The sequence below is a fragment of the Triturus cristatus genome, chromosome 4_1, assembly GCF_964204655.1.
Source record: "Triturus cristatus chromosome 4_1, aTriCri1.1, whole genome shotgun sequence".
Classification (NCBI taxonomy): domain Eukaryota; kingdom Metazoa; phylum Chordata; class Amphibia; order Caudata; family Salamandridae; genus Triturus; species Triturus cristatus.
The window spans coordinates 668141183-668213271 of record NC_140585.1 but is presented as its reverse complement, the minus strand read 5'-3'; positions in this window follow the sequence as shown (position 1 = coordinate 668213271).

Here is a 72089-nt window from a genome sequence, read left to right as displayed (position 1 = left end):
TTCCCCTAACCCCAAACTCTGACCTAATGCGCTGCTCAGTCTTTATTGTGCTTCCAACAATGTTTAACAAATGAAGCATTCTTTTACTTGTGAATGCATGTGTACTTGTGGTAAAAGTAATGTTATTGGAGTGTGTGCATTTATCATTCTGCACCTAAGACCTCTGTGTGTTTTAAGCTAATTTAATTTCCTGCACCCTTTGTCTAATCAGGTTGCAATCTATTTGAAAGCATGATGTACGTGTCGGTGATCCTGTGTGCTAAAACTATAAATATTTTCATGCTTGCTAAACACTAGTTGGCGAGTGTGGCCATCCCGAGTTTTTCTCTACTCCATCTACTATGGAATTGATTTCTAGAAAATCATTGAAACAATTGGCCATGAAACATCTAGCTAACAAAAGATGGTCTATAGAAAAGCTAAAAAACACTGTGTTGACATACCAGGAAATTACCATCAAACCTGGGCCGCAAATGTACCTCGTCGGTGACCTAACCTGTTTCTCAAGAATATTGCTAACACGCTTTAGATTTGGCACCTTCTTCCGTATTGTTACTTTTCCATCTTGCAATAATTGGTCGAGGGACTTGCCCACCTGCCCCTGTGATGATTCATCGCCCCAATCTAATCTGCATTGTCTCTTATTTTGTAAATTTTATTCTGTTCCACGAAGGATTATTATGAGACCAATCCTTAAAGAGTGGGGCCTCCGCTCTTGTAGAGCTGCTTATGTGAGATTGCAACAGCTAGAGAACCACTCAGTGGCTCACGCTACATCCAGCTTTTTAAAACTCCTGATAAAATTCAGAAAGTCTATGTAATGTACTTTATTTATGTACACATCAGTTTTTATATGGTTTTTATTATATCTGTTTTTTACCAAATATGATATGCCCGATCTCTATTAACACTGTTTTTTAATCCTGTTTTTCACCTTGGTGATTTATTGGTCTCTGTCTGTTTTTTAATTTGTATGCTTTTATGAATTCAATACAGAATATCGAATAAAGCTTTGAAATTTGAAATTCACTAGTTGGCCTTTAACTGAAACCTTTTCAAGTTACCTATTCCATTGTGTCCACTAGTGAACTTTTCACCTTTCTCCAAATTGGTTTTTCACCACATAAAGCTGTGTGCTTTCTGCTGGTGTCTGTTGTGCTATGTATATCCACCACTCAAAATACTTTCATATTTCACTATACTAATTCACCACTAATCATATATGGGTTTCAGAGTAGCATACTATTCAACAAAAAAGCACTTCAACACCCCATCAGGGGTAGCAAGCGCAATGTAAATGCAAACCTTTTTTCCCTCTTCCACCGCTCCACTATCGTTCTCAATCCAAATAACTCACTAACATATCCACCACTCAAATGACTTTCATATTTCACTATACTAATTCACCACTAATCCTTTACGGGTTCCGAAGTAGCGTGCTACTCGCCAAAAAAGCACTTCAGCACCCCATCAGGGGTAGCAAGCGCTATATAAATACAAACATTTTTCCCTCTTCTATCCCTCCACTATCCTTCTCAATCCAAATAACTGACTAACATATCCACCGCTCAAATCACTTTCATATTTCACTATACTAATTCACCACTAATCCTTTATGGGTTTCACAGTACTCGCTACTCGCCAAAAAAGTGCTTAGTAAGCGCTATATAAATGCAATTACAATACAACACAATGTTTTCGCTTTTCACATTTTCTACTGTGTGTTAAAATTTTACATTTCCTATCAACATTCCCCCCTTTAGTTGATATTTCAACTACCTGATCTAGACCTAGGTCTACACTTGGCACTAGGTGATACAAGTTGCCCTGGGATCTACTACTTGTGTTAGTGTCAGGGTTGGTTATCCTCGGAATCGGATTCATGCTATAATTGGTCCACCTTACGACAACTTCAAAGTCTGATAGCTTTGATAGCACAGATTGATGAAGGGATCAGGTGAGGGAAGGAAAGGATGGGTACAGCAGGGAGGGAGATATGTAGATATAAAGAACAGCAATTACCTTCTTGTCTAGAGGGAACACCCCAACATGGTACTACTACTGTTTCCCCAATGTAATTCCTGTAAAAAAAATAACAGCTAGGGATAACCTAATTTTGGCTCCTGGACTACATTTACTCTGTTTGACCTGGGTGGTTGCGGCTGGAAGAAAAAAAAGAAACAGCAGAACAGACTAAGGGCTAAATGTAGGAAGCTAATTTGCACCCGCAAACGCTGAAATTCGCAGAATTTCAGCGTTTGCGATCACAAATTAGCAGTGTGCAATGTAGCACACAATGAGCCCCTTGCAAAATAAGGAACCACATAATTTGCGATTCCCTATTTTGCGATTGCATTTAAGGAATCGCAAATTGTGATTCCTTAAATGCAATGTAAGTAGCACAAATGAAAGTGCAATTTAGCCTTAAGGAATCACTAATTACCATCATCTTCAAATTGGTGGTAATTAGCGATTTTCTTTAAAAAAAACACTTTTGTGCTTTTTTAAAAGTGCCTTGTGGCACACATTCATGCCCTTAGGGCATGTATGTGCGCCACATGTGCACAAATGCACATTTCAGGGGTGCAACAGGGTGTCCCTCTGGAACCCTTGCACCCTTGAAATTGCGCACGCAATTTGCGAGTACCTATTGGGTACTCGCAAATTGCGTGCGCAATTCCAATTCATTCCTATGGGCCTCTAGGCCCATAGGAATGAATGGGAAGGTATTTCTTGATTGCGAATCGCAATTTGCGATTCACAATTAAGGAATATTAAGGAATCACAAAAAATATTGCGATTCCTACCTACATGGCATTTTGCGAGTCCTTAATAGCGATTCCCTAAAAATCGCTATTAAGGAATCGCAAAAATGCATTTACCTACATCTGGCCCAAAGTAAAGTACATGTACTAACCGAAGTACTTCCTATTCTTGAATGAGATACTACATGTATTCCTCACCTACCCTTTTAAAATGGGCAAGAGACTTTCACAGGGGGGAACCGACCATAAACAGCAAGAAGCTGATACCCCCCTATAATGGATAAAACACAAATAAGGTGGGAGTTAGATTCTGCACAATGCTTATTTCTGAACACAAAGGTAATATTTCAGCATAGAACCCCCTGTCTTCTTGTTCATACCAGAATCCAAATATTTTCTTGGCCTAACCGGCATATGTATCCCCGAGTGTAGTCCTGACTCCGAGATTAAATGTTCCTTTCCCGCATGAGAACCCAACCGGTCTAGCCAACGGGATGGAATTCGGCAAGGGCAGCACGCTTGAGGTCCAGAATAACGGCCTGAATTAAGATGAAAGTCTCGTAAGTACTTTGAGCCCCAAGCTCATTCCTTCACCTCCCCCAATAGCAGGACATCCCAGCAAAGAAAACACTGCTGACACAGCAAACAAATGAGACTCCCTGCAAGAGGCGCGCCCTTCTCAAACCTCACCAACGGGAGTCTCTTTGAGTATGTTGCGAAGTACACGCAACCTTCGAAGATAGCCAGAACACACGGCTCCTTTGTTCGCCGTATCGCTAGGCCAGCATACCACAACGTAAAAAACAACAAATGGTGGTCCGAAAGCCCCCTTACCCTACAGGCAACAGGTATCAAAGGACAAAGCAATAATTAGTGGCCGTGTTCTCCGCAGTCGCCGTCTTTACATAGAGACGGAAACCGATTACACGCAATCCTGCGAGCGTCAGCTCCGCAACGGAAGTGATTGTCTGGGAGTTGTAGTTTTAAGACACTCACTCCAATTTTCGTGCTTTTCATCCTGTCAGTGTTCAAAAACTGGGAGGAGGGGCTACTGGGATCTGATAGTACATCCCTTACCCAGAGAACACTGACAGGTGCGTGGCTTAGCAGGAAAATGTTTATGAAAAGAGGCTACAAGCCTAGGAGCACGCACAGCCAAGGATGGCTCCCAGGAGTTTCCCGGGTCTATATCCTTTCCAATAAAATAGATACCACAGTTTTTACCCCTGCATTTGGAATCAAGTATATTTTCAACCTCATATTCTATGTCATTATTCACCCACACAGGAACTGGGTTTCTTTTTGATAAGAGAAACTGCTGGTTTAAGTAGTGAGACATGAAACACAGGGTGAATGCGCAACAAGGATCGTAACAGGAGCTTCACTGTTACAGGGGTGACCCATTTCTGAATCCTGTAGGGACTGATGTATTTCAGATTAAAAATACTATACTTCTTAAACTGAATATTTCTGGTTGACAACCACACTCTGTCTCCCTTTTTGTACTGTGGGCTAGGCCTACGATGTTTATCCGCATATGCTTCAAACGCGTTCTTTGCCTGTTTTAGGCATTCTTTTGTGGCCCTCAAGGTTTCTTCGATATGTGTTACTCTGTCTAATACTGCTGGAATGTTTTGTGTTTCATGAGAGTTCAAAAGTGGTATGAATCTTGGATGGAAACCATAGGTACTGTAATAGGGAGAAAACTGTGTGGAGCTATGTGAAGCGGTATTGTACGCTATCTCAGCCAACCACAAACTCTCTTCCCAGGCTTCAGTGCCGTGGTCTACATAACATCATAAATACTGTTTAAGCGTTTGATTTAAGCGTTCTGTCTGCCCATAAGTTTGGGGATGGAAGCTGGTGGAAAGGGCTGTAGTGATTTGCAAAGCAGAGCACCATACCTTCCAAAATCGTGATGTAAACTGCGAGTTGCGGTCTGACACTATGGTGTGAGGCAAACCATGCAACCGCACTATGTGAGTTAACAGGAGCTGTGCTAATTTCCCTGTTGTAGGTATTCCTTTGCATACGATGAAATGTCCCATCTTGGTTAGGTAGTCTACGACCACCAGGATTACTGCGTAACCATGATCATTGGATAATCCTACCACAGAGTCTAGAGATATCTTTTCCCAAGGTGTTTCGGGTATGGGAAGCGGTTGTAACAACCCTTGTTGTTTAGTCTTGTCGGTTTTCATTTGGCTGCATATCTCACACTCTTTCACCCATGCGAGAATGTCTGAATGTACCGAGGGCCACCAAAACTAGTGTAGAACTCTTTCCATTGTTTTCTTTCCTCTGTTATGCCCAGCACTCGGGATTTCGTGACACCAAAGAAACACCTTAATTCTGAGAATCCGGGTTGGAACTAGTATTTGATTTCCTTTTATAGGCATTCCTTTTTTCAATGACCATTCTTGATGTCTCTTCAGCCAGTCTTTCCACTCAAAGGACTGTAACCCTCGGGCGACTCCTTTTAGAAACAAGTCTGTATGCACCACACAAACCATCTTGGTCAGATCGAGGATGGATCTTTCTTCCAGGATTTCATTCTCTTGCTGGGATTCCTGATGTGTGAGTGCATCCACTTTCCTGTCCTCACTCCCTGGTCTGTAAGTAACTACAAAATTATACTCTTCGAAAAACAACATCCATCTTTGTTGTCTTGGTTTTAAATGTCTCACAGCCTTCATGAATTGTAGGTTTCCATGGTCCATATAGACTGTGATCACTTGAATAGCTGCCATAAATCAATGTCGGCATTCTTTGAAGGCATCTCTTATAGCCAGCAACTCTTTCTCCGCAATGGTGTAATTAATTTCCGCTTTGTTCAATTTCCGAGACATGTAAGCGATGGTATGTAGCTGTCCGGTGTTATCATGTCTTTGGGATAGTACCGCTCCTACAGCTACCTCAGAGGCGTCTGTTTCCTATACATATGGTTTCTCTGGTTTCAGATGTGTGAGCACGGGTTCAGACATAAATGCCTGTTTCAATGAGTCAATTGCTTTTGACCTTCTTCAGTCCATTGAAAGGGCGTATTCTTTCGAAGTAACCTGGTGATAGGAGTAACCGTTTTCGAGAAATGATGGCTAAACCTCCTGTGAAAGTTGGCAAATCCCAGGAAGCATTGCACCTCTCTGACATTTTGAGAGCTCGGCCATTCTTTGACAACAAGGACCTTCCTTTCCGCCATTACTTGTCCCACTGGGGTTACCATAACCCCTAGGAATTCCACAGTATACACATGAAACTCGCATTTGCTGAGTTTGCTAAATAATGAATTCTCTTGTAAGGTCTCTAATACATGTTTAACATGTTCTACTTGAATCTGTTCATTGATGGAATATATGAGAATCTCGTCAATTTTGACCACAACATAATGATCTAGATATTCTCTCAAATCATCGTTGAGGAAGAACTGAAAGGCGGGGAGATGTTACAGAGTCCAGATGGCAGGACCCCTTATTCATAAAGGCCAAATCAAATCTTAAAAGCCATCTTCTACTCGTCTCCTTCTCTCATTTGGAACAGGTGATAAGCCCCTTTAAGATCCAACCTGGTGTAGAAGGTCTCCTTCTTTACTTGCTCCAGTAGCACCTGTTCTTTACTGTGATCGCATTTAATGCTCTGAAATCGATGCATGCGCAGAGATCCCCATTTGCTTTGGGATAAAAAAAAAGTGGTGAGGTCGCAGGGGATTTAGAATGCCTAATGAACCCTAAGGCCAAATATTTATCAATGTAGAGACGAAGGCGTTGGGTTTCTACTTCTGTCAATGCATACACTCTCCCACATGGGAGGATGGCTCCAGGGATCAGATCAATTTGGCAATCGTATTGCCGATGAGGGGGTAGGACTTCAGCGCTTTTATCGCTGAAAACATCAGTATATTGAAGATATTGATTAGGGAGGTCAACATCTTTTTCTACAGTCGTAGCAATACATTGCTTCAGCGCTAGGTTTTTGGATGGGGTATCTTCGCAATAATTGGGATTCAAAAGAATAGTCTGTTCCCTCCATTTAATCTGAGGATTGTGTTGTTGCAACCAGGGTAAACTCAATATGATCTCGTAGTGAGGTGCCCTGATGACGTTAAAGGACAATGTTTCATTATGCTGAAGATTGGATCTGACTTCTATGTCCTCGGTGGCAAATCGTATAGGACCAGAAACAAGGGTTTTCCCATCTACCGCCACAACGTCTTCTGGAATGGTTTTGACTTTCAATAATAAACCCTACTCGGAGGCCTTGCACTGGTCAATAAAACACCGCATCGCTCCTGAATCCACCATAGCCTTTACCTCTCACCACTCTCCCTGGGTCAGCAACTGGACTTTGATAATTGTTCTCTATGAGGTGTTTCTTTTTGTTGTATAGAAGGGATTAATATAGTACTCGGAGGATCCCCTTCCAACATCCCGAGCACTTTAGTTTCACGACGCTCTGTTGTTGGGGGCGTTTATTGCCCCTCGTCCTACTCCTCCCCTGTTCCATTTGGGTTTTACCTGACAATCCCTAACAAACTGACCCTTCTTTCCGCAATACAGACAAAGACCCTGGTTACGTCTTGTCTTCCGTTTCTCTGTACGGTCTAGTCAGAGAAGCCCGGACTGTGCCTATTTCCATTGGTTCATGTTGCAACCCGACACTACTGTCCGTGGGTTTGAGGCGTTCATAACGCAGAGGGGGCCTTTCTTTATGCTTGCAGTCTCCTTTGCGTTCACTAAGTCTATGATCCAGACGTAAGGCTAGATCCATCCGTTCCCCACATGTTCTAGGCTGAGGGTCTATTTGGGTGATAACATAACATCCTTGAGGTCATCCTTCAAACCCTGATGAAACAGCACCGCCTGCTTAGATTCGGGCCAATCCGATTTGGCTACTAACCTCCTGAAGGTGTTTAGGTTTACTTCAAGTTCCTTGTTCCCTTGCTTCAGCTCTAGCAATTCCCTTTCAGCAGTGAACAAAGCGGCTCCTCTATTAATTACTTTCTTGAACTCTTCTCTAAACCCGTTCCAATCATATAGCAGTGGATCATCTTGTCTCACCAAGGGCACCGCCAACTGAGCTGCATTGCCTACTAAATATGAAACCAAAAAGGCCACTTTGGCCTGGTTAGTACCAAAGGCCTTGGGCTTACATGTGAAATGTAGTAGTATTTGTGTTAGAAAGTACTGGTCTTTGTGTGGGTCCCCATGGAATCTTTCTGGTACTGCTAATGGGACAGGAGCCGGGAACTCAACCTGGATGGGATTAGCTGAGGCTTGTTTGTGAGCTCCTACGTCAAAGGGGTTTCTTTGTATTCTCTCCATTCCACTCTGTAGTGAAGTATTCACAGCTCGTGTCGCCGCCACCTCATGCTGCAAAGCAGCTTGAGTAGCTAGAGCATCATCGAAGGTAGCCATACTACTAAATCCAATCAGGAGGATCAGTATTCGTCGACCGCTAATTATGTCAGGCTTGGTTATCCTCGGAATCGGATTGATGCTATAGTTGGTCCACCTCCCAACAACTTCAAACTTCAAAGTCTGATAGCTATGATAGCACAGACTGATGAAGGGATCAGGTGAGGGAAGGAAAGGATGGTACAGCAGGAAGGGAGATCTGTACATATAAAGAACAACAATTACCTTCTTGTCTAGAGGGAACACCCACAACATGGTACTACTACTGTTTCCCCAATCTAATACCTGTAAATAAATATAACAGCTAGGGATAACCTAGTTTTGGCTCCTGAACAACATTTACTCTGTTTGAGCTGGGCGTTTTGCGGCTGGAAAGAAAAGAAACAACAGAACAGATTAAGTAAACTACATGTACTAACCAAAGTACTTCCTATTCTTGAATGAGATACTACATGTATTTCTCACCTACCCTTTCATAATGGGCCAGAGACTTAACCGACCATAAACAGCAAGAAGCTGATATCCCCTGTTTAATGGCTAAAACACAAATAAGGTGGGAGTTAGATTCTGCACAATGCTTATATCTGAGCACAAAGATAATATTTCAGCATAGAACCTCTTGTCTTCTTGTTCATACCAGAATCAAAAACCAGGCATATAACAGATATTTTCTTGGCCTAACGGGCATATGTATACCCAAGTGTAGTCCTGACTCAGAGATTAAATGTTCCTTTCCTGCATGAGAACCCAACCGGTCTCGCCAACGGGAAGGAATTTGGCAAGGGCAGCACCCTTGAGGTCCAGAATAAGGGCCTGAATTAAGATGAAAGTCACATAAGGACTTTGAGCCCCAAGCTCATCACTTCACCTCCCCCAATAGCAGGGCGTCCCAGCAAAGAAAACGCTGCCGATGCAGCAAACAAACGAGACTCCCCGCAAGAGGCGCTCCCTTCACAAACCTCACCAAGGGGAGTCTCTTCGGGTATGTTGCGAAATATACGCAACCTTTGAAGATAGCCAGAACACACGGCTCCTTTGTTCGCCGTATCGCTAGCCCAGCATACCACAATATAAAAAACAACAAATGAGGGTGTGAGAGCACCCGTACCCTACAGGCAACAGGAATCAAAGGACGAAGCAATAATTAGCAGCAGTGTTCTCCGCAGTTGATGTCTTTACATAGAGACGGAAACCGATTACACGCAATCCTCCGGGCGTCAGCTCCCCGACGGAAGTAAGTGTCTGGGAGGTGTAGTTTTGAGACGCTCACCCCGATTTTCATGCTGTTGTTCCTGTCAGTGTTCTAAAACTGGAAAGAAGGACTAGTGGATCCTGACAGTTAGTGCCCTAACTGGAAACATCCCTCCCGCCTTTGCCACTATTCCCCTAAAACTTGCTAAGATTAACCGTACAAGACAATATATTAGTAATAATAACACAATAGTTGGCAACAAGACTTTCAACAGTCCTGACATCCAAGATGGCAGTAATGAAAACCACCCACTTAACCAATTATCTTGGGCACCTCCTTCATCTACCATTTTCTTTTGCAGATAATGCAGTGTCTGTATGGCCTCTGAAAAAGTTCCATTATCCACCTCATTCCCAGGGATAAAATACAGCATGCAGTTCCAATTTTCTCACATACGCCTCCTTGCATGGCTGTCATACGGTCAAGTACATAACGGTGCTGCGTTACCATCATTCTTATGGCACGTAGCTCTTCCTTTATGGCATTGAATCGGTCGTTTGTGGTGTTTATAACCTTAGGAAGTTCCCACTGAGTAATCTGAAGCCAGCGAGAAGTTACTTTAGCCTGAACAAAGGGCAGGATGCTCCAAAAGAATAGTTGTGCATCACTGAACAGGCGGTATTCTTGGGGAACCTAACTCCAAGTGCTTGTCCATAGTAATCCGCAGTTGTCTTCCTTCGACTATGGTGTAGCAAGGTCATTAAATGGCTCATGAGGTTTTCATGCAAGGCTGACAAGTTTATTCCAGGAAGTACCAAAACTGGAGCATGCAAGGTCACAATGGCACAGATTCCACCCCAGTTTGGTGGTAACTGGGCATAAGCAGTTCTCTGCACTGCCAATAATAATCCATGAGGCTGGAGGGGCCCCCCTGCATGTCGGCATTGTGAATTTTGGTCTTCAAACTAATATTTTGGCATACATTAACGGTACCATTTCTTCTGAAACATAAAGAAACAGAAGTTAGTCTCATGACCGTCTGAGGACTTATTGCTCTATCTATCCAAGTGTAATGTGCAATGTTTTCATTCCAGATATGTACACATTTCCATGTTGCATCCTGACTAACATCAGTGCCATTCCATAAAGATATAGCCCTGCAGGAAATTCCAATACTAAGATGCTATTGATCATGGCCAAAGACTCTAAATCCTGACCTACAATCACAATCTGGGGGTAAAGGGTTAACTAAACAGCTGTGACACTCAGTGGGCAGGCCTGTTACTCCAAGAAATCATAACTCTAGGGCCATCTGGATCCAATCCACAGTGATAGGATGACCTGTCTTCTTCATCTGTGATATTTCATCCCTTAAGTCCTGTCCATCTATGAGAATGTATTATACTTCTGCTAATGAGTCATACTTTGTGGTGTTAACTAAGAAACATACTACTTTAACATGGGTCAGCTGCATTCTGGCCTCAATCCTACACAAGTAGAGATGTAATAAACATTGAGTTGTACTTGGGGGTACTTCTTTTGTTGAGTGCAGCCTATCTGATCCAGTAGTATGAGGAAATAGGGAACACAAAAAACAGGATTCTTTGGTGTTTTCCGAACTTATGTCTGACATATGCTGATACCAAATATTATCAGACAGCTGAGTATGGGTGTTATGGGTCAATCGTTATTAGAGAACTCTCTTTGAACATGAAAAACATTAGAATCAAAGGGCATGTTGCTATAAAAGAGCAAAAAAATATAGAATCACTATAAAAAAGCATGAAAACACAAATACATACCTTTTGTGTTGTTTTTTCAAAAACAAATCCAAAAGTAGAGGTGGAGGGGGTGCTTTTGCGATGACCATCTTCATCCCCCCTCTTGTTCTATAATCTACATTGTTCATGATTTTTGGTGAGATGTTGAGTTTAGTCAAACATGGGTGCATTGAAAGTAGGATTTCCTGCTATCTACCCTGAGGGTGGTGGATGCCACCATGGTCACCGTATATGGGCTGTCACATTGTTCTTTTCCTCCATTTTCGGACAAAATTTTTCACAAAAATTGTATCTCCTACCTGCACAACTGGGAGGTCGACCTTGGTAGTGACACGCTTCTCCCTCTCCTTAGTGACCTGAAGAGATGAATCTTACACATTTCATTAGTTCACAGAAATACATATGCTTCTCATCATTTAAGATCCCTGCAGAGCTCTCCCCCTGCACTTTACTTCTAGTGGCAGGGACTCCAGTATTCTTGGATCTCCCTGTCACTATTTGATGGGGCGTCAAGTGATGGTCTGAACTAGGTGTATTCCTAAGGGAAAAGAGTGCTATTGTTAGGCAGTACAACAATTTCTTGTGCAATGTAGCAACATAACTTATTGATTTTACTCTTCAAGAGGCCGTTTAGGCGCTCGAAAATGCTATTAATTTGAGGATGGTGTACAGAGGATGATTTATGTTTTCTCCCTAATTTTGTTGTGATATGCATAAATATTGTCTTGATGACTTGGGACAGATCTGTTGCCCTAACAGAATCAAAGGTTGGGGTGGGCGTCCTTACTTCTAACACTGTTCTCAATGGTATGTCATCTTGGAATATTACCGTTTTCTTGGGATCAACATCAAACAATTGCTCATCCAATATCTCACTTGACATTTTGCTTGGCTCAATGAAGATAACACATGCCCAGAAAACAAGATTATGGTCTCTGGCTAGCAGAGTGCCATAGCTTGGTGTTACTTCTAAAGCCCTTTATATGCAATAATAATTCAGCATCAGACATCCAAGAGTCCTGCCCTTGTCGCCAAAAGAGAAATGATATGGGTAACTGAACCTCCCTTCCCAGTAACTCTGGTGCCTTTGCTATAATGCTATACACCACTATAGTGAATGCTTCCATATCAGCAGGTCGTGCTCTGATCCAATCTCCAGCAGAGGAATCTACTGTTACTGCCATGATCCTGGAAGGTGAAACTCCAGGGGTAGAGCAAATCATGGTGCCATCTGATTCAAAATGAATAGTCATATTTAATTTGGCCATCAGATCTCTTCCTAATAGATTAGCTGGGACAGCTGGAGAAAAGAGTAAACAGGCATCAACATGCCTCCCTCCTATTTCCATCTCCACTGGTTGGTAAAAGGAACCTTTATCACTTCGCCAAAGAATCCTTGTTTGTCCACTGATCTGATGGAAATCGGAAGGCTCCCCTCTCTAATACAGGACCAATTTTCTTCTGTATCTATGAGGAATACATACCTTTTGTCATTGATAGCTACTGTGACAGTGGGCTCCTCATCTGGCCTGAGAGTAACTGACAAGACTGAACACAGAAATACTCTGCGGGCACCTTCATTGCATATATCCTACCACAGAATTAATCTGGAAAGGATTTTTTCCCCTCATAACTCCACCTCCTCGTCCACTTTGAAGTAGAGTCCCCATTGGGGTGATTGGTAGCCTTGCATTGGTGGCGCCTGCTGCGCCTGAAGCAGTACTGATGGCTCTGAATTTTGGGATGGTGTCTGCTGCATATATATTATTTATGGATTTGGTGGTGGCTGTACTGTTGTGCTCCCTGGCTGATTATAAATCCCTGCTCTTCCAGTTTGCTCATCCCATCTTTTAGTTTTGCAGTCTCTAATAAAATAGCCAAACCTCTGACAATAATGACATACCTGATCCCTCTTTAGAGGACCCATCCTATCTCTTCCTATTCCCCTTGTCCTCCTCCACTACTTCTCTGCATCCTTACATTATCTTGCTGCTGTAGGTACTGTGGTTGAGTGGTCCCTGGGCCAATCCTACAGAAATTGCAGTCATCTGCGTGGTAGCTACGACAGCTCCTCTTACTGCTCCTTTCTTCGCCAACTTCTGCTGCACTAACTTGGTTGCTGCTTTCTCTGTCACCTCCTGTTTGTTCCTTTCTTTCTCCTGCTTCTTCTTGCAAAAAGTATTTCTGTACAGAGCTTGACTTCTAGTGCCACTATGTTATCTAGGCTGTCCTGCACTAGTAATTCTTTTTTAACTTCATTATAAAATAATATGGCATTGCCTCCTGTAACTTTCCAACCCTGACCTTCTTCCTGGGTCCATTTTTCTTTCATCCTATTAAGGAACTGGGCAGGATCCACACTTGGCTGCATTGACCAGTGCTTAATTTGAACCAGTGGTTTCCAGTACTTGGCACCAGCACTTAATCGTCAACAACGGCGCTTAAAGTGCAAACTTGGCACAAAGGTATTGGAGCGCCGACACTCATTTTTTGTAAGCACAAGGAGATTAAGTGATTTGCCCAGAATCACAGGATGTTGAGCCTGCACAGAGACTCGAAGCTGATTTCCCAGCTCCAAGGTCAGCAGCTCTGGCTGTTATGCTACGTCCTCTCCCCAGGCTGGGCTGGTGCAAGCGGCCGCCTGACGAGAGCCCCAGCACTTATTTTTTCACAAATTAACCACTGGCATTGAATGAGCCATGAGAGATCCAATGTCTTGCCTATCAGGATACATGTTCCTCAGCTGACCCCAAACTACTCTTCTAAGCATATTAAATGGAAACCCATCACATCTAGTCTCAGTGGGGGTAACTTTTCCTACTCCATCTTTTTGAAACAGAGTGTGTGTTTCATCTCCTATAAGGGAACTGTAAGCAGCGGCAACAGTTTTCTGAGATTTTCCTTGTCCATCTGTGGTCAAGCAACATAATGTGATGCCCCAGGTCCCTTAGCCAAGCAACATAATGTGATGCCCCAGGTCCCTTGCGTATCAGTGGCATTTGGTTTGAGGAAGGGAGTGATTGAATGCTGGTAATTGTACTGTCTGGCATATTTCTGCCATACAAACAAACGTTTAGGCTTGTAGGCGTAATCCCAGTCTGGATCTCCTGCTCTACACAGGATGCAATCCTCAGCACTTGCCTAATCGGTGGATCAAAGGATCCTTCATGTGGCCATGGACTCATTTGTGAAGCTAACGGCTCAATCCAATCGATCAAATTATCTACATATTGCAAAACATTGTACTAGCTATTATCTCCTTCAGCGACTATCTTGTGAGATCTGCGCTGGGCAAAATTGATCGAACACTCAGTTGCTGCACTGGTCTATTGTGTAGAGTCAATCTTTCCATAGCCTCACAGGATCCCATCCTGGTGTCTGGCTGGCCATGTGTTTCCTGAAACCGCAATTGTTTAGGCTATGTTGCTCAAGTTTTTCTACCTCTAGAAAGCACATCCTGTTCTCTTTCTCTAGTATCAATGTGTTTAGACAATCTCCTTTCTCTCCTAGTACGGTCCAAATAAATAAGGGGTCTTTCTTAAATATCAATGGCATAGGTAAGGTGCCTAGCTTTTGGGGTTTGAAGCATTTCACCCATACTATCCACCCACTTATAACCCACCTTACAAATGTTGTGATTGATTGACTTGTAAATAGACTCGTGATATCCCTCTCCCCTTAGTTCACTGGCCTCTCTCCTACTCTCAACAGTGTTAATTATTCTTGAACACTTTTTGGTATGACTATTACGCCACCTTCTCCTTCTGCCAAGGTGGTAAACTGTCTTCAGTCCTTCTACGCTCCTCTTCTTTTCCTTGAGATACTGACCCTCGTGCCATACTTACCACCCCATCTTGAATCATCTAGATCTCTTTGCTCTGGGGTAGACACCCGCTCTCTAACTACCCTTCCTGTGGTGTTCCTTCTTCACAGCATGCGTGATGGTGCTAATGATGTATGTGATTGGTCATCACTATCTCCTATACTTTGCTCTTTGCTTTTATCCTTCTGGGGGAGGCTGAATCGAGATGCAGTACAAACTGCACTTCTAGTTGTCCTGAGAACTGGGAGTCACCTTCCCATGTTTGCTGCCTAGGTGTACTCATATGTTTTGGCTTTGTCATTTGTGGGGCACATTAATTGTGGCTTTTGGAGATTGTGGAGGGGTCTCATTTTCAGGGTTCTCAAATCCAACTGCGGCTTCTTGTAGAAGCACCTGTGGGTAGATATGAGATAATTTGGGAGAAGTGCTCATGATATCGTATGGGGGTGGGGGAACAGGCAGAGGCACCATCATTTGAGGAGTCTTTAGAGTTATTGCAAAAAACTTGCCATAAAGCTAAAATACATTTTCTCTTCTGTACTTTGGCCCCTGCATATTTCCTTCTATGATATGTTGTAATATGCTCAATTATTTTATCATAGAATGTTCTCTCTTTTGGCCAGGGATACGTATGCTTTTGGGTGGCTTTAAAGCATTCTAAGTTATATCGTTGTAATTTTCTCTGATCATGTGAAAAAGTCTTTTGTATATGCACTAAGGGAGTCTCCTTGAACATTTGTATTTCTAATGCTGTCTACAATTTAACACTTTATCTATCTGGACAAATGTTATTGCTTTTAACTTACACAAAATATTTAGAGAACATTAAAATGAATCAATTCTTTTCTGTCTTCCCACCTATGCAATGCACATTAAAACATCAAATTTTGTCTTACCAATTTATGCGATGCACATTAAAATATCTCGTTTTTCTTACCAATTTATGCTATGCACATTGAAATACCACCTTTTCATCTTACCATTTTTATGCGAGGCACATTAAAATATCAACTTTTCGTCTTACCAAAAATCCGAGACACATTAAAATATCATCTTGTATGCACATTATGCGACATTACACAACAACATCATACTGTGTCCTTGTTACATTCATACACACACGTGCTTATGATAGGCATAAAAATATGAACACTTCTACTTCTAAACGAAAATCAATATCTCCTATTCTACTCAGTAATTACAATTGGTAACCTCTGCTCACTTCCCTCTGTGCTGAGAGAGGATTACTTTCAAACAATGCGTCTTTGAGACCATGGAATGACTTCTGGACATTATGTCCGGAGCAGTAATTTAAGTGTTCAGATAGTATCTGAAGGTAAAGTTTAGTGACACCAGATTTTCAGCTGTCCCTCTGTGTCAAGCATTGGAACACATATTGGTGCCTTTCAACATCAAATTACCCAAATTCAGCACTTTCAGCGTTATTTTGGGAATATCAAGATAACTGATTATAGCCCCTTAATCATAATTTTCTATTATATCAGTAAATACAACTGGCAACACCTGGCCACGCTTGAGAGAGGATTTTTTTCAACCCATGCATCTTTGATACCATGGAATGACTTCTGGACATTAGGTCCAGGACAGTAATTTGTACCTATTGGCACCTTTTAATTTCAAATTACCCAAACTGACCACTTCCAACATTATATTGGGAATATCAGGTTAACCAGATATGTAGGTGCCTTAACTATTGTACGACACATGTACGCAATACACAATCTCGCATGCGTTACCCTTATGTCTCTTGCAACCTTATATTTACATCTGCATTTAGCATTGCCAAGAAAAACACGTCAATACACAAATAAGGATCGTACCGCTCTGTCTTCACCTTTGAAAGACGGCAGTCCCTGGATCCTTCTCAAACCCTGTGCACAGGCAGAACTTTAGCAAACACGGTGCGTGCTATCCTCCTCACAAGGTGTGCAATGATCTGTGCAGCGGGGGTAGGCGGTCTTCTTGTGTCAGCAGTCAGTTGTGGGCAAAAGGGATCTCTTAGGCTGGCTCGCCAACTGTTGCGGGGGTAACCAAAACCTTCAAAATAAAGAATGACACTGACTCCTCTTGGCAATGCAAAGACAATTATTTACTGTTGTGACAGGAAGACAGACCTTCCTCACACACAGGCCATCTGCCCGTCTCTCTCAAATTTCTGCTTCACCGGCAGCTCTTTTTATACACAATTGACACAATGTATTTTTACAAAACAGCAAATAATGATTGACTTGCAGGTTACAGATTAAAGACAGAAAAACACTCACCAAACTGTGACCCCATAGCCCCAAACTCCGACCTAATCCTCTACAGTCTTTATTGCGCTTCCAACAATGCTTAACATATGAAGCATTTCTTTACTCGTGAATGTGAATGCATGTGTATTCGTGTTAAATATAATTTTAGTGGAGTGTGTGCATTTACCATTGTGCACCTAAGACCTCAGTGTGTTGTAAGCTAATTTAATTTCCTACTTCCATTGTATAATCAGGTAGCCAACTATTTGAAAGCATGACGTTCGTGCGGTGCGATCCTGTGTGCTAAAACCATAAATATGTTCATGCTTGCTTAACATAAGTTGGCCTTTAACTGAAACCCTTTCAGGTTCCCTTTTCCATCGTGTCCACAAGTGAACTTTTTAGCTTTCTCTTTTCAGCACAAGATTTGGGCCTAAACTGTTCTTTCACCTCGTACAGCTGTGTGCTTTCTGCTAGTGTCTGTCATTGCGCTATGTTTGCCCTTTTCAAATTTTCTAATGTGTGTTTGGATTTTACATCTCCTACAACACCTCCCTCCGTCCATGGCCTCTTCTTTTAGAAATCTTGGAATCAGTGTAGACACTTACCTTGGCTTCAGTAACCATGCTGCAAAGACCACAAAATCTTGTTATTACCAGCTGAAACCGTTTCTTAGAATATTATTTTTAGAAACCAGAGCTATAAAATCAGTTCCACATTTTGATCTAGTTTGTACTATGGATATTACATCTTTCGGTCAGAGCCTAAGAAACATCTGGCCAGACTTCAAGTAGTACACCTGATTATGATAAGTAATTCTAACTGCAGATTCCTCACCTTCAGAATATCCCCAGGTGCCAGACTGGATTTGGAAGATTTAAAGTGTTGCTCCCAAGTGCCGATAGATGGCGCAGTGCAGCTCCATGTTGACTTTATTCCTCCCAGGCAGTGATGGTAAAGCCACATAAAAGCATCACCTCTGCGCATTAGTATCATGTTCTGCGCCTTTGTATGTGGATTCAGAGCTCGCTAGCAACTTTTTCCTTGCCAGTTGACAAGTTTTTTCCTTAAAATTCTGATATTTTTTCAGTCTGCAAGGGAACTATGTTCCATCCTTGAACTACATGGTTTAAGCCTTGTTAGGAATGTCGCAAATATATGTTTGTAATAGACCTCATGAGCTGTGCCTCTAATGTTTTGGTTCAGGGCATGACTCCAAGTCCTGTGAGGAGTATGCCCCTATGAATCTAAACAACAAAACAACAATGTCTCAACTGGTTAATCAAATCAAATCAAATCAAATAAGCTTTATTCGGAAAGTTAATTTCAGACCATAAAAGCTTAGTGGCTTAGTGCAAACATGGTGCAGGCGTAAACTTCCGAGCTCCGGTGGCCGCCCTACAAATCCTACATTATCCTTCGCTGAATGGGCAATTAATAATAACACGACTGGTGGCAGTGGCATCGGAAACATAGCGGCATATTCTGGCCAAGTTTGAAACGGGCAGCGGCTCATAACAGAAAGTTACGGCGGAGGGAGCGGCGGAGGCCCGATAGACGCGCATAGCCGCCATGTTGGCCGGACTGAGGCTCGATCGGCACATCGTGCAGTGAGCGCAGTTGCACCCGCGGGACTGCTGGCTCGGACTTGGCTGCGGACCGCGGTGCTCTCCAGTCCGGACCCATTGTGAAGGCGACACGGCGACGTGGAGCGGGAAAGCTCTACAGGAGAGCAGCGCGCAGTACCCATGCCCTGCCCACGTATAGAGACTATCGGCGTCAGCCTGGCGCAAGTGCCGCGGCTCCGCGAGGCCTAGACCATGATCGGCAACTGGGCTCGGAAGACGCTGAATGCCGGGACGAATATCCGGGCATATACTGTGACAGCGACCCCAGGATATATACTTTCCCCTCATAGAAGTGCTGTTCATTTAAGCGATTATCGGCTCTCAAAGGTGGTGTTCACCCCCCTTGATTCACCCAGGCTTGCAGGCAGAAAGTACGCCACGACTTCGCGCCGGCAGTGGGTGCCCCTAGAAGGCGGATAATGATCAGACCGAGTGACCACGCCAGATATTTGCATATAGTGGAATATTCCTCTCCAAAACTCTCAGAATAACAAGGATTGTATCTGCAGAGTGTAAGGGAGTTTGTAATACGGTCCAAGAGAGACATAAGAACTGATACCTTCACCTCAGAGGATTACAATAGCGACACCGTGAGTGCTTTTGGACTGCACATCCCAATATCACTACCCCACACTTAAATACTTAACTTTTGGTGGTTCAGAGACAGTGGCAGAATCGACTGTACAGCTGACGATTGGAACTGCGTCATACGACCTCTGCTGACCGTCCGTGCTCGGATTTGGTTACCTGTGGTGGGGCTGTGTTTGCAGCGTCGCTGGTGTGCGGTGTGGCCATTGGCGGCTTGCTTTCTTTCACCACTGCGGTCCCGGACTACAACTCCCTACTGCCCTAGCGGCGGACCCGGAACCCGCCGGACTTCGTTTCGCGCCTGGAGGCGCATAAATTACAACTGTGCCCCCGCATCGCGGGTCCGCGCGCGGGTCGGCGTCGGGAGAAGCCCGGGACAAGGGCGGGACCGTCTGTGGCCGTCCGGGGCAGGGCTATCCTCTTTACATTCGGTAAGAGTGATTTGTTGGTTGGAGCTCTGCCTGTGATTATTTGAACTTGGAGGTATTGACATTTGTGGACTATTGCTGATTTGTATCGTTGCTGGAAGTGTACTTGGGACATTTAATTTGAGTAGGTCATGGCTAAAAATATTAGCAAGGGTTCTGTTATAGGGGGCTCTGGGACATTAGACGCCTACCTAAAAAAAGTTGAATATGCTGTCTCTAGGGAAATTGAAATGGTGGAAAGGAGGCTATCTTTAGAGCCTGTTAACCAACCTAACCCGGAGTTACAATCTGGCGATTCTACTGTAGGTTTAGGCGGGGACCCAGTTATATATCCGCTCCCGCAGGGCTCTGCACCAGAACCCACCCCTGTTATCATGTCCCCTCTCACCAATGTACCGACCCCCCTTTTTTCCCCTCCGGTGACACGCACTAGGCAGTTAAAGCTTCCTCCGGTTGCACCGGTTAAAACTTCTAAAGGAAAGAGAAAAGCAAATAATGTCCCTAAAGGTTGCCGTCAACAGGCTAAGTTACCCAGGCTTAAAGATTCCGCCCTGGGGACGGATTGCCAGGAAAACGGGCCTGTGGATCAGCAAATGGGAAATAAGGGAAATGGTTGTCATGTGCATTCTGCCCAAGGGGAAGTTGCTATAACGGGGGATAAATTAGATGATTTGATTAAGCTAATGGACGAGCGTCTGAGAGCGATTATTACGCCAGTTATGGACAGTCTCAGCAAGATTAATGATAGATTGGTTATGATAGAACGCCACATAGCGGGGCAAAACGTTTCGTCATCAAGGCAAAACGCACCTGAACTCCACTCTCTTAACATAGCTACCTCAAGAGTCTCGGAGTTGGTTGAATCCATGACGGCCCCTATTGTAGGTAACATAAATCCACCCCCAGTGGTTTTGGGATCAAATAAGGGTATTATTGTGGGGACGAGTGGGCTGATTGAAAAACCATGTCCTCCGGTAGAGGGCATACGTAAGGAATTTTCTTTGCACTTACCGCCAGAGGCTTGCCCTTATACTGTCATTTTAGCCAATGTTCCAAAAATTTCTGATGGGAGGGATGAGCACTGGTCTTCTTTAAAAAATAAAGCCCTTCATTATTTGGCTGGCAAGACTGTCTTGGGGAGCCGTCTTTATGAATGCTTTAAAATGGTTAGAAGGGTTCCATGGGTGGGGAAATCTAATAAGTCACTCAACGGTGACTGTGTCGTAGTGAACTTTAACTCTCCCGACATAGTAGACCTTATTTTGAGACAGGCAGGGTCAAGTAGATTGCATCAGGATTATGTTAATGTACTCCCGTTGGGTTTCTTTTACCCACCTCACATTCAAGGGCTGGTAAGACCTGGAGAGCATATTTCTGATCTAATTCCTGTAAGTAAACCATTGGCCTTAAGCAATAGATAAAGGGGTACTTAGTTCTTTGGACACCAATGACTGACTTAGACTGGTTGGTTCTAATACACTTAATGATCCAGCCAGCGTAGTTCCATCTATACACCCCGGATCTTTATCACCAAGGTCTATTATGGTACATGGGGAGGACGGTGGTGATTTGTTGGACACCTTTTTACCCGATCAGGTTGTAAAACAGTTAGGAAATGTGCAGGGGGAATCTCATACTGTTCTGCTGACAAGGAGTAGTATAGTTCCTGCTGATGTTATTGGGAACCTGAATGTTGCAGTGCCTGATCAGAATGGGGAAGTTGATTCTCATTTTTTATTACCTCATACAGATAATTTCCCAACTCAAGAGTTAGATAGCGGGGGAGGTATTCCAGTAACGGAGAAAATCACCATACTCTCATGGAACATAGCTGGTTTGCGTTCGAAAAGAGAGGACAAAAATTGGAGGGACTTTCTTTCGTCGTATCATATTATTGCCCTTCAAGAAACCTGGGAGGCGTATGACCCATATTATTTGGATGGGTTCCAGTCTTTTATTAAATATGCAGTCCCTTCCGCCATGGGGAGAGCCCGAGGGGGTTTATTGTTACTATTTAGTTTAAAGCTTTCATATAAGGTTGAATTGATAGTGACCAATTCTCCACACATTTTGGCTGTAAAACTTGAAGGGCCTAATTTGCCCTCTTTTTTAGTGGTAAACTTTTATAATTCATTTGTCAGGTCTGATGAATTAGAGCACCTGAAAGCGCTGAAAATTTTCCTGGACGAGTATGATACAGGAAGAGTCACACCTTATTCACTTTTACTTTTTGGCGATTTTAACATTCATGTATGTCATCTTAATTGTTATGGTTTTAGTGATTATGATATATGTGGGCAGGAGGCTATTCACTTTGAACATTCTAAAGGTGGGATATACCTGGAGAGTATTATTTCTGCTCTTCACTTATATACACCGGACCAAGATTCTGTGTCTTGTCTTCCTACATTCACTGGTCAGGGTCATTATAGTACGATTGATTACATTTTTTTACCTTATCCGCTGAGGGACTTGGTAGGTTCCTTTTGTGTTATTGAAAATCCTTTAAGCGATCACAATCCGCTTAAAATGGAACTTAAAGTGAATGCATTAGCAAAGGAAATTTTATTGCCTTTGACATCCAATAAAAACTTAGTCTCTTCTAGTCAGGGTAGGCGCCTGAGATGGGACGTTATTACTCCGGTCGCTTTCCTTGAGAATTTATATAATAACAACAATGAGGATTTTAGTCTGTGTTTGTCGACTGAGTCGCTTCCAACTGAAGTTCTTTACGCCTTCGATAGGATAACCAAACAAGTTTCAGGTAATTTGTTATCCCATGGGAAACCAAGGCCCAAGAAATTTAAAAGCTGGTTTGACCATGCCTGTTCCAGTGCCCACTCTGCGCTTTTGTTAGCATTGAAAGAAAGAGACAAAGCTCTAAAAAAAATTGCAGAGGCAAGAAGGGCGTATAAAAGATCTACAAAGCTCAGGAAATCCCAGTTAAGAAATTTGGCTTGGGATGAATTGACAGATGCTAGTGTTTTGACAAGTAGTACCCAATTCTGGAAGGTGATTAACAGCCCACTTTTTAATGAGCTGGAGAATAGTAATAAGGATTGTTTAATCCCACCAGAGAGATGGGTGGACCATTTTAGTGGCCTTTATTCAGAAATTGATGACCCTGACACTGTGAATTACGCGAATAGCATTTTAGTCTCAAAAATCCTTTTTAATGAAGAAGAAGTGACAAAAGCTATCAATACAATGGCCAAAGGTAAAGCTCCAGGCCCAGATGGTGTTCCCGCGGATCTTTATCGGGCAGACCCAGGGTTCTGGGCTAAACTTCTAACTGTCGTTTTTAATGCTGCCTCTAAGGCTGGTGTACCTAAATCATGGGGCAAAGCCGTGATTGTTCCACTATTTAAGAAAGGATCTAGAGAAGATCCGGCATGCTACCGGCCCATTTCTCTTTTGGATTCCGCCATGAAAATAATGGGTAAAGTTGTCCTTGCGCGTATAACAAATTGGTTGGATGATAAGTCTATAATTTCCGACCTGCAATACGGGTTTAGACCGGGAAAGGGTACGGTGGGTCAATGCCTTAATTTGCACCTTATTATCGGGAAATACACGGTCGCGAAGCAGGGGGACCTTCACCTAGCTTTTATGGATTTGTCCACTGCTTTCGACCTTGTGAACCGGCAAAAACTATGGGCTTTATTGGGTGTTTTGGGGCTTGACCCAGTATTGATATCCTTCCTGGCCGTTATGCATGAGGACACTACTGCTGTCGTCCGCTATAGTGAAGATGGGAGTCTATCAAATGCTTGGCAGGTGAAGCGAGGGGTCAGACAGGGGTGCATTCTTGCTCCCCTGCTTTTCTCGCTCTATATCAATAATTTGGGTGAGGTTTTAAGTTCAATCAATACAGACATTCCTAGAGCCGGCTCAAAATTGATTCCCGCGTTACTATATGCTGACGATACTGTTTTACTGGCGAGAACAGCAAGAGGTTTGCAAGCGCTTTTAAATGGATTTAATGATTTTATGGTCTCTTTAGACTTATTAATTAATTTTAAAAAATCTAATTCCATGACAATAGGTGCGGGAAGAGCCAAAAGGGTTAAATTCTATTGTAATGGCCAGGAACTCACAAAAGTACAGACGTTTCCATATTTGGGGATCGTATTTGATGATAATAGCTCCTGGGTTATGCAACGCTCCCAAAAAAAGAATACTTTTGCTAGAGCCACAGGAGCGCTGTTGGGTTTTGCAAAGCGTCTGGGATGCAGACCTCTACCTGCATTATTGAAAATTTATAGAGATAAGTGTTTACCCATGGCCCTATATGGTAGTGAGGTATGGGGTTATAAGACCTCGGCAGAAATGCAAATAGTGGAAAATAGTTTTTTCCGTAAACTGCTGTCCCTTCCTCCTTCCACTTCAATTTTTAATATTCACGAAGATCTCGGGATGGGTTATCTTAGTGAGGAGATTTATGTTGCCCCATTACTAGGTTGGCTTAGAGTGTGGGCCCAGCAACCCCCAAATTTAGGTCAACTTATTGTACAAGATTGCCTGTCCCTTGATGGGGCTATGTCTATCCCTTGGCTTAGGTACGTTAGAAATAATCTGAAATCACTTGGGTGCCCTGAATTGTTTGATAGGCCATGCGCATTGAGTAAAATGAAAATAAAAACCGTGAAGAATCAATTCTTGAGCAAAGCCATGTCACTAAGGGAAGAAGAATTGGGAAAGCCGACAGTTAGGAGGTTTGTCATGTTAAGCACAGTCAGAGGGATTCAATTTTACCTGACCTTTATAAACAAACCTTTTCATTTGTTTCTGTTAATAAGGTTTAAACATGGCATGCTTCCCTGGCTTTTGTCCCACCCTAAGGGTTTCTTCAAAGAAGGAACCCTGGGGCCTTCCCCCTGTGATAATACTTCCGAACAAAATTTGTTGCACATGGTTTTCTTTTGTGAATTTTACTCTGTACTTCGTAAAAAATACATTGTCCCTATCTTGAAGAAGCAAAACTTTGTGCAGGTGAGGCCTGCTTTGGTATACTTGCAAATGCTTGACTCCCCTGTGGTATGTTTTGGGGTAGCAAGCTTCATTACAGGTGCCATCAGGCGCAGAAGCAGAGTTTGATCCTATTAGTAATGATCCCCAGGCCTTCGGAGTAGCGTTTCTTACTTATGATACTTGGAATGTGATGTAGAAATGTTTTTAGTGAACTGTAATTAATTAGATTTATTTATTGGACATACTTTTAATGTGTATTGCGCCAATGTTTTGTATTTCTTGTGAAATTCTTTTGTACCTGCCCGTACCATGAATTATTGTACCGTGCTTTGATGGTTTTAAATATTAACCGAATAAAGCAAATCTTTGACTTTGACTTTTGACATAAAAGCAAGTACAATGGTATATTTCAGCCCTTATACATTAAAAGACACATAAATTGAAAGATGTTAATGCAAGATATAAAAAAGGATCTCATATGAGCAATACTATTAGAATATGTGCAAAATGGCAATCTTTGAAGGAGAAAAGATTAAACATCATTTCTGGTTTATAAATTCATAAGTTTAGGTCTCAATTTGGTTCTGTGTTATATAAAAGTGGATTAAGAGGTAATATAAAACAATATGTACAATGCGATAAACGTACATAGAAAACCACAAACTTAAAAAATGATCAGATAAGGTCATGATATGTTGGTAAATCAGGAATAGTAAAGTTTATGACACTTTGAAGCGGAGTAAAAGAAAAGATAACCCCAACTGCAATATTAGGATGCATTGGGGGATATACCCAAAACAACGTTTGGTATCTAATAGTTACAATACTCCGTCTTAACATCTATAGGTAGCATCTTACTCTATCTTCGGTGATGTTTAGGCACTATCGCTGTTAAAAGAGTCTAAATCTATGCTATTTCGACATTTAATAAGATTTTTTAAAAAGAGAGTAACATTTAAATTTATGCAATCGTTGTCAAGACATTGGAGAGCCATGAATGCTGGACGACATTGTCGGATGCCCCAAATTTTCAAAATTGGAATTATCCATTTCCTTCTCAGATCTTTATAACATTTACAAAATAAAATGACATGAATTGTTGATTGTTCAGAAACAGAATCCCATGGGCAGTTTGGTAATTTTTTAGACCAGTTATTGACAGATGGAAATGTCACCAGCCTATGGAAGATGTTCAGCCGAAATCGAGTAAGAACAAATCTATCATATCCATTTTCAATTTTTTGTAGATACAATTGCATACCAAGTGAGGATGATATCATGAGGTTGTAGCTAACAGTCGATTTTGAGGCTTCACTCGTAAATCTCAGCCTCTCCATGTGGTTCAGACAGTATTTCTTAAAATCTTTTCTTGAAACGGCTAACATAGAAAGTGGATTATTAAAATATTCAGGTTTTCCAATGTCTGTCATGAAGTCCCTCACATATCTGATCCATTCTATGTCGAGGGAATGGTCCAACTTAAGAGCATCCTGAAGCACTAACTGATTAAAATAGTTAGACTCTGATTTCCAAATACGATGCCACAGGATCGCAGGTTGGATTTTTATGATATCTGTCAGGTAGGGGACTCCTAACTCAGCATGGCAGACATAGGTAGTTGTGGAACCCGGAACAGCCAATAAGTGTCTAAAAAATACATTTTCCACTTTCTGTAATTCAGAAACATTGCAATGGCCCCAAATCCCTGCCCCATACGTTACTACACTCATGCATTTTGCGTTATATATTTTAATTAATTCTGATGGAGCTCTTTTTCCTAATTTTTGTGAGAAATTAACGAGGGCAGAAGTAGCTCTCATAAAAAGAAGTTTTCTTAAAATAATTGCTTGGCCCCAAGAGCCCTTATCGTCTATTAAGATCCCCAAATATGAATAAGTAGAAGTGGTAGCCAATTTGCTCCCATTTAGGTATATATCCTTTCCTTTTTTATTACCTTTGCCACAGTTCATCACATAAGTGTTTGAGACATTTATCTTCAAGTCAATGTCTTGCATAAAATTATTATAGGACTCCAATGCCCGCTGAAGAGCCAATGGTGTCCTAGCTAAAATAACGGCATCGTCCGCATAGAGCAATGCTGGTATGCGTCTGGTAGCCGAATTTTGTTGCACTTGGGGAACGTCCTGGCTTCCCTCCAGTAAGGCCTTCTCGAGTCCGTTAGTGTAGAAGGTAAAAAGGAAGGGAGCCAGGACGCACCCCTGTCTTACCCCTCTGTGCACCCTGAATGACGATGTGCATTCGCCCGCTGGACCAAATCGGACACGCGCTGAGGCATTGCTATAAAGAGCTTTCAGGAAGTCAATTAGGGGTTCCTCTACCTGCATTTCTTTTAAAATACTCCATAATTTCCTGTGAGAAACACAATCGAAAGCCGAGGAGAGATCCACAAACGCCAAATGTAGTTTTCCTCTCCTCGCTTTCGTGTATTTACCCATCAAGATGGCGAGATTAAGGCCCTGATCAATTGTCCCCCGGCCTTCCCTAAAGCCAAACTGTAGGTCAGATAAAATGTTCTTTTCTATGGCCCATGTTTGCAACCTCGTGAGGAGTATCCTTCCTGCTACTTTTCCTAATGAATCTAAAAGTGAGATTGGTCTGTAGCAGGAAGGATCCTGTCTGTTGCCTTTCTTGTAAATAGGGACCATGATAGATTCAGTCCAGCTTTTAATTAGGCCCTGCGAAGAAGTTGCGTTAAGAACGCGTGTTAATAGCAGAGCCCACAAGTCTGTGTTGTATTTATAAATGTCAACAGGGACCCCGTCGGGTCCTGGGGCCTTAGAACCTTTACTTTCGTTTAATGCTACTAACACTTCTTTTAATGAAAAGGATATCTCAATTGGGTGGATCACAGTGTGTTCAGAGAGAGGTAATGTTGGACTATTCGTAATTGTAATCACCTCCGGAGAGCCAAAGATTTTTGTGAAGTGGCTCACCCATTGGAATTCGTCTATCGTTACCTCTACAGAGGGAGAATTTTCAGATAGGAGAAATGGTGATCTAATTACTTTCCAGAATGCTTTACTATCTTTTTGAATACTGGCCCTGTGTAAGTCTTCCCACAAGGAATTTTTCATTGTCTTTTTTCTAGTCTTAATAGCCTGATTATATAATTTTCTTGCTTGCTGAACGGCATATTTATCCCTTTCCTTATTATGAATAGCTTTTTTTAATGCACGATGGGCTTTCGTGCAATTAGTATCAAACCATCTAATTTTCTTTTGTTCTCCCCTTTTTTTCTCTACAAACAAACAGTTTTTTATTGTTGCCGTGATGTGTTTGAAACTTTCTAAAACCAACGAAGGGGGGGAATTCTCATTTAAAGATGTCAAAATGTGACCTAGTGCCTTAACCACTACAGAGGATGTAATAGTATCAGGATCTGCAAGTTCCCATTTCAAAGAGTAACCATTCGTGCTGTCAATAGCCGAATTAGCACAGGTATGTTGGTATTTTTCCGTTTTACTTTTATTATGGAGATTGGCGTTTTTACCTATAACTGTTACTGTTTGAGGGAAGTGATCGCTAATAGCAATCTTATGCTTTATAAATTGCATTACCCTACTGCCAAGATTGTTTGAGACCAGAATGTAATCTATTACCGAACCTGCACCTCTCCCATTATATGTTGGTAAAAAAGGGATGGAAGGAATTACTATTTCGTTAGCGAAGGTCAGGTCAAGCATGAATACAGTCTCATTCAGAGCGCTACCAAAGGTGTTATGAGAGAAATGAGTTAAATTACAGTTTTCCTCGTCACTCAAACCACATAGCTGGTTGTTATTATTGGAGCACAAGTTGACATTAAAATCTCCTCCCCAAACAATCTGGGCGGTCCCTGAGCTAAGAATCTGAATATTGTACATAATTTGTCTAAATTGATCCATTACTTCGGTCTCTTTCTCTTTGGGGATGTTATTATAGAAGTTCACGAGCATTAAAGAATCTTTCCTGTCCATTGAAAGGGTAAGAATTTGATAGTAAGAATCAGATATTTCAAGCGTGATTTTTTTCGCTATCACCAGGTTGGAAACATATATACATAATCCTCCCTTTGATCTTCCATGACTGGAAGGACAGGCTGGGGTATGAAAGGTTTTAAAACCATCAATGTGAATTTCATTTTGAGTCCAAGTCTCTTGGAGACAAAGGATATCCATGTTCTTAATAAGATCAAGAAAGAGGTCATTATGAAGTTTGGAATGTAAACCCGCTATATTCCAAAAAGTAATGTTAATCTGCCCTTCCTTTTTCCAGGGTATTATTGATAGCTGGGAATCTAATCCTGATAAATCTGGGTCGGACGAAATGAAGTTCGTGGGTTCCTCTCTATTTAAAATAATGACGGGAAATTCTACGTGGATTGAATTATTCTGCGCTTGTCTATATAAATTGTTATCTCGACCTTCTGATGGAGTCTCTGGCTCAAATGTCGCCCTTTGGGGTGGACTAAGCGGGCCAATATCCGGATTTCCAAATAGAGCCTCTGATTCATATATTATCTTTTGGGGTAGTCAATCCAAATCCTCTAATGAAGTGAGTGCGCTGAAACGATTGTGTACTGGAACACTATAGTTTGGGTTGGGCATAGTCTGAAGATGGCCCAGTTTCACTAGATCAGAGAGGGGTCGATAAAAGAAACCTAGGGGGAGAATATTAATCCCTATTTCAAGGGTGCTTCTACCCGCTTTCCCCAGGATCTTTTTGACTAACCAGGGTGAGCGGAAGGTCAGTACCAGGCAGTCACCAGTAAAGGGTTTCCTAGTTCTTCCGATCCATTCCACCCTACGTGCCATCTTGAACTCTTCAAACAGGGTTCTGGTATCTCTCACTCTATCCCCCAGCCAGTGTAGTGCTTTGTTTCTTAAGGATTCGCACGTCTCCTGGTCATGCTGCCCTAGTTGTGGTACATTTGCCAAAATCACTGTATAGGGAGTACAGGCTGGTGGGAGGTCCAAATGTGAGGGAGGTGATGGCTTTATATATAATGGTTTGGAGGCATGTGGTGTTAATTTATCAACAGCTGGATTACAGATGGTGGTTTGATTTTGTTGTATCTTAGATGTACTAGGATGATTACTGATTTAGTTTCTAATGGTGACTCCGGAAGTATCAGGTTGGGGCTGGGGTCTTCGTATTTTCCTGATGTCATTCACATCGCTATTGGTAGGCTTGGAACTAGGGGATAGAATAACCTTATTATCGTTATTAACTGGGAATTTGGCCAAAAGGGACTCTATCCGATGCAATCTTACGCCAATAGTCTCGACTGCTCCTCTCACGAAAGAGTCTAAGTTTTTTATGGATAAGAGTATGCTCTCTAAATCAATCCCCTTAGTATGTTGTTTTATCGTGTTTGCAGTTATAGCAGTTGTTGTGGGGGTTTGAAGTATATGTGTACTATGATGGTTGTCATGGCCATTTTTCCTTGCCATACTATCCCTATCACTGTGTACACTTGATTTACCCAGATCTCTCGTACCCCTTCCGGACTTACCAGACTGTTTCCTGGCTATCTTTTTTTTCCTATTTATTTGTGGGGGAATGGTATCTCCATGATTGCTATGCACTATAATGTCACATACAGTTTGTTGAATGCAACCATTAGCTAAAGATCCGATGGCATGATCCGCATTAGATACAGAGTCTTGGGTAGGGGTAACTTGCTCGACCATCACTCCAACTTCTCCAGTCATCAATGACCCTGCTGCTAAGGTTTGTTCCACTGTAGAGATGTGTTTCTCTATTGCCCCCATAGCCCCAGTCAAATATGTTAAAAGTGTTTGCTTTTTGGGCTTCTTGATGTCCTTCCCCTCAGGTAGGTCACTACTCAGTGCTTTCCTTTTGCCCATGCTGGAAGGATCTTATTGATTAGTGGGGACAATAGAGGATATCAGCTTATTTGGCTTCTTTCCAACGATTTACAATAAAACAGGTCGTAAAGATAGGACTCCGGAGCTATTTCTCCCGATGCCAGAAGTTACCTTCAGGATACCTCAAGTCCGTCTTTAGATGTCGATATAGCTGGTGGAGAGGATGCAGCAAGGCCACGAGGGAGAGCCCGGTCCGGTCTCACACGGGCACAGACGGGCAAGGACGGGCCCGCCCTTGGCCCGGGCTTCGCCCGCGCGCGTCCCGCGGTGCGGAGAGCGCTCCTCGTTCTTATGCCCCTCGGTCAGTTGCAGATGATGTCACTAGCATGCGCCGGGTGTGAGCAGGGCTGCTGAGAGTCGTAGTTTAACCAAGGATGCCCAGCCGCTCTCCCCGGTTCGCCAGCTCAAACTCGCCTCCCTGACCTGGGAATGAGGTTCCAATGGGTCGATTTCCGTTACTCCCGCAGCAACTCCCGGGCGGGAGAACAAACAGGTAGGAGTGTTCCAGGTGTGCGCGTCCCCTGGTTAATCATGTGGAGGGACCATTAGGATTTTGGAATTAATCATAGCGAACAGGAAAAAAAAGGAGACCAAGAAAGGCGTAAAGGTTGTTATTTATAGATAGAAGTACATAGCACAACTAAATTATAGTAACCATAACAACCATGTGAGTACTGGGGTGTAGTGATGAGTGAAACGGCGCAGTGGCACAATGGTGAGGTAGTAACGTGAAGCGGTGCAAGATAAATAAACAACAAGGGTCAAACCAAAGTATTTACAGACAGTAGAACATTACAATCATTATTCTCATGATTAGAACATGAACCTTTTCAATGCCGCAATTGGCGTTGTAGAGTCGACGGCGTTTCGACTTTGTTAACTTGAAGTCATCATCAGGACTAAGGTTACGCATGAATCAATAGGTACTTCTATAGAAATAAGAAAAGGGGTGAAAATAAATAGAAGGACCCGGATAAATGGACTAAAATAAGGCAAAGAAAGAGGGGAGAGGGGAGGGTTACCTGGTGTTGCGGTGGTAAGGAATGTGTAGACTCAATCAAAGGTATAATGGAGGCGTCTGTGCATCACGGCAGAATTACTCTGGAATGGCTCTAGAGGAAAAGGCAAGGATTACTATGTGAGCCAGTCCGATGGGGGAAAAACGGGGAGCACAGGGAGGACCGATCGGTAAATGATCGGTGGGGAAAAGGCAGCTGGGTTTGGGTCCTGTAACAAGCGGGGCAGACGAGTGAAGCGTCTATGGCGGTTTTCGAGATGAGGACGATTAAAGCTAAGGGCAATAAATCACGTGAGAGGTGGGCGGGAAGCAACTAGACGGAGACAGAGACGCGAGTAGGTACCCTGGGGGGAAGGAGAAAGGTGTGAATGGCCTAAGGAAGATGGCCGACGATAGAAATTTAAGAGGACAGTACAACTCATGATTACACAGAACCCGGATTGTACCACATTATAAAAAATAAATTGAAAACGTACTGGCATCAAATATACACGATTGGGCTACATAGAGGAGTAAGGTACAGAGTCCAAATTGAATTTGACATAGGTATACAATTTACTCATCACTACACCCCCAGTGCTCACATAGTTGTTATGGTTACTATAATTTAGTTGTGCTATGTACTTCTATCTATAAATAACAACCTTTACGCCTTTCTTGTTCTCCTTGTTTTTCCTGTTCGCTATGATTAATTCCAAAATCCTAATGGTCCCTCCACATGATTAACCAGTTGAGACATTGTTGTTTTGTTGTTACTATACTTGCCCGGACTCAACTGGGATAACGGGTCTACTCCTGTTTTGTTTTTCCTTTGAATCTAAAGGCAATCTGGGAACACAAATGGAAGCTGTATGTTGCTGAACACCGAAAGAAGTCTCAGACGTCCTGCTTGAAATTGAGGGTGGGAACCTGTTTCTGCTCTCAGGGCTGTTACCATGACAGGTCCTTGTCATAGTCCAAGTCTTCCAATAAGTCTATGTTGAAGCAGGAGCACTAGAATCCCAACCAGGAACCGTCCCAGTCCCACCACTCTCAGATGGAAAAATCATAAGGACGTCAGGGTTCTACTTGACCTTGTTCCTGGTCCCCCACCAAGATGTCATTTCCGCAACTGATCCTGATGCACTATGAGTTTCTGGGGCCATTGGTGATGTTGCAACTGATTGAGACCTTTAATGAGGACATGTTGCAAATCTTTGGTACTCTTCTGGATCCCTCTGCTGTGCCTTCGGGCCCCAGGGATCTGCCGAGGCTCCCAATTGGGTTGCCACCTGCGATTCTGTGCCTCCTGAACCCATCTTGTGCTCCACTACGACATCAGAGCTTACTTCCAGTCTGGCACCAAAATCCACGGTGGTCCCTTTGGCATTGATACTGACCTTGATGATGCCAGTTTCAATGAAGAAACATAGACACAATTAAGAGACTCAGACGTGATGTTTTAGCTTATTACATTAAAGAATGAAAATTGGTAAGCACAAGTCATCTTTTTAGCATTTCAGTCAAGTAAATGACAGTCTTTATCAAAGCACACAGCATTTGTGCAAAGAGTGGTATATCAAACTTACAGACTTCTGCTACCCATAGGATAGTAGGATGATTCTCCCACTAACAGCGATAATCTACTCTAATCTGAGAATGGGAAATTTAAAGTCTCTCAGGGGCATTGTCCATAAATCTAAGAAAGGAAAAAGTTCTAACTCTGTTCAAGTTCAGGTTCGGCATGGAAATGTCTTGTGTCCATCAGCTACCAACAGTAGCATTAATCCATAAATTCGAAAGAAATCAATCAGTAATCCTCAGAGATCAGTCACCATAGGAATAATAGGCTGCACCGAGCACCCCAAAGAAAAATCAAGTGAGTGCTCATCTCTCAAAGGAAATGAAATAAGTGCGTCGCCCCTCTCATGGGGTTCCTTCATTAAGAGTTCATTGAAAACAGTTCAAGTCAGGTGGAGGTCACCCCACCATTGAAAGGCTATGGTTGATTCTGACGTTTAAACATGTCATCCTATGAATAGAAACCTTGCTGAAAATTCTCATGCTCTTCATGAGAACGGAAAAGTTTACATGTTTCCATCAGGTGTAAAATGAAACTTTTTAACAATACAAGGAATTACGTGGTTTATCCATTCCCATGGGAAACGATATTAGGCATAGCGTTCACAAATCACACAACTGTAATGCAGAAAGGCAACCTTATTTGCAATGACTAGCCCATTTTTTAGAATGGTGGACTAAGTTAAACTGGTTCTGTACTAGCAGGAAAGCTTTAACTTGCCTTTTGAATTCATTTCACCTAAAACATTTGCAAGCATCTTAAAATGATATAAACTCGTAATTATTTCATACATTTTCATCAGTATTCATGTATCAATGTTATATATAATGCACTATTATGCCTATGTATGTCCAGTTTCTGCAAAATTGACATTATCACAATTTATCACGTTATAACACATTTTCTAAATAATGTTATCATATAAACATTTTCAGAAACTACATAACGTCTAATATAGTCTGAAGATCCAGACTTCTAGCACACTGTTTAGTGTTGTTTATTAACATTTTTACACACCATGTTATTTCTCCCTAATACTCTTCATGACATTAGGCCATGTCTACCATATTATAAAATAATGTTCTCAGATTATTGATCAGTGGGAGATCCTTGCTTCAGTATCTTCACAGATTCTTTTTCATTGCACTTCTGTTGCTGGAGGGCACGATTTCTGGGTTGCATGCAGCACAATGAGTGAACTTAAAATTGGCATTGACATCAAAAATTAATGGGCCATGGTCACTATGCAGGTTTTGCCAGCCTTCATAACCAGGACGATACCACAATAATCAATATTTAATAAAAAAGTTGTCAATTAGACTCGATCTTCTACCACTTCTGAATCTTGGTGTAGCCGGGCTATCTGCTTTGGGTGTTTCGACCATAAGGAAGCATAGTTGGCAATTCAATAGTAGATTTACAAAAAGCTTCCCTCACTTAGATTTATCAGTTCTGGTATCCTTTGGCAGATCAGGTGCTGGAATACCCCAACTCTCTTCCTGTGCTGTAATAGGCTCTTCCCAGATTAATATGGGCAGGGAGACATTACATTTTCCTGACTATCAATGTATCTGTAGCGGGAGGATTGACAGTAGATTTAATTCTCGATCGCACTTCCTCAAGAAATTCCAGTCAGAGCCCTTTGGGCTCCTGGTAGTCATAATATAGACTTTCAGGGTGTATACAGTTTGATAGGACTTTTTCTGGCTTGGCTATCTTACATATAGTGTGTTTACAGGAGCTTTAGGGACAAACAATTTGTTCAGACTTACAATTGTATTAATATCCACATTGCTAGGACTCCAATTGGCCTCCCTGATAGGTTTGGTTGCTGCGTTTCTAAATTTGAGATTATATTGTACAGACTCAGCAGCATTAGTTTATGTAACCCACGTCTCCTAGAAGCACCAAATGTCTAGTAATTTAACAAATGATAGCCAGTCTAGATCATCATATTTGGAATGGAGGCCATCGATGTTCCATGCGAGTATAGCGATGTGATGGATAGAATGTTTTCTTTTTCCTTTGCTGCTCTTGCAATTTGTGGGCATGGGAGACAGGGTGATTATTTAACTGAGAGTTTTGAGCTTGGGCCATCGATCTTAAAGCCCTGCCAGTGAGTCGCCCTACTACGCATAGGCACCGACCTGTGCCAGGTGATCCAGCCTACCTGATCCAGCATCACCAGATAGAGGTTTAATGCACACCGGTCAAAAGAGTATTCTCTTTGTTTAGCCTTGTGCTTCATTGTTTGAATGCTGTGTGTCCATTGGGGTGCTACACTCCTGCCCTCGGAGCATGACGAGCTTACTTTTCCTGCGCTTCTCTCTACCCAAAGATTTCCAGAACTCCTTCATGCAGACAGTGCGATATGGCTAAGATGCAGAAAAATATATTTTGAGGAAGGCCTGGACACTACAAATTGTGTTGCTCAAATGAAGAGCAGCAGTTCCATTATTAGAGAATACACTTGGATGCATGCCACCAGGTGTTCTGAGGATGTCCAGGCTTCACTCATGGACATAGCCTTTGATGTGTCTAGACTGTTCGGTGCGAAAGCAGATTCCACTGATAGCATTTTAAAGACTGCATAACGACGGCACCTTATTTGGGGCTACTTTCTTCCACCCGCCAGTTCTATCAGCAGTGTTACAAATGTAAAGGATAGTTGAGGGGCTTTGTCTGTTGTCAGAAGGGGCCCCCAGCTTGACCAGCAGCCAGTGCAACCCTTTCATGGCTTCAGGTGCAGGGGCGGTGGTTGAAATCGATGCCACCAGCACATGCAGCGGTCCTCTTCCTTCTCCCTTCGCATTGCTGCCGACCGAACTCTTTAGTTTACACTCCTTCAGCCCTTCAAAGCCAGTGGGTGCCAGGGTTCATCATTAATGGGTATTTCAGATTTTTCAGTTTGGCTGTGGCTCCCTCTCTTGTCTGCTCCTTCACGTGTTCTGCCATTCTTTCCATACAACAGCAGATCATACAGATATTCTCCTTCAAGGAGTTCTGATGTTGTTAGTAATGGTTCTATTAAACTCATGCCTGAGGCGGAAAGGAGTATGGGATGCTACTCCCTTTGCATCTTGGTCCCTAAGAAGGACAGGTAACTCAACAGATTTTGGATCTCAGGCTCTTAAACTCCTTTCTCAAGAAGGAGAAGTTCAAAACGATGACTGTTGCATTGATCTGTTGGCCTTGGACCCCGAGCATTGGACAGTGTCCTTGAACCTGCTGGACTCATACTTCCACGTTCTGATCTCTCAGTCCAACAGGATGTACGTCTGTTTCAATTCACCATCCTGCCTGGTGGCCACACATCAGCTCATCAGGTGTTCACAAAGGTCATATTAATGGTCGCATCATATCTTCTCAGGCTGGGAATATATGTATTCCCTTACCACCATGACTGACTGTTGAAGGGAATCTCACTGCAGATAGACCCAGACCGCTAAAGACCTTGGTTTCCTTATTGTTCCACATGGGTTTATCTGCAAGTGAGCCAAAATACACCTTCAGCATGTGCAGATGATTCCCTTTATAGGGGCTATCCTGGAAACAGTAGCTTTGAAGGCCTTTCCCCTCTCTCAGTGAATCCAAGACATTCAAACTATGATTCCGATGGTTCGGATGAGAACGTTTGTTCCAACCCTGACTTTTTTGAGGATTCTTGGCTCATGGCTGTGGATGTCTCATGCCTGTTGGCATAGGCCTCTCAGTGAAATCTTCCTCCAAAATTGGCAATGCTCTGGGGGAGGGGAGGACGGGGGGTGCCTCTCAGACAACAATCTGCATATTGTACAAAACAGCTTAGAACCTTCAGTGGTCGATTGCAGATACCAACATGACATGTGACAGACCTTACTGCTTTCCTCAGCCAGAGCTCACATATGATTTTTGGGATATGGAGGTCACCAGGAAAAGGTGGAGATAACCAAGGGAGCATAACAGTCTTTTGGAGCTGCCTGCCTTCTTCCTGGCCCTCAAACGTCTTTCTGCCATCCAACAGGGGCAGTTTATTTCAGGTTCTGACAGGCAACTCCACCACCTTGTGACACTACAACAAGCAGAGCAGAGTTAAGTCCTGTGCCTTCTGTCTGAAGCCCCTAAGACTGTGGTTGTGGCTCGATCCTCACATTAACTGCCTGATGTAGGAAGCTGGCTCTGTATATGCTATATCAAAGTAAGGTATAGTGTGCACAGAGTCCAGTGAGTCCCCAAAGGCATAGCAGAGGCTAAATTAGATAAGTACTAACAGCTCTCTTTGTGGTAGTGTGGGCGAGCAGTTAGGCCTATCAAGAGGGTGTGTTAAGCATTTATTGTATTCACTCAATCAAGGACTGATATAACACACTCAGAGACAGAATACAGACCAATTGGGTAAGTATAAAAAAGGTATTCTTATGTTTCATGTCTGGAACCAAGTAGAACTTGGTACAAGTAGGTAAATCTACTTGCAATTGTAAAACTTTACAGGGTAATGCAATTGGGAATGGATTTGAAATCTTTACATGTTTGTATATGCTTTAAAAACTGTTTAAACTACATAGAAATTACTTTTGCGTTACTTTTGGATTACATAGACGACTCAGGGTGGTATGCCTAGATACCACACTGTGGACACTACCATACAAGGTAAGTAAGACATTTAAGGTTTGCAATATAGTTACTTTTCTTTCATACAAAAGTTAGCTCGACACTTAGAACATTGTAAGGAACAAAAGACCACAACATTGGTTCCTATGGGGAAAAGAAGGTTATTGGTTTGCAGGTAAATAAACAACCTGCAATAATAGCTTTTGGGGGTTAGAACCACATCCACAAGGTTCAGGCAGGCACTCAAACTGCATCACCAGCGGCATTGGGGCGGCCGGGTGTAGAGTGAAGGGGCCAAAGTTAGCTATTTGAGCTAAGGGGCCCTTCGGGCAGAGACTGCTTACGAGCTGGACACTTGGCTGTGGGAGCACAGATCCTGGAGATAAGATCAGCACTGCAGGGGCCAACAATCAGCACAGGAGCAGCACCTCCAGCGCACATGGGCAGCCGGGTACAGAGTGCCAGGGCGACGTCATGGACCCTGTGGATTCCAGTGGAGATCTACGGTTATGCAAAGATGCTGCAGGTTCAGGCAGGGACCCTTCGTGAAGGCGACCACCGGCTTGGGAGGTAATTTGGGTCTTGGGTATGCCTGGACACTGTCGGTTGGGCCATCCAAGGCAGTGGCGCGTCGGGTGCAGGGGTGTCTTTTGATATTGGGTTCTTCTTACCAGCTCCGGTCACGGTCGGGGGGAACCTTCAGTATGAGGCTGCAGGCGTAGGCTTGAAGCTTGAGGAAGGATGGGGATCACCAGATCCCAGGTCAGGATCGCCGGGGAGTCCTCCTCATGGTGTTGGGCCACTTGAACTGGAGCCGTGGGCAAAATCACAGAGCTACCTGGATCCGGATTCTGTCGGTGAGTCTTTGTTGTGCAAATTCGGTGCTCACGGGAGACAGAGTCTGTAAGATGGGTGCAGGGCAGGTCCTCCGGGGGGCCTCTGGCTCCTGGACACACTGGGGTTTCTGCTCTATGCAGGTCAGAGTTGGGACAAGCTGGTAGGGCTGGGGTCAAAGCAGTTGGTGTCCTCTTGTTCCTGGGTCAGCACGGCCATTCGGTCCTTCTTCTTTTTTCCTTGAATCTGAGGAGGCAAGGTTCAGGGTAACCCCCTACATGCTAAATTGGGAAGGGGGAATCAGCTCCTTCCTAATTGGCTGGGTCCCCTCATCTTCAAGATGGAGGGAACTGAGATGTGTGCTTCACCTGCCCTACCCCACCTGACGTGTGGGGTTGGCAAAGGTGGGCACATCTCTCCTCCTAAGCTGGTTTTCCCCCGATGCTCCCATCCAAAGTGGGGGGAAGAACCGGTGGAAGCCTGTTGCTGGGGGCATCAAAAGGCAGGGACAGCTTGCAAGGGTGGCAGGCCTTTGTAACTTCCCCTTCGTGGACCTCGCCTATCCTGGGGAGCAGGTATGACACCTCTGCCCAGGATGGCTTTGTTTCTGGACCCAGAGAGTGGAGGTCCTCTACCCAGGGGTCCAGAAATCTGTCTGGTGGTGGCAAATGGTGGGCAGCCATTCAGGAACCACACCAGGGCTAGTCATTTTTCAGGGGGCATCTCTAAGATGCCCTCTGTGTGCATTTTACATTAAATCCCACACTGGCATCAGTGTGCGTCTAATGTGCTGAGAGGTTTGCTACCAAACTTCCCAGGTTGCCACTATGGAACTGTGGAGTTCGTAATGACCAACTCCCAGACCATATACTCTTTATGGCTTTACTACACTTACAATGTCTAAGAATGGACGTAGACACTGTAGGGGTACAGGGCTCATGCTACTGTACCCTCAGCTAGGGGCTAGTACACCCTGTTAGAGGGGTGACTTACCTAGGCCCCAGACAGTGGGTTGCAGGCATGGTACACAGGGATGTGTACTGTGTAGACTCTTCACTTTTCTCTGCACCAAAACACACAGCCTGCAATGGCAGGAAGTGGGTGTTAAGGTACAGGGCCCCAAAGGGTGGTGCAACAGGTGCTGCAGCCCTTAAAGGCCTTCCCTGGTCATAGTGCCCTTGGTACCCATGGTACCTTTTACAAGGGGCCTACCTGTGGCCAGAGATGGGCCAATTGTGGGTACACAGGTCCAGTTTTGAGAAAGAACACAGGCGCTGGAACCTGATTAGGAGGGACCCAGGGCACACAAAATCAAAGTGCATCATGTGTCAGGCAAAAGGTGGGGATAACCATGCAAAAAGGGGCACTTTTCTACACTTGATGGTCCGTCATCCGGCAGGCTCCCTCGCCCTCAAGTTAAACAAATTCAGCTGGCATCGTATGGCTATCTCCACCCAGTGGGATGTACACTCAGTGGACTTTTTTGGTACCTCCGAAAATACCCATTGTGTGGTCTTTTGTATCCTTGAACTTACTTGTCAGTCCTTGATAAATGCATTCCCTCTTCAGTGGGACTATGCCTCCAATACACACCGCTGATCCCATGTGCGTTGAAGAAAGTCAGACGGACCCAAGCACGGCTCATTCTGTTAGGGCTGGACTTGGTTCAGAGGGTTTTGTGCAATCTGATGAACCTGAGCATCTGCCCTCCACTTCGTCTGCCTCTTCAGGAGAATCTAGTGTCTCAGCAACAGGGCAGAAAGTTAAAACAGAACCTCCACATTCTACCCCTCCTCGTGTAGAGATTGTGTGGAACCAGGCATGAAGTTTTGATCCTCCTCTGGAAGAGGTAGATGTCTTTTTGGCTGATCACTGCCCTTCTATCAAATCTATTTTCTCAGGCTGCTTGGTACAAGTTGTTGCCTGGTGAGAGGAAAAGCAAGTAGGTCCCCTACAGGCGGAGCTGTCTGATGTTCTGTTTGTATTGGCTTTCGCCTGGCTGGGCTGTGCTGTGGGCAAATAGTGATTTATCAGCCCTTTTCGTTTTCCTTTGTGTGCCTGATCAGCTCTCTTTATTCAGATCATCTTTTGTGACGAGTCAAAGGGTTTTCATATATTTTCCCTGCCCATACATTATGCTGCAGAGCGCGCTCAATTTAGTTCTGACATTCTTGGTGCACGCTCATTTCCCGCCTCTTGTACCCTGAGACTTTAATCTCCTCATCTGAATGACTTTTGTGCATAAGATCAGAAAGCTACAGACATGGTCAGTCCAGGCTCTGGGCAACTTCTTCCCTGACAAGCTGGTGCTTAGCACTAGTACATGGCTTTCTTCATAAAGTGGTGTAATCTTTTCATGTGTGACAGTCTGCCATGCTCCCTGCATTCTTTTCTTAGTCACATCTCTCTAAGGATGAGAGGCTACACTGATTGGACCCACAACAGGACCTTTGCTTCTACATTGATAGGATGAAGAAGTACAGAGTAGATGACCAGCTTTTCACTGAATACGTGGGTGGGAAGTAAGGAAAGTCAATTAGAAAATGGACCTTATTGCTATGGATTGCCCTTTGCATTAAAATGTTAATAGCCTTGCCCTGGAAAGCTGCTTGTAGACCATGGGGGCATCCATTCATACTTTCACCAGGCAATACTGTATTGACTTTAATAGTGTGGCCCTGATCATCTTGTGAACAGTCCACCCGAAAATTCCAGCTGAGTCCCCCTCCAGAAATGATCTCAAGCAACCCCAGACTGTTCAGTATTGATTTGCATAATGTTGGTCTCTGTCCAATGTAAGCAGAGTGGGCAAAAAGTGATGATGCAATGCTACCCAGTGCAATTACCAGTGCTATACACAATGTGCAAGCCTTTCTCCCATCACCTTTTGTGCATTGGATATAGTACCCTAAGTGGCCAAGGGTATGTACAGACATAGTCCCATGCTCTCTGCATCCGATGATCCTATGTATATCTCACTGACGAAACCTGATAATGCCAACACCTGTCTGGGGTTGCCTGGAGTTTCTATCATAGTACCTTCTTCATTCTCTACATGCCTTCATCTTCCTCATTGTAGCATATCCTGTTACGTGACGTTTTTACCTTACTCTCTATTATTGTATTTTAGCAAACTGCCCACACCACACCATGTAGATCACAGCCTTTCCTCTTTGAAACCATATTTTTGAAATCTAACAATAACTAACTGTTAGACCTGGCACCATTGGCGTGAGTCTCCCTTCCTTTTTTCGCTGTGTCTCCTCTGTTTTTGCTGGTTATAGATACTCTGGGCGCTGTGCCACTGCCATTCAGTGCCACAGCGCGAATGCTCCCTTTGTAAAGATGACACATGAATTGGTACATCCATGATTGGCTTATTTGGTTTACCTGTTAGTCCCTAGTAGCGTGGCCTGTGTGTGCCCAGGGCTGGTAAACCTAATGCTGCTGGTGGGCCTGCAGCACTGGTTTGTGCCACCCACAGAAGCAGCTTGTAAAGTGTGTCTCAGACCTGCCACTGCAGTGTCTGCGTGCAGTCCAGAACTGCCATCTTGGCTGTGAAGTGCACACACTTCCCAGCCCCTAAACCTTCCCTTGGCATCCTGTAAGCCCCCCTTATGATAGGGCGCATTGTATGTGTAAGGTAGGACATGCCCTGTTGTATGTGGCATGTCCTAGTAGTGAATTACACCCAATTTCGTTTTTCACTACTGTAAGGCTACCTGTTCTCCATAGGCCAGAATGGGAGGTCTGGGCTATTACATTCTATAGTCCTAACTGACCCACAGAACATGGTAGAAAAACGAATTTAGTATGCCTGAGCTCAGAATATTAAAATACATCTCTTAGTGAAGGTTATTTTTATATTCTGTGTTTGAAACTACCACTTTTAGAGTATAGGTACTTTCTTGCCTAAGCCTTCCAGTTTGCTCTGCTATTATGTGTATTGGCTGTCTGGTTTTGGAGGGACAGGGCAGGCTGAGTCAGACCTGGGTTGAATAGAGCGACCTGCCTTGGTGTGTGGGGAGGGGTAGCTCCTGCACTTGAATAGGGCTGTGCCTGGCAAGGTGAATGCTGGCTCCACCTCCCACTGGGCGTCTGAGGCAGACCCCCTCTTTCTGAAAGGAAGGATGCAGCCTGATCATCAAAGTACTCCAGGGCTGGGCAGAACTGGTTCTGGCTGGGTTCAGAGACTTGGGACCCCTAAGAACAAAGACTTTGGGGGTATAAATATTTGTGCACAAACCCCTACAATTGGTATTGCTCCTGGACAACAAGAAGAAGAACCTCTGTCCGTGTGACTACAGGAATCTGCAGGAGAAGGACTGTCCTTGTGCTTGTGTGCTGTTTCTGGGACTGGCCTGCAGTTGTTACTACTGGACTCAAGAGAAGAGGAAAGAAACTTGGATTGAACTTTTATTTTAGCTACAGCAACTACCCAAGGGCTAGAAGAGAGCTAGCCTCCTGCTGGAGTCTCAGGCACATCAGACTCCACCATCAGCCTCCTGTTTCCTCCCAGCGAGGATTTCTATCGGCAGGTGAGGCTCCTGTGAGTTTCAGGGCCTCTAGTTTACTGTTGAGAAGAGAGCGCTGAAAATCGACGCTAACCCCCGTTAGCGAGCCGCTGCAGCTGGTGAGCGTGAGGAAAATCGCCGCTCCGCTGTCGCCGAGTGCTCGCTAACCACGAAGATCGTCGCAGCACCTGTCTGCGGGCCTGAAAACGCCCGCTATCCGAAGATCGTCGCAGCACCTGTCTGCGGGCCTGAAAACGCCCGCTATCCGAGGATTGTCGCATTGTTTGTTAGCGGGCCCCAAAGCGCTCGCTAACCCCAAATCATCGCATCAAGCTCATCGCAGCGCGGACGCCGAGCGTTCGCCATTTTCCCCGCATCGTATCCAGATCGTCGCCCCCTCGCAGAGCGCCATTTTCTTCAACGCAGCAGAATCGCACACGCAACAGGCTCGGTGCATCATCCTCCCTTCGCGGCAAGGATTTTATCGCATCACCGGCTTAGCGTGAGGAAGTTTGTCGCTTTGTCCTGCCCGCAACCCAGCGCATCATCCTCCCTTGCGGTAAGGATTCAACACATCGCTGGTTAGCGTTAGGAAATTTCTCGCTACAACTCCTTAGCGACATTTTTGTTGCTTTGCTCCAGGAACCAGATACTTTGTGAGTAAGAGGGTCGCAGCGACCCCTGCCTTGAACTAGACATCATTTTGTGCATCCTGAACTATTTTTCCTTGCAGCATTTCTAAAGTAATTATATTTTTATAGTATTGTGGATTTTTTACTGTTATTGGTCTTGTGGTTAAGTCTATATAAAAATACCTATTTTTCATAACTAATTGAGTGGTATCCATTTGTAGTGTTCCTCATTATATTACTGTGTATGGTCTTAAATGCTTCACACACTGCCTCTGAGATAAGCCTAGCTGCTCGTGCTACGTTACCACAGGGTTGAGCAGGGGTTGTCAAAGGGTGTAGGCTGCTTACTCTGACTTAGGAAGAAGGGTCCCTACTTGGACAGTGGCCAGCCATTGCCAACTAGAGACCCCCATTTCTAACATTGGTGGTCAGCGGTGAGGATCTGGACTTGCATTTATGATTGCATACAGTAATTATACTGTACACTACTAGTGAGTGCAGACCATAACATAACCACGTACGTTTTTGAGATTTTTTTATTCTATTTTTGATTGTTATTGCCAGTTATTGCTACAATGGGCAAGCCCAGATTCAATGCCTCTGAGGATCTCTCCTGGGAAGAAGAGAAATTAGAAACCTACAATGCCAAGCAGCTCAAATATTTTTGCAAACGCTTCACAGTCCCTATCACAGGTCTCACTAGAAGGGAAGAGTATTACAATGCGCTGAAGGCCTGGTTAGAAGCCAGGGATGCCCCTAGGAATATGGAAGGGCCTGTGGAGGGGGGAGAGAATGCAGGAGAGCAGCAGGACGAAATTGTAGATTTGGTAGGGGATAAAGCAGTTTCCAGCCGGGCACTAGTGTGTCCTCAAGGGGCCTGACTCCAGAAGAGATGGAGGACAGGGAGAGAGATAGGCGGCATAATATGGAGATGGCTAAGCTTAAATTGGATGGTCAGAGAGACCTAGAGAATAAGAAGTTGGAAGTTGAGATAATGAAGATGAAATTTGAACATGAGAGAATTTTGAGGGAGTTGGAGATTAAGGCCAAGAGTATTGAGATCTCCCCCTCTGGTGGCAGCATACCAGTAGTGCATACTGAGAGTAGAGTGTATATACCTAAAGAGGTTATTAAGGATTTTCATAAAAGTGAGGATATTGGGCAATGGTTTGCCGCTTATGAATTAGCCATGGTATCCCACCGGGTCCCTGAGAAGGATTGGGGAGCGGGGTTGTGGGGGCGCTTTGTGAGTGAGGGGAGGGATACCTTGTTGGACCTACCCCCAGAAAGTAGGATGATTTATGCCTACATGAAGGAAGCTTTGATTACCCGCTATGGTTTGACCCCTGAAATGTACAGGCAGAGATTTAGAACCTGCAAGAAGATAGAGGGTACCACGTGGGTTGAATATGTGTCTTTTTTTGGCAGAGCAATGGAGCGCTGGGTAAAAGGCAGCAAAGTAGAAACTTTTGAGCAACTGTATGACTTGATTGCATGGGAGCATTTTTCTAGTAACTGTTTTCCTGAGCTACGCCAGCATCTGATAGATTGCAAGCTGACAAACCCTAGGAAGCTTGCTGAGGAGGCGGACCGCTGGGTGAGCACCCGGGTTCGCAAGGGTAAAGTGGGAGACTTCGCCAAAGGTGGGCAGGGTCCCCAGCAGAGAGGTGGGGGGGACAGGGGTAAACCAAGGGAGTTCCACCGAGGGCCCCAAGATAATTCCCAAGGGAACCAGGCAGTGGTGTCCCAGCCTCCCCAAGATAAGAAGCCAATACCCCAACAGGTAGGCCTGTTCCAAGGGGGCCCCCTACTTGTTTTAAGTGTGGCCAGGTGGGCCACAGGTACTTTGATCCCCAGTGTCCCCAAAGGGATACTCCTGCACCACCCCGTGCACCACCCCGCCAGCTTGCTAGTCTAGCCCTGGGGGAAGAGGAGATGGGTGCCCAAGGTGGGTGGGATCCCGTAGAATTGACCCTTGTCTCACTAGGAGACTTTGAAATGGTTCCTAAGCCTGCACTGCCTGATAACACTAAAAAATACAGGCAGTGGGTAACCATCAATGGCCATAGAGTGGAGGCTCTGAGGGACACCGGAGCCAGTGTAACTGCTGTCAGCTCCCGGTTGGTGTCCAAAGAGCAGGTTGTGCCCCATGCATTCTACCCAGTAGTGTCTGCAGACAACACAGAGAGCCAATGTGAGGTGGCTCAGGTTCCCTTTGAGTGGGGGGGGGGTCTCAGGAACTCTTCAGGTGGCTGTGAGGCCCGCCATGCCTGTGGACTGTCTGTTGGGCAATGATTTAGAGAACTCACCGTGGGCTACAGTGGAGAGGAGAGCTCACTTGCAAATGTTGGGACTGCCTGAGTGGGCATGTGCTACCACTCGGTCCATGGCAGCCAAAGAGAGTGTTGAAAAAGACCTGGAGCCTGAGAATATGGCCCAGGTCCCTGCCTTAGAGGGAGGGGGCAGGGGGTGCGGGAAATCGGCCCCCTTGGTTCCCACGGCCCAGGAGGGAGAAGACCCTGAGGGCGATGCCCTGGAGCCTACCGGGGAGCAGAGTACCGACCTGGGGGACCTGCCTGAGCTGACCCAGTGGCAGCAGGAAGGGGGTCCACCAGGGAGGAGTTTTGTGAACAGCAGAGAACTTGCCCCTCTCTTGAGGGTATGCGGCAACGGGCTGCAGCCCAGGCAGCAGGTGATATATCCGGTTCACATCTGATTTATTGGGAGAACAGTCTCCTGTATAGCGAGCCTAAGGTTGCTGAGCCGGGGTCAGCCCGTGTGCTGGTGGTACCCGAGTGCTTCAGAACCTTCCTACTGGGGTTGGCTCATGACATTCCATTGGCAGGACATCTGGGGCAGACCAAGACCTTTGAAAGGCTGGTCACCCACTTTTATTGGCCCCAGATGCGCAAGAGTTCAGATACGTATTGTAGGACCTGTGAGACTTGCCAGGCAAGTGGGAAGAGTGGGGGGAAGATCAAAGCCCCACTCCAACCCTTCCCAGTTGTTAGCACCCCATTCGAGCAAGTGGGCATTGACATTGTGGGGCCTCTGGACCCCAAGACAGCCATGGGCAACAGGTACATCCTGGTCTTGGTGGACCATGCCACCCGGTACCCTGAAGCCATCCCGCTCAGGACAGTGACGGCCCCCGTGGTTGGACGTGCACTGATGGGGATCTTCTCCTGTGTGGGGTTCCCCAGAGGGGTGGTGAGCGACAGGGGGACCAACTTCATCTCCCAGTATATGAAGTCTCTGTGGAAGGAGTGTGGGGTGACTTACAAGTTCACCACTCCTTACCACCCCCAGGGTAACGGTCTGGTTGAGAGATTCAACCGGACCTTGAAGGGCATGATCATGGGCCTAGAAGAGCCCCTGAGGCGTAAGTGGGACGTCCTCTTGCCATGCCTGTTGTTTGCATACCGTGAAGTGCCACAGAAGTCCTTAGGGTTCAGTCCCTATGAACTGCTCTATGGCCATCCGGTAAGAGGGCCTCTTAGTTTGGTCAAGGAAGGCTGGGAGCAATCTCCCAGGAAACCTCCCCAGGATGTGTTTAGCTACATCCTGGCCTTCAGGAACCAAACTCGGCGTTTCAGAAACATTGCTGAGGCAAATCTGGAAGCCAGCCAGGAGGAGATGAAACGTTGGCACGACCAGAATGCCACTCTGGTCGAGTTTCAACCTGGTCAAAAGGTTTAGATACTGGCCCCAGTGGAGCCCTGTGCGCTCCAAGATAAGCAGACCGGTCCATTTGAGGTGGTGGAGCGAAAAAGTCAAGTTACCTATTTGGTGGACTTTAAATCTCCCAGGAACCCCCTGTGGGTCCTGCATGTGAATCGCCTAAAGCCCCACTTTGAGAGGTCTGAAGTGGGCATGCTTCTTGCCACAGATGCAGGGATGGAGGAGGAGAGTGAGCCTCTTCCTGACCTCCTGTGTGCAGGAGAAAAGGATGGGTCAGTGGAGGGTGTGGTCCTCTCCACCACACTGACCCCAGAACAGCAGAGAGATTGCCATCAGCTGTTGGGGCACTTTCCAGATTTATTTTCCCTGGTACCTGGTGTCACTGACTGGTGCGTCCATGAGGTAGACACCGGGGACAGTCCTCCTGTCAAGCACAAGGCTTACAGAGTGACTGACAGGGTAAGGGCCTGCATTAAGGAGGAGGTCTCCAAAATGTTTGCCCTGGGGGTAATTGAGTCCTCTAGCAGCCCTTGGTCCAGCCCAGTGGTCTTGGTACCAAAGGCTGCAGCGCCTGGTGACACCCCAGAACTTAGGTTCTGTGTGGACTACCAAGGTCTCAATTCGGTCACGAGGACCGACGCACACCCCATCCCCAGAGCTGATGAGCTCATAGATCGGTTAGGGGCTGCCCGGTACCTCAGTACGTTTGATCTAACGTCTGGGTACTGGCAGATCGCCTTAACTGATGGGGCAAAGGAGAGGTCAGCATTCTCCACCCCCGATGGGCACTACCAGTTCTGTGTGATGCCCTTTGGAATGAAGAATGCCCCTGCCACCTTTCAGAGGTTGGTCAACCAGGTGTTGGCTGGGCTGAAGGATTTCAGTGCCGCCTACCTGGACGACATTGCCGTATTTAGTTCCTCGTGGGAGGACCACTTACACCACCTCTGGGAAGTGTTGATGGCGCTGCGCAGAGCAGGCCTCACAATCAAGGCCAGTAAGTGCCAGATTGGGCAGGGTTCTGTGGTGTACTTAGGACACCAGGTAGGGAGTGGCCAGGTGGCACCTCTACAACCCAAGATTGCAACCATCCTGGCTTGGGAGCCCCCAAGGACCCAGACCCAGGTGAGGGCCTTCTTAGGACTCACGGGTTATTACAGGAGGTTTGTCAAGGGGTATGGCAGCATCGTTGCCCCCTTGACTGAGCTGACTTCCAAGAAGCAGCCAAAGATTGTGAACTGGACTGACACCTGTCAGCAAGCTTTTGATGCCCTCAAGACTGCCATGTGTACAGCACCCGTACTCCAGGCACCCAACTTTGCTAAGGAATTTATTGTCCAGACAGACGCTTCAGAGCATGGGGTGGGGGCTGTTCTGTCACAGATGAATGAGGAGGGACTAGACCAACCTGTAGCCTTCATCAGTAGGAGGTTACTTCCACGGGAACAGAGGTGGAGTGCGATTGAGCGAGAGGCATTTGCTGTGGTCTGGGCACTGAAGAAGCTGAGACCATACCTGTTTGGGACACACTTCCGGGTTCAGACCGACCACAGGCCCCTCAGGTGGTTGATGCAGATGAGGGGTGAGAATCCCAAGTTGTTAAGGTGGTCCATTTCCCTACAGGGTATGGACTTTACGGTGGAACATCGCCCTGGTACAGAACACGCCAATGCTGATTGTCTGTCCAGATTTTTCCGCCTTAGTGATGAAAACCTCCCAGGGGATGGGTAGTTCTCCGCACATTTCAGCTGGAGGGGACGTGTGTTAGACCTGGCACCATTGGCGTGAGTCTCCCTTCCTTTTTTCGCTGTGTCTCCTCTGTTTTTGCTGGTTATAGATGCTCTGGGCGCTGTGCCACTGCCATTCAGTGCCACAGCGCGAATGCTCCCTTTGTAAAGATGACACATGAAATGGTACATCCATGATTGGCTTATTTGGTTTACCTGTTAGTCCCTAGTAGCGTGGCCTGTGTGTGCCCAGGGCTGGTAAACCGAATGCTGCTGGTGGGCCTGCAGAACTGGTTTGTGCCACCCACAGAAGCAGCTTGTAAAGTGCGTCTCAGACCTGCCACTGCAGTGTCTGCGTGCAGTCCAGAACTGCCATCTTGGCTGTGAAGTGCACCCACTTCCCAGCCACTAAACCTTCCCTTGGCATCCTGTAAGCCCCCCTTATGATAGGGCGCATTGTATGTGTAAGGTAGGACATGCCCTGTTGTATGTAGCATGTCCTAGTAGTGAATTACACCCAATTTCGTTTTTCACTACTGTAAGGCTACCTGTTCTCCATAGGCCAGAATGGGAGGTCTGGGCTATTACATTCTATAGTCCTAACTGACCCACAGAACATGGTAGAAAAACGAATTTAGTATGCCTGAGCTCAGAATATTAAAAATACATCTCTTAGTGAAGGTTATTTTTATATTCTGTGTTTGAAACTACCACTTTTAGAGTATAGGTACTTTCTTGCCCAAGCCTTCCAGTTTGCTCTGCTATTATGTGTATTGGCTGTCTGGTTTTGGAGGGACAGGGCAGGCTGAGTCAGACCTGGGTTGAATAGAGCGACCTGCCTTGGTGTGTGGGGAGGGGTAGCTCCTGCACTTGAATAGGGCTGTGCCAGGCAAGGTGAATGCTGGCTCCACCTCCCACTGGGCGTCTGAGGCAGACCCCTCTTTCTGAAAGGAAGGATGCAGCCTGATCAAAAAAGTGCTCCAGGGCGGGGCAGAACTGGTTCTGGCTGGGTTCAGAGACTTGGGACCCCTAAGAACAAAGACTTTGGGGGTATAAATATTTGTGCACAAACCCCTACAATTGGTATTGCTCCTGGACAACAAGAAGAAGAACCTCTGTCCGTGTGACTACAGGAATCTGCAGGAGAAGGACTGTCCTTGTGCTTGTGTGCTGTTTCTGGGACTGGCCTGCAGTTGTTACTAGTGGACTCAAGAGAAGAGGAAATAAACTTGGATTGAACTTTTATTTTAGCTACAGCAACTACCCAAGGGCTAGAAGAGAGCTAGCCTCCTGCTGGAGTCTCAGGCACATCAGACTCCACCATCAGCCTCCTGTTTCCTCCCAGCGAGGATTTCTATCGGCAGGTGAGGCTCCTGTGAGTTCCAGGGCCTCTAGTTTACTGTTGAGAAGAGAGCGCTGAAAATCGACGCTAACCCCCGTTAGCGAGCCGCTGCAGCTGGTGAGCGTGAGGAAAATCACCGCTCCGCTGTCGCCGAGTGCTCGCTAACCCCGAAGATCATCGCAGCACCTGTCTGCGGGCCTGAAAACGCCCGCTATCCGAAGATCGTCGCAGCACCTGTCTGCGGGCCTGAAAACGCCTGCTATCCGAGGATTGTCGCATTGTTTGTTAGCGGGCCCCAAAGCGCTCACTAACCCCAAATCATCGCATCAATCTCATCGCAGCGCGGACGCCGAGCATTCGCCATTTTCCCCGCATCGTATCCAGATCGTCGCTCCCTCGCGGAGCGCCATTTTCTTCAACGCAGCAGAATCGCACACGCAACAGGCTCGGTGCATCATCCTCCGTTCGCGGCAAGGATTTTATTGCATCACCGGCTTAGCGTGAGGAAGTTTGTCGCTTTGTCCTGCCCGCAACCCAGCGCATCATCCTCTCTTGCGGTAAGGATTCAACGCATCGCTGGTTAGCGTGAGGAAATTTCTCGCTACAACTCTTTAGCGAAATTTTTGTTGCTTTGCTCCAGGAACCAGATACTTTGTGAGTAAGAGGGTCGCAGTGACCCCTGCCTTGAACTAGACATCATTTTGTGCATCCTGAACTATTTTTCCTTGCTGCATTTCTAAAGTAATTATATTTTTATAGTATTGTGGATTTTTTACTGTTATTGGTCTTGTGATTAAGTCTATATAAAAATACCTATTTTTCATAACTACTTGAGTGGTGTCCATTTGTAGTGTTCCTCATTATATTACTGTGTATGGTCATAAATGCTTCACACACTGCCTCTGAGATAAGCCTAGCTGCTCGCGCTACGTTACCACAGGGTTGAGGAGGGGTTGTCAAAGGATGTAGGCTGCTTACTCTGACTTAGGAAGAAGGGTGCCTACTTGGACAGTGGCCAGCCATTGCCAACTAGAGACCCCCATTTCTAACACTAACCTTCTGTAGACTGTCAACTCATCCCACCAACCATTTGCATTAACCCACACTAATGATAACACCGAACTCCTATTAAATTATTCTTCCTCTAACTGTAGTAAATACATGGAACCGTTTTTTTGAGAATTCAAAAGTAATCCCAGTAACCAACAACCATTTGACTTTAATTTACTACTAACCTTGGGTTTCCTGAGTAGTGTGGTACCACCATAAAGCGCTTCAGCTCCTTGTCAAAGGTAGCGGTGCTATATAAATGTTTTAAAAATACAATAAAGTTGTATCGTTCTAGGAGCATCCAGGGTGGGTGCACAGTCCTCATTGACCCTCAGACTAATGTCCCCATTCAAGCTTGGGTTCTCAGTGATCTAGCCAAAGGCCTTTCTGGTTTAATCTAAAAGTGGCAACCAAGCAATTGGCATTTTTGTGGGTCAGTAACAACTTGGTGGTTCCAGAGGATTCCTGGAACTATAGGTGCCTTCATAGGACTGGTTCTCCACATCACACCTTACATGCTCTTTCTCCAGCTTCATCTGACAAAGCACTAAAACCAACTTCAAGGAAAGCCATAGAAGCTTATTTTGCTCCTAATCTTGATTCAGAGTTTAGTATGGTGGGCCGTGCGCCCAATCTCCTGGTAGGTAGCTCTTTCTTCTTGTACTCTGTAGCTCACAGTCACCATTGACTTCTCAAAGTATGGGTGAGCACTGCAGGATCCCTCCATTATTGCCTTGACTGACAGATCAGTTGTACACTGCACATGGAAGTATTGGAGCTAAGCGCAATTTGCCGTGTAAGGTTTTCCTACATGTGTTGGGATCCAAGATTGAGATGGTCCACAAAGATATACAAGTGACCCGCTTATGCATCAGGAAACAAGTAGCACCCACTCTGCACAGGCACAGCTTTGCTGGCTGGATGTTGAACTGTGGAAGTGTGCACTGCAAATAGGGTTTTTCTTGCCAGTCTCCCATATTGCGAGGGATCAAGAAGTTGGTTTCCTGCAACCTAAAACTTTTGTTTGCAGTATATGCTTCTTGGTGGCCATAACATTAGCTAGACATACAAACATGCTTCTGTGTCTCAGAGCCTTTGACAGTGTTTCACAGCAGCAGGGTGTCTTTTCAGGCGCACTCTTTCTTCATCTGGAAAGTCCTGGCTGATTTCCATCTGCTTGACCGAGAATGATCTTTTAGCATTCCCCCGTGCCCCCTTGTCTAAGGAGAACCTGTAAAAATGGGTCATGAATAATTCCTTGTGCTTTAGTCTTGAGCACAAGACACTATGTTTGGCAGACCATCTTTTGGGACATTTAAGGGCAAAGATGCTTAGTGATCACCTGCTGATTCCACCATTGCTAGATGGTTACCTTCATGCATCATCTATTGCTACATTCTGCAAGGAGTCCAACCCCCTTTCAATGTCGGGGCACACTGCACTAGGGCAGCAGCAGAAGCAGCATGCTCTAAGAATGTGCTTATCTGGAATAGATGACAGATTGACAATGTGGGCTATACCACACACAATATTCTATACTAGTCTCTAGAGACTTCCACAGTAACAATGCTATATTTGGCAATAAAGTGTTAGGAAATCTCCTTGGCCAGGCCTAAGCTGCTTGAGGCTGCCTTTTGTCTCTCTGTTCCTTTCTCATTTGTTTGGGAAAATGTTTGGGAAAATGTTTGGGAAAATGTAAAAGAGCCAGGGCGAGTAGAGTGAATTAACCTGATGGTGAGCCTTTTACTCTTAGTCCATATGTTCTTTTATAAATTCACTTCTGCTAACCCCTCATCCATGGAGGTATGCCTTGTGTAATGTACATCAGAGTATGTGTCTCTGCTGGTCAAAACCTTTCAAATTAAAAAGCTTTAGAAGTAGTTTACACTCTCCTTCAAAGAGGCAATGCTGCAGGTTTTAAAGGCCGTTCTGGCCTCCTCTGGAGCATCTTCGGGCCCATGGAGCCACAGTGGCTCCCAGTCGTGTTTCCCTTCGCAGGGCATGCCATGGCAGTGACTGACCCTACTGGGCCGCCTATCTGCTTTCATTCTGGTCCCTGAGTGCACAACAGTCCAGATTTCTCTGGTGCTGAACCAGACTCTAGCTATACTTGCACCACATCTGGTTCTGACGCCCTTTTCCATTCCAGAGCACAAGTTCACCAAGCACTAGAGACCTTGTCTCCCTATGAGATAAATACATTACAGCCTCCAACCTTAGGTGATCCCTTGGCTCTTCTTCAAGGGTTCTAAAATGTTATACATGATGATGGCGACAATGAGGAGGTGAACAACTTGCTCGCACCTCATTATACAAATGCTGGACTTTATCCGAATAGACAAAATTCTACTTGCATAGTCACATCTCCTGAAACAGAATCACCATGACCACCAACAGAGCAAAGTGCATCATTCGTAGTTGCTGCCAACAGAAAAGCAGAAGTATTATATTTACAGCTTCCAACTCTTACACCAAAAGCCACCCTATTGGTGAAGATGTTATAGCCTGGACCTGCTACTGCAGATTCCCTGTTACCATTTAATGAGTCCTTAACAGGCGCCCTGATGACATCATGGGTGAAGGCATGTTCAGCACCCCCAGTTAATTGCCTTACGTTACAAGGGGGGAGAGCGCACACTGCCTCTCAACCTGGCACAGTTCACCCCATTGCATTCTGGTACATGCAGGATGCTTAATTCACAGTGGCTGTTGCTTTTCACCAACGTTGGTGCAGGGAGGGCAGTTATTTCTAGACACGTGTTTCTGGGTTTAACCCTTCATCAGTAAAGAGCAGAAGTAGTAGTGAGCAGAGAAAAGTCATCTGGGGTTGTTGAAATACTGCCCAAGGCTGCACATGTTCCAGTACCACTCCACAGGCCCTCAGGTGCCTCGAAGGTGAGCTCGTCAGCTCGTTGGCTCAAGGGAGCCGTTCTTCCGTTAATAGATTGAAAGTGAGAAGCCAGTACTTGTAAAACGTTTGAAACCCTGCGGAGAATGGATGAAATTGAAACTACTGCGTTGCTCTGCTATACATTTTATTGTGTTTTTTTTGTTATTATTCACCAGCAGCATTGTATAGAAGTCAGGCTCTTACAAGACTCCATACAAATGTCAGGTGTTCCTAACTGAGAACTCATTGATTGTCTGAAGCCTTTTAGCTCCAGACTCGTCCCAGCCTGCCTGTCAGTCAGTGGGCAGCTAAGCAGGCTTCGCCTTTCACTCATCTGAATGGCTGAGCGAATGACTAACAGCGCTGGTGGATAATTGCAGGTAGGGCGATTCAACTTAGACCTTCTACACCGAATAGTGTATTTGTCCCCTGCCTAGTCTGTTAAATACACACGAAATAAGATAACAAAGAAAGTAGTTTCGCCCAATTTGCTTTTTATGTTCGTACAAAAGAAATGGAATTATCTTTTTTTGTATTGGGTGCACCTGCGCTTGCGAGCATGAACAGGTATTTTCCTTGCTCCTCCCAGGCCCCTAACCCATGAAGAGGCGGCTCGCGCAATGTACTTGAGTTGTCCCTATCACGTCATGTGTGGGATGTGACGGGGTAAGGTTCTATTTGTCAAAGAGATGATTCGGACTCTCATTTAGAATCCAGGCCTTTTGTGCCAATACTGTATGTCTCCATGTGCCAATGTAACTTCCTCTAAATACAACAATCACGTTAAGCCATTATCTGCATAAATAGCGCAATTTCGTCCTCTTCTTGGTAATTTGTAAGTGGAGGCCTTGGTTGGAAATGGTATGACACTTTCTTTCCTAACATTCCAAATAATATCCCAGCACACGTTCCATTGCATCTTCCTGAAAGTATCTTTTCTAAAAAGAGCATGAAATGCAAAACCTCTTCCAGCTTAATAACCCTGTGATTTTATGTTTGATTTACATATTATATTGTTATAGAAAACCAACGAAATTAATTGCTGTAAAACTCTGATATATTTGATTGATTTCTGAAGATTGCACCCTTAATTGCTTAGAAATCCGTTTACTCACGATTCTGTGTGGGGGGACGTGTGGGGAAGAGGGTCTGCTATTTACAGCTCTTGTACTTTTAATACCGGAACTTTAAAATGAGCTAGAAATAGGGCGAGTTGGGGTAGTGATGTAGAAGCATATGCGACTCGAGATTCGATATCGAAATGGTTGATAGTAAAGGAAATCGGGTTTAGGTGTCTCTGAGTACCCCAGCAAGTTCTTGGTACCTTTGAAAACAGTCAACAGGAAACTGACACGATTCAATGAAGAGAACGCCGTCCTCGACCCGTCCCAATCCGGATTCCGAAGCAACCACAGCACAGAGACCGCACTACTCGCCGCCACAGATGACATCCTCACCCTCCTGGACCAAGGCCCCTCCGCAGCCCTCATCCTACTCGACCTATCAGCAGCCTTCGACACCGTCTCCCACCGCACACTAGTCGCCAGACTACACGATGCAGGCATACAAGGAACAGCCCTGGACTGGATCCGATCATTCCTCACCGGAAGAAGCCAAAGGATCAGACTCCCACCCTTCCTTTCCGACTCCACAAAAATCACCTGCAGAGTCCCACAGGGTTCATCACTGAGCCCCACCCTCTTCAACATCTACATGGCCCCCCTTGCAGCCATCGTCCTACAACACGGCCTCAACATCGTATCCTACACCAATGACACCCAGCTCATCCTCTCCCTCACCAAAGACCCCACCACTGCCAAACTCAACTTCCAGAAAGGAATGCAAGACGTTGCAGTCTGGATGAACATTGTTGTAAGGATAACTACAAAACAATTTCCTTAAAATGACTTAAAAAAATCTTAAGAAGATTATTCAAACTACTCAAACTTTACTCTTTAAATACAGCTGCGGCTCCTCCATTAAGGCAGAAGAGCGGCACCACACTGCTTTCTCAGCAATGAAAAAAGGAAAACCAAAATGATGATAAAACAGGTTATTATCATTTTATTTTTTCTTGCTAGGCCAATTCAAAAGCGGGGGTCAGGCCAGTCGGTTGACACTGCAGGAGGAGTGGTCGGCACTGCTACTAATGAGCTTGTCGGTTTGCCCCGCCGTCTTAGGATGGCCAAACCGACATGCACACTTCCACAGCTAGGTGGAGAAACAGCACAGATTTTCTGTTCCTGACCGAGCATCAAGCAAGCCCGCCCAGGCCAATACCGGCGCTGCTCTCATGCTTGGAAATCTGCGGACCCCCCCTCAGCGCCTTGAGGCCCTCACGGGTGAGTAGCGTGCTTACAATTCCTTGATTGATTGATTGATTGATTGATTGATTGGTTTGAAGGTTTGGTTTGGTTGCACCCAGGGTGAATCAGGGCTGGTTCACAACTAGCAAATCTTTGGGAGCAATTGCTTTGGATAAATCATATGATGACCTGAATTTTTGTCTTTTTGCATCCCTTTAAGTTAAGAAAAATACTTTTACTACTTACTTTAATAATACATTGTTATAGAAGTCGTATATTTTTTAATACATTTGTTATTAGTAATGTGTTTAAGTTTGCATGTTTAAGGGCATTATGTCTATATTTAAACACTGGTGGCTGCTGGGTAAAAAAAGGGGCTAGCGCAGGGGAGAAAAATAATAAGAAAAAAATAGCGCTTACCTGTGGCCGCTGCCTCGATGGTCTTCAGCTCCTCTTGACTACGGAAGTCCATTCACAGGCTCCCAGACTCCCCATCCAATCCAGATGCTGCTCTCATGCTATTTCCAAGCTATTTGTCATATTTAGTTTACAAGAGAGAGCACAGACACTTTAGCACTGATCAGCAGTGGTAAAGTGCCCAGAGTCATAAAACCAACAACAGGTCAGAAAGAAAACAGGAGGAAGGCAACAAGTTCTGTGATGACCCTGCAAAAAGGGCCAAGTCCAACAACAAGTCATGTGACATGGAAGGGTTTTATAAAGCACTCTGTGACCTAAATGGTGTGCTGGCACTGAGACTAAAAGCAAACAGGAAGCAGAGAGATACTGATTAATGCGCGACGAGAACGATACCAGAGCAGAACACAATTTATTAGGCCAGAAACCCTCAGGTAAAGCCTTTTCTTGAACTATGACATGAGACTATAAGTGTTCCCTTGTTAGAATTAACATTGATGGCCAGATGTACAAAAAAAAGTCAGTTTGCGACTTCCTAATTCCGAATTTTTGCAATTCACAATTAGGACATCGCAAACAGCTATGTACAAACATGTCTCAGACAGTGTTTGCGATTCCCAATGGGTCGCAAATGGGCCTGTCTCCTTAATATTCATGAGGCAGGTCACAATTAGTGACCTATTAGGAATGGCTACAGTGACAGGAACAGTAGCCTGCTGTGGTCAGCAGACCACCATGTCTGGGATTGCTTTTTAAATAAAGCAATCTTTGTGTTTTGCAATACAGCTCGTTTTCTTTAAAGGAAAACGGGCTGCATTACAAAAATAAAATGAAAAGTTTTCTTTTCATTTTTAAGAGTAGGACCACTGCCTGCTCTTAAAATATGTTTTCACTCACATTCACATAGGGAAAGGTGTCCCTTGGAGATCCCTTCCTGTTTGAAAATGGGTTATCGCCTCCTCTACTGAGTCAGCAAATGAGGGATGTTTTGCGACCGCATTCCGGTCGCAAAACATTTATACATACCGGTGCTATTCGGTTTTAGGAGGGGACAACCTAAACACACCCTTTCCAAATACCGAATCTCAAAAGCAAAATTCAATTTAGTAACAAGTTGCAGAGTCGCATTTTGCCTTTTGAACACGGCAAAATGCATTTCACTGGTCTCAAACATCCCATTGGGCTATTTGCGACCAGTAACATGCTTCGTACATCCTAAGTGAGTTCTTAGCTATCCATCCAGCCAAGGCCAGCAAGTAGTTGTGAAAACTAAATTTAAAGATTATGATTATTGTCTACAAGAGAAATAAAAATGTATGTCTTCAGCCTATCTCATGAATCAAAGTCAAAAGAATGTATGAGCTCAGCCAGAGGACGCATATGTAAGGCAACTTCGACAAACAGAACCTAGGCACCGACCCAACACCTTCCACCAGCAACTTCACTCAGCCGACCATCCTCGCCTGGACCCCGGTTACCATAAAAGACACAGCAAAGACCATGAGGAGCATAGACTCTGGAGCACCCACTGACCCCTGCCCGCCACACATCTTCCACAGGGCCACCTCCGGCATTGCACCAGAACTACGACGGACAATCAACTGCACCCTCGAAACAGGCACGTTCCACAATGACTAGAAACACGTAGAAGTCAAACCCCTCCTCAAGAAGACCGCCGCAGACCCGACAGACCTCAAGAACTATAGGCCCATCTTCCTCCTCCCCTTCGCCACCAAAGTCACAGAGAAGATCGTCAACATCCAGCTAACAAACTTCATAGAATCCAACAACATCCTCGACACATCTCAATCCAACTTGCGCAGCAACCACAGCACCGAGACCACCCTCCTAGCCGCTACAGATGACATCCGCACAGTACTTGACCAAGGCCACACTGCAGCCCTCATTCTACTAGACTCTCAGCAGCCTTCAACACCATCTCCTACCAAACACTAGCTGCCATACTCCATGACGCCAGCATACAGGGAACTGCCCTAGACTGGATCCGCTCCTTCCTCGCCAGCTGAACTCAAAGAATTAGACTCCCGCCCTTCCTCTCTGAACCCACAGAGATCGGATGCAGAGTACCCCAAGTATCCTCCCTCAGTCCCATGCTCTTTAACATCTACATGGACCCCCTAACAACCACTGCCAGAAAACACGGACTCAACATAGTATCCTACGCCGACGACACCCAGCTCATCCTCACCCTTACCAAGGAACCCGACATCACCAGGCACAACTTCCAGGAAGGAATGAAGGACGTCACAACCTGGATGAGAAGCAGCTGCCTAAAGCTCAACTCTGAGAAAATAAAAGTCCTAATCCTCGGATCCACACTCTCTGTGTGGGACGACACCTGGTGGCACCCCGCCCTTGGCAACCCTCCCACGGACCACGCCCGCAACCTCGGCATCATACTCAACTCCTCCCTCACCATAAAGTGACAGATCAACACCGTATCCTCAACACCCTCCACATACTCCATGAGACCTTCAAATGGATCCCACCCGAATCCAGGAAGACCATCACCCACTCATCACCAGCAGACTGGACTACGGGAATGCCCTCTACACCGGAATCAACAATTCTCTACTCCACAAACTCCAGACTGTCCAGAACGCCACAGCCAGACTCATCCTCAGCATCGCACAACAAGACCACATCACCCAGCACCTACGAGACCTCCACTGGCTCCCCGTTGAAAAAAGAGTGACCTTCAAGCTGCTCACAGATGCTCACAGACGCCTACAAAGCCCTCCACAACACCGGACCCCAATACCTCAATGAATGAATTTAATTCTACGTACCCAATAGAAACCTCCACTCTGCCAGCCTAACCTTGTCAGAAATCCCCTGCATCCACAGAGCCAGAACGGGAGGCAGATCCTTCTCCTACACCATGGACAAGACCTGGAACGAACTCCCCCTCACCATCAGACGAAGCCCCACATTGCAAGCATTCAGGAAGAGCCTCAAGACCTGCCTCTTCGAATGGCTAAGCGTCTTGAGACCCTCAAGGGTGAGTAGTGCGCTCTAAAAAATCCCTGATTGATTGATAGGGAATAAGTTAGCGTGAAAAGATGTCTACGGCACTCCATGAGCAAGAGTTTAAAGTTGTAGGCAATAACGAGTAAGGAAAACTGCCTGAGCTCTGCAGGACAGATATGATTCAATCTAGACCAAAGCCTGGTCCTGAACCCATATTACCTTGAAGTCAAGCAGCAGAAGTTCACAATAACCTGAATAGAACACTGCTACAAATCTAGCGGTACCAAGGCCGAAGTAAAGGCCTAGGTCTGCTGATGTCCAGGGATCACCAAGAATGGAAAGCAAGGTGGATTCAGTACTCTAAAACAGCCTAAAGTCTGACTATGCATACTCCCAAGATATGATTAGTCTCTGAGACAGCTGCTTGTTAACAGCCTTTTCCAGTATTTTAACTGAGAATGAAAGCAGCAAAATAGTGTAAAAAATTACTGAAAATAGACATTTTGGCTGAGAATTCTTTTTATTGCTGACGGTTAAAAGAGTTTGCAGAATAGGAGTGGACTCACTACAGATAATGGAAGAGGAAAGGGGTCAAATGGAGAGCCTGAAGAGATGGAGGATGCCAGCTTCACCACGTCCTCAAGAGATAATAATCCAGAATAACAAAATCAGGGATAATAAGATCAAGGATGCAATAGATACTCAGACTTGCTTAATAAGCAGTGGATGGATTTAGGAAAGGAATTTCAGATGGAATTGATCTGATCTGCAAAAAAGTCAGACAGACTATTATAAAGCACAAAGCAATTGAGAGCGTTCTGGCGTGGAAGTTGCAAAGAGCTTACTAGTTTGAAAACGCCCTTTGCGGCATTACGAGTACGAAGGATCCTGTCAGCATATTGGTTTGCCTTAGAGGTATGAACAGGTTTTTGTAATCCTTATGAGCGGCCTTTCTGTTTGACTTTGATATCACAAGGTAACTAACCCTCCACTTCCTTTGTAATCTTTTACATTTCAATTTGGTCTCTTTCAAAATACAACGTACCACTGGGTGGACGGACGGAGACAGTGACAGAGAAAAACAGAACCCGGAAGTACTGTACTTAATGCGGGGTATTCGAATGAGTAAACTCCTCATAATCCTCATAAATAATGGCTGATTCGGCCTACACATAAAAAAAAATCCCAACTATCAGGGAGAAAGGGCTTAGACTGATAGGAGCTAAGAAATCAGCCAACCAAAGCCAGAAGGCTGGGCAAGGAACTGGGGCAATAGCAAAGTATTCCACTGAATGTAATTGTAAGTAATAGAATTATTGATTTAAGAGGTTAGAATGTACTATAAATAATAACCACAATTGTTGTCAGGGTGAACCACAAAAGACACTAAACACACCTGTGATTAACCCTCTGTTTGAATGGCACAAAGCAGTCTGGCTTAACTTAGATGCAATGTGCAAAGCATTGATTAAGCACTCATACAGTAATACAGTGAAAAGATAACCCCGCATGTGGCTACAGGGCCCCGATCACCTGTAAACAGGGTGGTGATTTTTCCTGAGCCGCATGCCAGGTTGAGGTGAGGCTTGTTTCCTGACACTAAAGGGTACCAACAGTGAATCCCTCCAAAAAAACGAAGATGAACTAAGGATCACTGGATTGTTATATAAGATGAATAATTTGTGTTTGTCACATATTGTACGATATACCCACAAGCACCTAGGTTGGTTAGCAGTACCACTAGTTGGTCCTAAAGAAAGCCGCCACACCTCCAAGTGAGGGTTATAAGGCTGAAACACGTCAACCATTTCTTGTCACTAACTGCGGGTATACACTCTTCCCACCAGTGCCCTGTTTTTAATCCTGGCTCAGGGACGTTCAAATAAAGGGACATTACATACCCTGGAGCTCGTTTTAATTCCACATATTTATTCTTTGTGCTGCTTACCCCACTGATCTTGAGCTTATCGTTGCGGCATTTAGTATACCGCCTTGTGCATGAAAACATCCCTGAGCTCCTCCCTCTCAGTGAGAGGGTGTTTCCCGTGCCGTGACTAGGCAGCACGGCACCAGGAGAATATCAATGATGAAGCATGCCACCTTTGGTGGCTGAGGGTTTTCGTCCTTTTAATGGGAAACCGCACTATAGCTAGGTCACCCCTCGTTACAGTTCTTTCCAGTCGCAGACCTGAGGGTTCCTTTTTCGTGATATATAACAAAAGAAAAGTCCCAAGTCTTTTGTCGGAAAATAGAGTACAGTTTAATAAATAAAATGACACAAAAGGTACAAAAATCCAGACAGTAGAACTAGAGTTATGAGGTTTTATGTAAAAATAGTGCCAAAAGGGGCAAAGCACCAACTGTGGATATCTGGCTGCACCAGACCAGGACAAAGTCACAAGTTCAGACTGGCCATGATAGAGCATGGGCTGAAAACAGAACCAGGATTGTCCCGCTGGAAGTTTCACCTTCTGACTTTGGTGCGGGGACTGCGCGGCGCTGACCTGGGGAGCTTTGGGCCACTTGTCCTCAGATCTTGAGAGGCTTTTCAGTCAGAAGCTGCACTCCTCTGTGGGGCTTTGCATTGCTCAGCATTGCACTGGGTTGAATCTAGTTAAGTTTTTCAGCAAAAAGCTGCATGGCGTGGCTCTCTGTCACTCGCCATCACACTGCATCAAATCCAGTGACGTCTTTGGTGAGGAGCGGTGTGGTTCTGCAGGGCTCTGCGTCATCTGCATAGAATCTAGTGAAAATCTCAGGCAGACAGGCAGGGAGAAGTGCACTCTGACTCCAGCCAAGGATCCAGGACCTTAGAGACAGGACTTGAGGGGGTCGGGGCTCAATCCAACTCAGGCCAGCAGAGGGTCCCATAATGGATCCAGTTGGGTCTGGCCACCTGGAGTGCAGGAACGGTGTTAGACCTGTCAGCCTTAGAGTGGTGTTCCTACAAACTTTGACCTTGTACCTCCATTTTTGCTGATCTCCTTGTTATACGGTTCCCACAAATCTAATAGGACCGTGTATTTAGAACAACCATATAATGCAGAGACTTTGGGGCCTATTACCCTGGTGGTCGCATCTCGGATATTCAACATTGTGGCGGGCAGTGCCGTAAGCAGCACCCGCCACAATGTTGAATATGCACGTTGTGCATTGACATGCACAACGTGACAGGCACTGCGCAGTGCCTGCCACCTTGAGTATGCCAATGCAGGTGCACCCCCCATGCCCCCAACACCCAGGGGGCCCGCAGCGGGCCCCCACAGCTAAAGCCCGCATGCCTTGCAGTAAAGCGGCCGATGGTCTTTCCGTCTGCCGCTGTACCCCCCGCCATTGTAATATGGCTGGGGGTAATTGATGTGAGGGCGAACAAAGATGTCGGGCGGATCGCCACCGCCGTTCGGGCGGTGGCGATCCGCCCGACATCATAATGGGCCCCTAAGTCTTCTTATATAATCAGTATATGTTGGTTTATTTGGATAGATCACAGTGCCATATCTAAACTCCTAACCTTACAGATTTATAGTTTTAATTGGTAACCTTAAACATGACTCTCAGATATTCAAGGAAATCGTTGAACCAGATCTAACCCTTTCGTCTGTCACTTTTACATGCCCAAAGTGTCACAAAAAAAAGATGCAATATTGCATTTTTAAACATTTATTCAAAAGTTCTAATCTTTGCAAATATAGCATGAACTGCGGGTATGAGAAAGAAGAGACACATCATTGTTATAAGCATTACTAGCATGGTAAAAAACATTACTAGTATGGTAAAAAACACAAACAATTCAACCATCTTAATTGATCATAATGTTACCTACAGTTACTACAGTTACTCCTATCTATTACTAATTTCTCTATGCTAAAGAGAGCATGTGAGTGGGGCATGGCTTGGAGCCCGGCAGACATGGAGGCATAGGAGTGAGGCTCCTGGTCCGGCGCGGGTGAATCGCGCAGAGAGGGAGCTATTTTCAGCGCTTCATGGAAAACCTTGCGGGTGAACCGTTGCTGGAAACAATGTGGCCCCTTTCATCACTGCTCCGGTAATTCTGCAGACTCTTTTTGAGGTTGAACGCGCGTCTGAAAAGTTGCGTTATGACGGCCGCCATTTTGATTTATTACCGCGGTGCGAGCGCTTCTTTAAATCTCACAACAGGCGATTTTACTGTTTACTAACACATGTTTTAGACCCTCTTATGCGTGGGCAACGTCTTTTTTTTTCCTCAGCAGGGGTCTAAAGCAGCGCGATAGCCCAGTTTCACCCCACCTTCTTCATATGCACTGAGGTGATGTGGTAACGGCCGCCATTTTGTGTTTTACCTATTGCTTTTTTGTAATGAATCTTCGACACTGATAATAGGTGCACTGGCTCCACTTTTATTACTTTGTGAAATCCTATATGAAACATTCTCCATATATGCGATGCCCTTTTGATTCAGACGACTCACTCTGCTTTTTCAAGTAATGAATTCATTCATTTTGTGGTTCTGACTAAACAGACTCCTGACACATAAACGTTCTTAAGGCTTTTTGTACTGTTTTATCTTCAGCATCCACTCTGCAGGTGTGGTCTGATTCAACCGCACATTCAGCCTGCTTTTTCTCCTCTTTGCCAGCTTCCTCACTTTCAAAGCTTACATTAGCTTACTGAACTCTTTATAATATAGTTGGATGGGCAGAACAAAAGGTACCCTTTCTGCTATACTGAAACCAAAACGTACCTTCAGCAAAAATTCAACAATTTTTTCTGAATTCTCTAAGCTGGCAACATTTGGGAGTCCTTAATATTGACCAGTGCAGCACAGATATGGAGCCCACGCAGTTAGCCACAGGAAAATCCAATGTGAAACGGTTACAAAAAGACCCCCCTCACCACCCAAACTGGCTTTCCCAGTTTCAATGGAATTACTACTTCAGGAAATAAGAGCTCTCAGACCTTTTTTAGAGGAAACAAACACCAAATTACAAATCCTCTCAGATGACTGGTCGAGGCTGGACGAAAGACTTACAGCAGTGGAACAGAATGTTTCCTCCTTTCACGATACTTCCAAATGCGTTACCTCCTTACATTCTCAAGTTTCATCACTACAAAAACAGGTTGAGGACCTTGAAAATCGAAACAGGAGAAATAACATATGCATTTATAATTTGGCAGAAGGCGTTGAAGGTACAGATCCCATTGCTTTCTTTAAATCTTTTCTTCCTAAGATTCTTCTTTTGCCAGAAGGAACTACATTGAACATACAACGCGCTCATAGACTGGGTTGCATTGCCACTGCTACTTCATCTCCACAAAGGCCGAGAGGGGTCATTTTGTACTTTTTGGAGTACTTAGATCTATTAAAGGTTCTGGCTGCTGCCAGGGCTATTCAAAAAATGTCTTGGTCTGGTGCTACATTATTTTTTGCACAGGATTATTCAAAAGCCACTGCATCAAGACGTAAAGCCTTCCTTGATATGAGACCAGTCCTTCGTTCCATGGGTGCCAGATATGGCCTCTTCCATCCATGCCTGTTTAAAGTCACCTACAACAACAAAACTACTTCATACGAAGATCCAGTGCGTTTGCAAAGCTTAATTAATGCACATAACACAGACTTCAAGACCATCATCCTCACATGTTACTTGATTCACTTAAGTCGCTTATTTAAGTTGTCATTTTCTTATTGAAAGTAGGATTTATGCTGTTATATATTCATTTTGGATTTGTATCTCAGTGTTATCTTTGACAGTGCTAACTAATATTATGAGAATTTGCTTCTTCAATGTTTTTGTTCAGTAAATAAACTAAAGTTAATCTGATCATCTCTTGTCTCTTTCGCCCCTATAGTTACATTATGTTTTGGCGTATTCCCTTCCCGGTCCGATCTAGCCCTCACTGGACGTCTCTTCTGCTTCATGTGGTTCCACCTACCCTTCCATTCTTGTTCCCTTCGTGTAGGTATGTCATTCGTTTTGTCTTTCGTTTTCTATTTTGTCCTACAATTTTTCTCTTTTTATGAACTTGGTGTCTTTGATAGTTCTTTCCTGTTTTATTCTCTCTTATGTATTCCATCACTTGTTAACCTAACACTTATTCTTTCTAGCTCTTTACTCCCTTTTTATCTAATCATCAATTCTATCCTTCTGTTTCCAGCTCACTTCTCTTTTCATACATGGTTACTGCTATCTAAATTTTTATTCTTTTTTTTATCTGAAATCTTCTCCTTCATTTCCTTCTCTCTATTCTCTTTTACTAATATGCAGTATTGTCATAACAAATTGGATTTATGCCTCATAGTTTTGAATTACTTCATCTTTGATTATTAATGTCACTAAAACTCGTTTCATGGAACGTTAAAGGTCTGAATTCTCCCATCAAAAGACAGAGAGTACTCGCTCACTTGGCTAAATTGAATGCTGATATAGTCTTTCTACAAGAAACCCATCTCACAGATGTCGAATCATTAAAATTAAAAGAGGATGGGTGGGGGATGCTTTTTCGTCTCCAGGTGATGGGAAACGTAATGGAGTAATGATTCTTTGTCGAAAATCACTTCCAATTTCATTAGTATCGCAAGAATTTGATGCGGACGGCAGATGGTTGATCGTTAAATTGTTGTTAAAGGATGTTCCAGTTTCCATTCTCAATGTTTATGCCCCTACATGTGGTGAACCCTCTTTTTGGTCCACTTTGGCCAAACATATTACACATTCTATGGATGATAATTTCCTTTTAGCTGGTGATTGTAATCAGGTTTTTGATCAATTTATTGACAGGAATTCTAAATTCTCCTTTGTTCCCAATAAACCACATAAATCCTTTGTCCACACTATTACCCAACATAAACTTCTAGACGCTTGGCGTTTATGCAATCCGACTACCAGAGAATACACTTTCTATTCCCCCACCCACCATACCCAGTCAAGAATTGATTATATTTTTGTCTCCCACAATATCTCTCAAACACTTTCACATGCGGAAATTGGTCTCATTTTACTTTCAGATCACGCTCCTGTTTCAATTGGCATAGACATTTTACCTAAATCCTCACTCCCTGGGAGATGACGCTTTAATAATGCTCTTCTTTTAAATCCAGAGTTTACTGCTTCCTTCACTACTTTTTTAATGAATATTTTGAAATTAACCACTCTGGGCACATACCGCTTTCCACCATTTGGGATGCTTACAAAGCTTCAACACGAGACTTCATTTTTGGTTTTGTCGCCAAGAAACGCAAAAGTGCACGCACACATACTAAAAATCTCCTTCACGATATCAAGAAACTGGAGCATTCTTATTACACGTCCCATTCGAAGGACTGCTTAACAGCCCTTATAACTGCTAAATTGCAATTTAACATGATGTCGACCGATGATGCATCATTGTACTTGTTAAAGTCCAGCGCAAAGTTTTATGGAGGTAGAAATAAAGCGGGGAAAATATTGGCCTATTATTTAAAAGTTAGGCAGAACAAATCAAACATAGAATCGATCTATGACATAGACTCAGATTTGAATTTAAAAGATACAGAAAGTTTAAGTGAATTTTCCCTTTTTTCAAATGTCTATACTCATCAGAAACACAGCCCACAGAACATTCTCAATCACAATTCTTTTCTAATATACCAAAACCCCGATTTTCTTCTCTGGATCTATCCCCTTTGGAGTTAGACATTACTTAACAAGAACTTCTAAGTGCACTACCACATTTGAAAAAAGATAAAGCTCCGGGTCCGGACGGTTTTACCGTTTAATTCTATCTTCACTTCTCCAAACTCCTACTGCCTAAACTATATTCTTTAATGAATTCTTTTAGCACTTTGAACAAATCCTCTGGATCCTTTTCAGAAGCTCATATTTGCCTTATCCCCAAGGAATGCAAAGACTCTAGATTTTGTAAAAACTACAGGCCTATCTCCTTGGTTAACATTGACTATAAAATCTTTTCTAAAGCATTGGCTCTCCGTTTAGATTCCTATTTACTGAATTTTTTGGGTAGAGAACAGTCTGGCTTTGTTAAATGACGATTTATCACAGATAATACGCAACTTCTTTTTTATCCAAATTCTCCCGCCTAAAACAATCCTTGGCGGCAATTGCACTGGACGCGGAGAAAGCGTTCGATACAGTTGAGTGGACCTATCTGTTTTATACTCTTAAATGGTTTGGCTTTGGTCCTAAATTTACTTCTTTAGTCTGTCTTCTTTATTCCAATCCTCGTGCTGCAGTTTGTGCTAATGGTTTGATCTCATTTTTTGATTTGGGCAGAGGAGTTCGCCAAGGTTGTCCCTTATCTCCCTTCTTATTTAATCTGGCGCTGGAACCTTTTCTCTCCAAGCTACGCCAAAACCCGAATTTACATGGTTTCCAAACATCAAATTGTCATATTAAACTCGCAGCTCATGCTGATGATATCTTGCTTTATATGTCAAATCCAAAAGACTCAATTCCTGCCTTTCTAGTGGAAGTTCAAGCTTACTCCCTTATTTCTGGCTATAAGTTAAATAATGATAAATGCAAAATTTTGCCCTCAACCAAATATACTTTCAAAACAGAATTTAGCGCTTCTAACTTTACATGGAGCCCTAATCATATTAAGTACTTAGGACTACATATTACACCGTGTATTTCTGATACAGTAGCACTATGCGTGAATAAATGTACTCAAAAGATTTCAGACCTAACCGCTAAGTGGCACCCCCTCTATTTGTCCTGGTGGGGACGCTTAGATACTATTAAGATGATGCTGTCACCCATAGTTTTATATACTATCTCTAATATACCTGTTCCAATTCCTGTTAAATCATTTAAGAAGATTAATTCCATCCTCTCTTCCTTTCTATGGAACAATAAGAAACCCAGAATGTCTCTGTTGAAGTTAATTCGCTCCAAAACAGAAGGTGGAGTTAATTTCCCCGATTTTCAGGTGTATCAGAAGGCATTCCTTCTACGTCAGGCCTCTCTTTGGCTACTTGAGCCCACGAATGACTGCCCTTTATAGACCTCAATTTAGCAACTTTTTTTGTCTCCCTTTTCTTTTCATGAATATCTTTCTTTTTCACGCAAATCGCAGTCCCTTTCTACCCCCATAATTAAATTGGCCACTAAACTCCTTCAACCCCAATCTTCCCCTACTCATCACACCACGGATTCCTTCCTTAATTCAACCATCTCGAATAATAAATACTTGCTGATTCATAATAAGCCCATCTACTGGAAAACTTGGAGACAGAAGGGTTTACTCTGGGTCCACCAATTATTCTTGCACTCAGTCTTCTTGTCTTTTCCCTTGCTCAGTCAACTGTTTAACCTACCTGCTTCATTTACTCCTATGTACAATCTTTTAAAAGAAGCAGTGTTGTTTACATATACTCAACTATCTAGAACATCTATTATTCCTAATAATTCGAATTCTATTTTACAACTACACGCTCTGTTAAAAAACACACCCAAAGCTTCTACCATATATATTTTTAACAGGGTAATAATATCATTAGGCAGAAATCTAACACAGAGGAGTCGTGGGAGCACGACTTACAGACATCTTGGCCAATTCCTTTATGGAAGAATTTATGGATTAAGTTACGAAACTCCTCCAGAGCAGCAAACACAACACAAACTTTATTCTTTGTATATAATAGGCTTTTATTGTCACCACATGCTTTAAGTAAGAGTAACATGCATCTCCAAACGCTGATTTATTCCACATGTTATTCTCCTGTCTATCTGTATGCAACTTTTGGAAACAAGTTTGGGCTCAGATTAACCTAATTTTTTTAACTAAGTTTTTTTTTTCTTTTATCAATATTTTCTTGGGAAGTCTTTCACCTGTTTGGGAAAATGTGATGCTTAATGTCAAAATTATTGATCTGTTATAAGCAGTTGCATTTCAACAAATTACTATAAATTGGAAAGACTTCACAAAAATGTCCTATAGAGCCTGGTGGTACGCCGTTTGCCACAATCATATGTTAGATACTGCTTTTGCTTACCCTATAAATTTGGCAACGAAACATTTGGATTTGTGGTCACCTGTTACAACATTTTTTGATACCAGTGCTAAAAGTTTCTCCCAGTTACGACCATCATAGCAAGTTCTTAAACCCCCCTGATTCCCTAAACGTTCCTAATATTTTTCAATATTTATTGATTAAGATTTTGTTTGTATTACTGTACCTTGTATGCTGTTATTTATGAGTCTGTATCGTATACTCTCAACATGGCATTTTTTTAATGTATTGTTCTGAGGTTAAAATTTTGTATTTTTTATCGACACCTTGATACTTATTAATAAAATGTTCTTGAACTTTAAAAAAAAAAAAGCATGTGAGGAGTACCCTTGTGCGAGGCCTATTTGAATGACCTACCCCCATACTTTGGTAATGTATGTCAGGAAACCAGGTCAGGAACAGCGGAACTGCCTCTCAATTACAGCTCCTAGCAGTGTTCCATGATGACACCAATGGGAAGTGAACGTCTCACTGACTTCAGCATAGACACTGTTTAAATATTAAATTGCAGGCTTATCTCACTGTGCAGCGCCGGTAATTAGACTGGAAAGAATTAGTTGATCCAGGGTCCTTGAAAAATTCAAAAACAAGAAAAAGTCTCTGCGGCCTGACACTTGACTGCAGAGACTTTTTCTTGTTATCAATACCTTGGTATGGACGCAACTCTCTTGAATTTCATTCACTATTTCAGGACTCACAGATATTATCGTGCTAAGAATATTTGCCTTGAGAAAGCCCCTGGCTTGAAGGCCAAAAGGGCGAGACACGTGTCAGCTGTTCCATTGCTCAACTGTATTTATTGCAATAAATAAATACAGAAACACTATATTGGAAATGCAATACTAGACTTGTGTATTCAGATTTTCCCCAGGAACCTGGATACATACTTTAAGGCATAAACCTGTCACAATTCTAAAAATATAATTAAAAACAGCATGTGGAGTACTAGCTCTGTGTGAATAATGATGTGCATAATGATGGTAATAAACCATTTCACCATAATAGGCAGAATTCAAACCCAACCCTCATTCTCAAATACAGTGTATGATTCTAACTCAGATAGCTTAATAGTAACAGTCATTACCTCCTTGTAAGGTTCCCCCCATAATTAATTACATATTGAGGCTGTCGCGCCCCCTAGTCACACACCTCCCAAAAGAAAACGTATTAAAGCCCATTCCAGCCTCACCACTTCATGGTTTAGATGTGGCTAATAGGCACACCATATTGGTCGCTACTAAGTGGTGACTCCCATCTTTATTTATTTATTTATTAGGAGATGTATGATTTTACAAGATTCGCATGGTTCCGCATCTGCATAGCAGAGCATGTGGGCCCGGAACAGTTTTCTCGAGGGCCTGGAGATGTTGCACTGTCATGCCCCCCTCTTCTTGCTTTCCCTGCAGCAGGAAAAGGAGGCGAGATTTCAGTGTGCCTCTGGCTTTTGAGCGCCTGTGGAGGATGCAAAGGAAGGAAAAAGAGTCTGGCCTACTCCTGCATTGCTGTGCTTCCACGTTATCTGCCTGGCGAGAGCAGCAGAGGAGTCAGGTGGTGAGTGTTCCCAGGTCGGCTAAGCATCTGCAGGGGACGCTAATGTAAGCGCCATTAACAGCTGAGAGCTGTTGGCGCTATTTTGTCATTCATGGTGAAGTAAATTTGTATGTTGGGTTCTTTATCTTAAACATGTTCGTTAACTGAAGAAAACACCTTCGTTTTCTAAGACACCCTTGATTAAAAAGAGGAGCTAATCATAGAACAGTATTAATTTCACTGGAATGCTCTTCTCTTCAATGTGATATTGTATTACTA